Here is a 72,089-nt window from a genome sequence, read left to right on the forward strand (position 1 = left end):
GTAATTAGGGGTAAATGAATAGAAGTTTTAATTAAGGAAACAAATCAGTAAGAATCGGCAAAATACAAACAAGGTAAGGAAAAAATAATTAAGGCAGGCAATTCAATCAAATAGAGTGGAGAGGTAAGAATCGAAAGTTTAAGGGAAAGTGTTCAAATCAAACCAAGAAACAAGGAATTCCGAATAATCAAAGAGAAAGTCATAGAGTCAGCATGTTTAGCATATAAAATAAAGTAGAACATGAATAGTCATGATTCCATATAACTTTAACAAAACAAATAGTTAGAACGACACTAATTCAAGGAGAATGTTACAGGTCTTAACACGAATAGTCAAGATGAGCATATAGAATCAGTGAAAGGGTTGAACTAAGAAATTCAGTAGAAGCATATTAGGACAATCACGAGAAATCACAAAAACCCAAAGCAAGAACACAATCAGATGTACCAATACTCAAAAACCAAACGAATAACCCTAAAAATTAGGGCTTTCAGTACAAACGGGCTAAGGTTGTAGCAGACTTACAAAATCAGGCAAAATGTATGAGAAGCAGAAGATTAAACACAAAAAGTCGTCAAACAATTTGTAAAAATAATTCGGAAACCCTAGTCTAGGAAAAAATGAAAATCACTTGAAATCATATGATTCTTGTAAAGAATATTAAGGTTATTGTAAAACTCACATGAAACAAACCCAAATCATCTTAGATCTGTACAGATCTAAGAGGTTTAGAAAAGAAATTAGGGTTTCAAAGAGAACCATACAAAGGTGAAGAAACCTGCTTAGAAAACCATAGATCGTAGTCAATATAGGACGATCTTACTCAGAATCACACTGGAATGGCCTGAAACAGGTGAGAGAGGAACCATAAATGCAAGCCAACTAGCCCTGGTCCCTTGAGGGCCCTGGAGATGGCAAGATTAACGTGAGGGAGGCCATTGGAAGCCTGAGAAGTGGTGAGAAGTCATCGGAGATGGCCATGGACGAGGGTTAGTGAGGTTGTTAGGGTTAGGTTTTGAGAGCTTTTGAAAGTAGAGAGGGGTTTCAGGGCGGTGGATAGTATAGAATGATAGGGTTTGTGGGGTCTTTTGGGTTTATTTTATGAATGGTCGTTTGTGGCCATTGATTTTTATGATCAACGACCGATATTAAAAGGTTTCGGGGACCGGATCGGGTAGCTGGGGTTTGGGCTGGGTAAGTTAATTGAAATTGGGCAGGTAATTGGGTTAGGTTGAGGCTGAAATTGAAAATAAAATAGGCTAGGTTTTAAATAGTCACTTTTAATAGTTATATAATTTACAAAAAATAATAAATGATTTCCAAAAAAATATTTTCTTATACTAAAATGATTTAAAATATTTTTTAATATTTTAAAAATATAAAAGTTCATTTTATGCATCAATAATGTAATTATGTATTAGTAGGGCTATTATTGCAAAGATATGCAATTTAGCCTAAAAATGTAAATGCAATTATAAAAAATGCACTAAAAATATTTAAACAATATTTTGGCATAAATAAAGAATTTATATGACTAAATCACCACAAAAATAATTTAAAGGATAATTATTGGAAATTTTATAAATAAAAAGGGAAGAAATAAACCAATTTGGAGCTTTTAAACATTATATAAAAATTATAAAAAATGCTTATACATTCTTGTAACTACATATGTGCTATTTTAAAAGTGTATATATATATATATATATATATGAGTTAAAATTGGGTATCAACAAATTCTATTTCATATTATCTAATTAGGGGAAATTATGATTTTAAAGTAATAAAATGAGTAATTAAGTTGATCAATTATCGTGGGCTTTCCTGATGGTGATGGTACGCACCATCACGACCTATAGTAGATTTTGGTTCGTGACACTTGGGTTTTGACCAAGCGGGCCCCAGGTTGGCTTTTGTTGACTTTTTCCAAAATTATTGATTGAATCTTTTTCACTCATGGGTAGTTTCTAAATCATATTTTGAATTATTTGAACTATATTTGGTTAGATTTGATTGGTTTGGAGATCTAAAGGAAAAGTTGTGGTTGTGCCTTGATTTGGTTGCAGAGCGAGGTAAGTATCGTGGTTAACCTTGACTTGAGGAATTAGGACTTGTTGTTCTATTTTCTACGTGTATTATGTGTGGGGACAATGTATATATGAGGTGACGAGTATATATGTATTGTCATTGGGTTAAAGCATGCGGTGAAAATTATTTCTTTGTATTATAATATTTCATTGACTATGTTCTCCATGCTTAGGTTAGATTATTACATTTTAATTATTCGCCTCATATTTATTGTTTATTTTGAATATGTTAGAAATTTTGAAAGTTGAGTTTGTTATAATAGAGCTATAATTGAAGTGAATTGCTTCTCGCCCTGCATTTGTTATTTTGATTTTTATTGTTGCTTGGTGAGGACAATTGAAAACATGAAGGTGTTGTCGTGCCTTATTTGCATTCACTATCACATATTGAGAGGTTGTGAGGATTAAAGCATGAAGGGTGATGTCGTGCATTTGATTATTTATCATCATAGATCATATTATGGGAGGTTGAGAGTAAAAACACGAAAGGTGATACCGTGCCATTTATTTATGACATTACATGGTGATGACAAGAGTAAAAACATGAAGTGTGATACCGTGTCATCTTTATTTTATTGCCTTATTTGATTTCCAGATTGTTGCCTTACTTGGTTATATTGTTGCTTATTTCGGAAGATGTTATTTGGTGATTTCCTTCTTGCCGTTTTTATGATATTTTCCCATTCGCATGTCCCCTCTCAGTTGATATTTTACTATGTCGTGATGGGGCCTAACGTGGAACTAGGCAAGCCGACTCTTCTACAAAAACAAAACAATGTTTCAATTTAAATATTTCTTTAAGCTATTTAATTAATAAAATTTCATAAGATAAAACTGAATAACAAAGTACTGTCGACGCCCCCTTTTTCTATGGGTGGGTCAAAATCGGGTATACGACATTGGGAGGACAATTCTATACCCTTTCGAGAATTGGGTCTTAGAAGTTGAAGAGTCGTCACCTAATGATTATAGTGTATTAGGACTTTTAAGAAAGGTTTGAGTTGGAAAACCAGAGTTCGGGTAAGGGCTAGAAATTATCTTGAGGGGAAGGTGTTAGGAATCCCTCAAGATCCACTAGTGTGGTCCCGACCATGTTACAATTGTGACTTTATAAGTAAACAATCAAGGCTCAAATAAGGACTCGCATATAACATTGCAATTAGGTTGAAAACTTTTGAAGGCAAGTAGAGAGGGCAGAAATTTATGAGAAAGGATTTGAATAGTTTTACAAGAAGAGGTGAAAGCAAATAAAGGGAAGGGGGTCCTAGGTTTATGATTAATATGGATCACTTCAATGCAATATCCAACAATCACTCCTCAGAAGAGGGTTGCACGTGATATTAGCGCACCGGTCATCATATCCATATTCTACCCTTCCCACCCCGTTAAGGTATTAAAGCGCGAAATGGTATAGTTACTTATTGCATGCTATTACCCGCCCCAATCCTATCAGTCTCGGAGGCATTGAGACTACTAATCCTATAGGGTAAGGAGTAGGCTGAACCCTCAGGTTTAAAGGATAAAATGCTAAGCGACATACATAACAAATAGGACTGCACATAAGGGAGCATACAAAGACAAATAAAGGCTCACATATCCCTCCACAAGTGAACATGTAATCAGCACGTCTCAAACGCATTTAAGGTCTCAAAGATGGGAGTTTTCAGAAAACAGGAATAGATAACAGCAGTTGAGTTTAGCGACAGATAAAAAAATAGTTAAATCATGGTTTTTGAAAATCAAGTAGTGACAGTAGCTTAACAAGGTGCTGGACAAGTATTCAAAATAGCACGATTCTGGGCAGAGAATGGTAACCCAGTAGTTTGAAAACATAATAGAACAAGAATCAGAAAATCAGTGAGAGTAAATAGATGCACAATTTCAAGATTTTGTTTCCAGATATAGCGGGAGTTTTTTTAAAAAAACAAATTGAGTGAACTTCAGCAAGAATGGGAGCAACAGAGTTCAAAATTATAAGAGGCTGATTGGTCTTAAACCGGTAAAACATGATTAATCGATTCTTATTAGGCCTAAAATTTGTCTAGGCGTCGTATGCGTTGCCTAATTATCTTAAAGGGTGAACATGCATATCGATTTTTTTAGTTGTAAGAGGGATAAACAAACAGTTAACCATACTTGTATTATTAGATTAAGCATGCTAATGAGGCGTTTAACAATGGCAACTCAGACAAGTATAAAACCCTAAACAACAGGATGTCTAATGCACATAGGAGTTCCTAAAACATGATTTCTAAATGCTAATGATTATGAGAATGCAGCAGTAGCCATTATAACAGTTGTTTGCCTATTATTAACTGATCATAGTTACGAAATGAATATAACAACAGGCTGAAAGTAAAGAACCTAGAACATGATTTCTAATGTGTGAGATGTATGTCCTATACATGTTATCTATTGCGCAGATAAATAAATAGAGTCCTATAAGCATGTTTTCTACCCATTACTTAAACTAAGCATGCATAACCCCCTCATATTCACTATTCAACCCCAATCATTCGTTTACAAATTATTACAAACCAATGATAGCTGAATTACAGTAATAAAGAATAAAATAAGAAGTTATTCTATAGGGAGCCTTCAATTAGGCCCATTCTTCCAAACTCACTCCTTTCAAGTTTCACAGCCTTGACATGGTCAAGGTGCGGCAAAGCTCCCTAGGGCCCCCATTGGGTCCCTAACCAATATCAGCACCGAAACACTTACCAGAATGTTGGACATGTGCAGTGTGGAATTATCATCCTTGTGTGTCAAAGTTCAGTGGGTACTCAGGGGTACTCAAAGCAATACTCACACGAAGGGGGTAGGACCTAATTTTTAGGAGTAGTGTGAAGTGCAGGAAGGAGAGGAAAATTAGTAGTTCAAAGAGTTTTTTCAAAAATTGGAGAGTTGCCCACAAGGATAATGGGAAAAGGGGACAAATAGATCACATAATATCACCAAGAGATGCAGAGACTTGTGCAAATTCAGTAGCATGAGTACACAAAATCAAAGAGTTTTAAAGGACCTAGAAATGGTCGAATTTAGGCATAATAGTAAGTAGTAACAGAATATAGTCATAACAGGCAAGATTAGGAGCAAACAATGGTCATGAGCATGCAAGTATCAACAGGCAATCAAGGGGTCAATTACATGTTGCACAGCAGAAGCATAGATAGAAAACAATTAGGAATATAACACACCAAAGTAGTAATAACCACATTGGTTTGGAACTTTGAAACTAATCAGGACACACTACAAGAATTCCGGAAAAAAGCGACCAAACTTTAGCGACCAAAGTTGGTCTGTCAAGAAAAGCGACCAAAGTTGGTCGCTAAATTGGCGAAAATAATAAAATAATTATTTGATATATCTTGGTCGCTAATTTTGTCAAAATATTGACCGGACTGGTCAGACTTGCTTAGTCAAAGGTATAGTGAGATTAGCGACCAACGTTGGTCGCTACATGGGGACCCACTTATATAATTATAATAATTATAATATTATTTTTAAAAAATTATAAAATATAAATAAATATAACTTAAATTAGCGACCAAAGTTGGTCGCTAATTAAGGGGTAAGCAGATAGCGACCAACTTTGGTCACTAAAATGGGACCCAATTATAAAATTTTAATAATTATATTTTTATTTAAATTTTTTTATAAAATATAAAAAAATATAATTCAAATTTAGCGACCAAAGTTGGTCGCTTACGAAAATAGAGACCAACTTTGGTCGCTAATCTGGGATCGAGTTCTAACGTTTAAAAATTATATTATTATTTTAAATGTTATATAAAATATAAATAAATTTGATTTAAATTTAGCGACCAACTTTGGTCGCTAATTTAAATTTATGTATATTTAGCGAACAAAGTTGGTCACTTTTCAGGTTAACAATGGTCAAAATTAAAAATCACTTTTGTATTTACTATCTAAATAATATAAATGTAACTCGCTAACACTTTTGTATTACAAAGGATGAATAGATTAAAATATACTCTAACATGCTATATATGCAGTTAAGCAGTACTACGAAGCGTGCGTGTGTGTCTATATATATAAATATATATATATAAGAACATGAAACACTCGGAACACAGGGACAGGTTCTTTTAGGTATTGATACACTTGTAATTTGATTCATCGACTTATAACCTATATATATATATATATATATATTAACAATAAATTAAAATGTCTCGACTTATATCAATTAATATATGTATATATATATATATATATATATATAGCTATATTCGATATAATATTAGCTAATGCACTAATACTTAGTGCATAGTATAGTATAGTATAGTATAGAATAGTATAGTATAGTATAGTATAGTATAGTATATATACTAAGTGTATTATATATCAAGGTATATTCGATATATATAGTATAATATAGTATATAGTATATAAGCTATATATATATATATATATATATATATATATATATATATATATATGTATGTATATATATATATATACATATATTAATTGATACAAGTCGAGACGTTTTAATTTATTGTTAATATATATATATATATATATATATAAAAGCTATATTCGATATAATATTAACTAATGCACTAATACTTAGTGCATAGTATAGTATAGTATAGTATAGTATAATATAGTATATATATACACACACTATATACTCCAATATATACAGGGACGGGTTCTTTTAGGTATTAAAACGTTTCGACTTATATCAATTAATATATATATATATATATATATATATATATATATATATATATATATATATATAAGCTATATTCGATATAATATTAGGTATGTATATATAAGAACATGAAGCGCTCGGAACACAGGGACGAGTTCTTTTAGGTATTGATACACTTGTATTGATTCTTTGACTTATAACCTACTCATATGCATGTATATATATTAACAATAAATGAAAACGTCTCGACTTATATCAATTAATAAATGTATATATATATATATATATATATATATATATATATATATATATAGCTATATTCGATATAATATTAGCTAATGCACTAATACTTAGTGCATAGTATAGTATAGTATAGTACATATACTAAGTGTATTATATATCAAGGTATATTCGATATATAAAATATAATATAGTATATATATATATATATATAAGAATATGAAGCGCTCGTAACACAGGAGCGGGTTCTTTTAGGTATTGATACACTTGTAAATTGATTCATTGACTTATAACCTACTCATATGCATATATATATATATATATATATAAGCGCTATATTCGATATAATATTAGCTAATGCACTAATACTTAGTGCATAGTATAGTATAGTATATATATACTAAGTGTATAGTATAGTGTATTATATAATACACTATACTATATATATATAGTATAGTGTGTGTATATATATATATAAGCTATATTCGATATAATATTAGCTAATGCACTAATACTTAGTGCATAGTATAGTATAGTATAGTATATATACTAAGTGTATTATATATTAAGGTATATTCGATATATATAGTATAATATAGTATATAGTGTATATATATATATATATAAGAACATGAAGCGCTCGGAACACAGGGACGGGTTCTTTTAGGTATTGATACACTTGTAAATTGATTCATCGACTTATAACCTACTCATATGCATGTATATATATTAACAATAAATTAAAACGTCTTGACTTATATCAATTAATATATATATAATATTTTTTAAAATATTATATATTTATTTATATATGTATATATATATAGCTTAAATTGAATTAAAATCCTAAATTTATACTACATATGTACATAATTTTAAATTGAATTAAAAGTAATTTAATTTTTTTAGAAATAGCGACCAACTTTGGTCGCTATTTTGGTCAAAAAGTCAAAACTTATTTTGCTACCAAATTTTTAATTCCAGTGTCAAAATCGGGTTTTCCCTCCCATTATTTCAAAAAATTCCCCAAAATCTCTCTTTTCTCTCTCACACTCAACCCCCCCTCCGACTCCCAGCAGCAGCGGCGCCACCGATGCCACCGACGACCACTGACGGTAGCAGCTCCACCGCCGGCGACCTCCATTCCCAAGGTAGGTTTCTTTCTCCTTTCTTTGTTTTTTTTTTGAAATACAGTGATTTTGTTTAATTTATCCATGTTAGGGTTCAAAGTTATATATTATTTGTTCCACCATGTTAGGGTTCAAAGTTAATTTCTCCATATTAGGGTTTAATTTCTCCATGTTAGGGTTCAAAGTTAGCTCAACCAAATTAGGGTTCAAAGTTATATATTATTTGCATTTTTTAGGGTTCTTATTAATACATTTAGTCCAAAATATTTAGTTTTACCTACTAATTTGGGGAAGAAATTATTTGAAGAGAAGAAACCCTAAGAGTTGCACCTTTAGGATTTAAAATTTTAGGATATGACTTGAACTTTTGTGGATATGAGTTGAACCTTTAGGATATGAATTGAACCTTTAAGATATGAATTGAAATTTTTGGTTTATGTATTGGAAGTTTAGTTTATAAATTAAAATTTTAGGATATGAATTGAACTTTTGTGGATATGAGTTGAACCTTTAGGATATGAATTGAACCTTTAGGATATTAGTTTATGTATTGGACTTTTAGTTTATGTATTGGAATTTTAGTTTATAAATTGAAATTTTAGGATATGACTTGAACTTTTGTGGATATGAGTTGAACCTTTAGGATATGAATTGAACATTTAGGATATGAATTGGACTTTTAGTTTATGTATTGGAATTTTAGTTTATAAATTAAAATTTTAGGATATGACTTGAACTTTTGTGGATATGAGTTGAACCTTTAGGATATGAATTGAACCTTTAGGATATTAGTTTATGTATTGGAATTTTAGTTTATAAATTAAAATTTTAGGATATGACTTGAACTTTTGTGGATATGAGTTGAACCTTTAGGATATGAATTGAACCTTTAGGATATTAGTTTATGTATTGGAATTTTAGTTTATAAATTGAAATTTTAGGATATGACTTGAACTTTTGTGGATATGAGTTGAACCTTTAGGATATGAATTGAACATTTAGGATATGAATTGGACTTTTAGTTTATGTATTGGAATTTTAGTTTATAAATTAAAATTTTAGGATATGACTTGAACTTTTGTGGATATGAGTTGAACCTTTAGGATATGAATTGAACCTTTAGGATATGAATTGGACTTTTAGTTTATATATTGGAATTTTAGTTTATAAATTAAAATTTTAGGATATGACTTGAACTTTTGTGGATATGAGTTGAACCTTTAGGATATGAATTGAACCTTTAGGATATTAGTTTATGTATTGGAATTTTAGTTTATAAATTAAAATTTTAGGATATGACTTGAACTTTTGTGGATATGAGTTGAACCTTTAGGATATGAATTGAACATTTAGGATATGAATTGGACTTTTAGTTTATGTATTGGAATTTTAGTTTATAAATTGAAATTTTAGGATATGACTTGAACTTTTGTGGATATGAGTTGAACCTTTAGGATATGAATTGAACCTTTAGGATATGAATTGGACTTTTAGTTTATGTATTGGAATTTTAGTTTATAAATTGAAATTTTAGGATATGACTTGAACTTTTGTGGATATGAGTTGAACCTTTAGGATATGAATTGGACTTTTAGTTTATGTATTGGAATTTTAGTTTATAAATTGAAATTTTAGGATATGACTTGAACTTTTGTGGATATGAGTTGAACCTTTAGGATATGAATTGAACCTTTAGGATATTAGTTTATGTATTGGAATTTTAGTTTATAAATTGAAATTTTAGGATATGACTTGAACTTTTGTGGATATGAGTTGAACCTTTAGGATATGAATTGAACCTTTAGGATATTAGTTTATGTATTGGAATTTTAGTTTATAAATTGAAATTTTAGGATATGACTTGAACTTTTGTGGATATGAGTTGAACCTTTAGGATATGAATTGAAATTTTTGTGTATGAATTGAACTTTTAGGATATGACTTGAACTTTTGTGGATATGAGTTGAACCTTTAGGATATGAATTGAAATTTTTGTGTATGAATTGAACTTTTAAGATATGAATTGAAATTTTTGTGTATGAATTGAACTTTTAGGATATGAATTGAGCCTTTAGGATATGAATTGAACATTTGTGGATATGAATTGAAATTTAGGATTGCGGGAGGATTTTGTAGAAGGGGTTGATGACTTTATTAGACATGCAATGCAACTTCCACCAAGAATAACTTAGACACAGTACCTGGCATAGTGTGCCTTTAATTGTTGTTCTCATTAGCGGCAATGATGATGAGAAGGCAATGACATGTGTTTCAAACAGTGATGGTGTAGGTAGGAATTTAATATTTCCTAAATTGATAAAAGAAAAGGTTATAGAGGAATTCTCTACTCCATTTTCCAAGAGGAAGTAGAGAATTCCTCTATAACCTCTTTTTTTATCAATTTAGGAAATGTTAAATTCCTACCTACACCATCACTGTTTGAAACACATGTCATTGCCTTCTCATCATCATTGTCGCTAATGAGAACAACAATTAAAGGCACACTATGCCAGGTACTGTGTCTAAGGAAGTAGAGAATTTCTCTATAACCTCTTCTTTTATATGCTTAGGAAATGTTAAATTCTTACCTACATCATCACTGTTTGAAACACATGTCATTGCCTTTTCATCATCATTGTCACTAATGAGAACAACAATTGATCAAAGACACACCCTGTCGGGTACTGTATCCAAGTTACTCTCTGTATCTAAGTTCATCCCGAGTAATAGTACTACGAGGATAATCACCAAAGCCACCAGACAACTTTATGATGCCAATGAAGTAAGATGAGTTATTCAATGAGACTCGTATTGTAAAGAAGAAGAAAGAGACTGATCTAGAAAGGTGGGTCGAGGGTCGAGCCTCGACTATACATGTAAGTTTTTTACTTTTCATTAAGTATTTTGATTTACTTTTATATAAATTTTGAAATACTAATTCAATATAATTTTTCTTATAGGTTCGCTTCACAGCTGATGTGGGGGAATTCATACGCAGTCAGTCACCTAATGAGTCGGGCGAGGCAATCCAACTTTCGGATGAGGATGCTGAAAAAACACTCCTTGAGTACTTTATATACTTTGAACTAGACAATAGAACCAGTTTTCGAATGGGCTTGTAATAAGCGTTAACTTAGTTTTGTTAGCTTAATGTGTTAGTTTTATTGAACTTTATACTTTGTTGCTTTTTATTGTTGTTGTTGTTGTTGTTGTTTGTTGTTGTTGTTGTTGTTGTTGTTGGCATAAAATGCATGTTTAGGATTTTTGGTAAGCTGGCAGGTGGTATAGCTGCCAAAACAGGCATTTTCTGGCAAAAATATACCAAGAAAAGCGACCAACTTTGGTCGCTAATTGGTCGCTTGTCCCTTAAAAAAACAATTTTCTGGGCAATAGCGACCAACCTTGGTCGCTATTTAACCCAGATTTCTCAAAAGCGACCAACTTTGGTCGCTATTCTATTTTAAAAAAATAATTTCTGGAAATATAGCGACCAAAGTTGGTCGCTTATAATTAAAAAAAATATTTCTTGAAGTTAGCGACCAACTATGGTCGCTTATTTTTTAAAAAAATAAAAAAATTAATAAAAAAGCAACCAATCTTGGTCTCTATTTTCCAGATTTTAATATATAATATTTGGATTAGAGACCAAAGTTGGTCACTTTTTTATGATTAATAATAAATAAATAAATGACGTATTTTACATTTAGAGACCAACTTTGGTCGCCAAAATTATATTATTAAAATAATAAAGTGACCAAAGTTGGTCGCTATAGTCTTTACCTGGAATATTTGGTCCTTTTACCTTAGAGACCAAAGTTGGTCGCTAATTGCGACCAGGCATGTTTGGTCGCTTTTTGGTCGCTTTTAGGCCTATAAGCGACCAACTTTGGTCTATTTTTGTGGTCGTTTTTTACCGGATTTCTAGTAGTGACATACCAGTAATAAGAGAGTACAGCAGAATGCAAGAGCCAAATATGAGCACAATGTTAGCCTTGGCTTTCCAGCAGGCTAATAATAGTGAGGAGTAGGGAACAACAACAGAGCAAGAGAGAGAAGTAGCACAAGAGAGAGAGAGAGAGAGCAATGTGTATTGCTGTGTGAGTTTGTGATATGCAATGTGTTAGTGAGTCTCGTGCAAAAGAGAATGGGGGTATTTATAGTACTGAAGACGAGTAAACAAACAAGGTAGAAATCCATATTTAAGGAACTGGGTATCAATCATAATCAAATCAGTATAAGGACTCCCCTTTAATTAAAGAATCAAAGTCAAACGGTAATAAGCAGTTGTTTAAAAGGAAAGAAATCATAAAGCATAGTATGATCACATAAGGAAATAGACTAGCATAAGGTATACAATAAAGACTAGGTACATGATACTTAATTAGGGAAATATGTCAGACAAATCAATCAACATATTTGTGCACACATATAGGGCAGAATACTACCTTAATTCTAGAAAATAGTCTCAAAAATAATGAACGAGATTGAAAACCTAGGAGATCAGTATTAATTGAGGAAGGTATCCCATAAATTAAGGAAGCAATTCGAAATCAGTACCAAACTATAAGGAAAATACGCAAAATCACAATTTTTAAGGCAAGTATCACAGTCTTAAAGGGAGCTTGTAAGAATCAGTATAAAATCACCACGTCAACAATCAGAGAAATCTTAAGCAAAGAACACAGAAGGGTAGGGGAATGAAACACTAGCGGCAAAATTAAAGCAAAGAGCACGGAACTCAGAGAAGAATCTAGAAGAACACACAAACACGACAATAATACAAATATAAACCCTAAAGCTAGGGTTTCATTAGACTTAAGCAAAATGTTTAGAAATAGTGCTGAGAATCATGACTTAGTACTCAAAATCGGAAGATAAAGTATTTTCGAAAAGGGGTTAAGAAACCCTAGTTTCCAAAGGGAATAAAAACGTATAAAACTTGAATAATCGTAAAGATCGAGTAGAGAATAGTGCAAAACATAAAGGTATGAGTTAAAAACCGTTAAAAAATATAGAGATTTAAGAGGTTTGGGTCGAGATTAAGGTTTCATAAGAAACCAGAGGGAGAAGTGAGGGAAACCTGGCTGTGAACCTGGCTCAGATTAGTTCGGAGTTGGGCTGGGTTAGTTTAGAGTTGGGCTGGGGTGAATTTGGTTGGGTCTTGGGTTAAATTAAATCTGATGGGGTGGGGTTAAATTGGGGCTAAAAGTGAAATAATAATGGGCTATGTGTTAAATAGCCAATTTCCCCCTTTTATGTTATATAAAATAGTTAAAATAATTTTAAAAACAAATTAAAAGCACTGAACTAATTAATAATATATAAATATTAATATAAAAATACTGAAAATGATTTTATAATTATAAAATGTTGTTAATCGTAAAATAGGTTATAATTGCAATTATATGCAATTTAGCCTTAAAATACCCAATAAATTTGTAAAAATATGCAAAAATTAACTTAATTATATTTTGGTGTAAATATGAGAATGGAAGTAAATTATTCACAAAAAATGATAATTTGGAGAGCAATTACTGGATTTTGTACTACTGAAATAGACAATAAACTAATTTTAAAATCTTAAAAATTAGGGGAAAATACGAAAACTCTTGGGCATGCTCATATATGCATACACATGCCATTTTGAAAGTATTTGAGTATATAAAAAAATACCTAGGGAAAAATTGGGTATCAACAAGTACGGAATGAAAAGCCCGACATCGGGGTGTCACAAGTCATAGAGCATCTACTAAAAACTGTCCAAAATTCTAAGACTAATACAGTATGGAAATCATCTAATAATATCTATAGGAATATAGGAGGGAGAAGAGCAAGGCTGCGATCACCATGCAGCTACCTTGCCAACTCCAAAATATCTGCGACGGATGAAAATCAACGCTCCCAAGCACGTCTAGCAATCCCTGGATCTGCACACAGGGTGCAGGAAGTAACGTGAGTACACCAACTTAGTAAGTAATAAAAGTAAATAAAGACTGAGGTGTAGGAAACACATAAGTCCACATCATGAAATCTCAGTAATTACAACATGCTTTCAAATCAGTATATGAGTCAAATCATATCGTTTAAAATCTAGTTTTCGGTAAAATTATTTGAAGATATTTTTCAACAGTTTCAACAGAGACTCAATACAAATGAGGGTAAAAGTGATGAAAATCAAAGACAGCCTCTCGGGCACAAAATCACTCAGAATCAGCCCCTCGGGCAAACCTCACAGTCACTCATATACGGCCCATCGGGCATATCTCATATCTCATATCTCATATCACTCACTCAGGGTACCCGCGCTCACTTGGGGTGTGCAGACTCCGGAGGGGCTCCTTCAGCCCAAACGCTATAATCCGCATTGATAACTCACGTGTTGCACGGATAATTCACGTGCTAAAGTATCAATATCAGGATCCGCACGGATAACTCATGTGTTGCACGGACAACTCACGTGCTAACTCTAAATGTCCTCACAATTATAGGCCCTCGGCCTCACTCAGTCATAATCCTCTCAAGCCACTCGGGCTATCAGTAAAAACCAGGGTGCTCAGCCTAAAATAACATTTTATATGCATCAAAACGGTGTAATAAAGACTGAGTTATGAAATCAGTAAACATAGCATGACTAAGTATAGATTTTCAATCAAAAATAGTGAGAGGATAATAAGAAAAGTCCCCTAAGGGTCCAAACAGCTTTGGCACGAAGCCTAAATATGGCATTCAACCCAATTTACAAAAATTCTTTCTACAACACATAAGTATCAGATAGTTTCAGCCAAATACACAACTTAATAGTTGCTACAGGACGGACCAAGTCACAATCCCCAACGGTGCACGCCCATACTCTTGTCACCTCAAAACAGTAAAACAATGTAAAATTCGGGGTTTCATACCCTCATGACTAGATTTACAATCATTACTTACCTCAAACCGGTCAAGTTCCTACTCCGCGATGCCCTTTCCTCTGGAATCGTCCTCCAAATATCTCGAATCTAACCAAAAGTAATACAATGTAATCAATATAGGCCAAGGAACCAATTCCTTACGAGAAACTATCAATTCATACTAAAATCCCGAAATTCACCCAAACCCGGCCCCTGGGCTCACATCTTGGAATCCGACAAAAATTACAAAATAGGAAACCCCTTTCACTCACGAGTCTATACATACCAATTTCATCAAAATCCGACATCAAATGGTCCCTCAAATCCCCAAATCAAACTCTCCAATTTCAAGCCCTAATCCCCTCAATTTCATCCCTAATTTCTACTATTTTCATGCTTAAACAACTGAAAATTACCATAATCACAAGTATTAAGCTCAAGTTGTCACACCTCCTTTTTACCACCCAAAAAAGATATATAAGGGAGTTTTTCCAATTAAAGTGACATAAATCGAAATGGGATTATTTTATTTATTTTTCAAAATCGCCACTTGGAATGTGTCCCAAGTCACCGGTTTATTTTAAAATCCCAAATCGAGGAGAATTTTGACTTTATTTAAAAGTCTGCGAAACCAGAAAATCTAGGTAATGAATTCTGTTAACCCGAGAGAAGGTGTTAGGCATTCGCGGGTTCCATGGTTCGAGCACGGTCGCTTAACTATTAATAATTAGCCTAATTATCTGATTTATTACATGTTTTAAACTTATTGTACATTTTAACATTATAATTGCTTTTATTTATTTAAAATCGCTTTTAGGATTTATGGAATTATTTCTTGAACAAGTTACGATTATCGTACACTTGCCGTTTTGGAGCACACCGCAAACACGCTACATAAAATGCACCCGCAATTCGTGACATGCTTATTTTATTAATGTTCGAAGTTGTTACGATCGGGTCACATGAAAAATGTATACCTGAATTTGGGAATTATGTATCGTGATTATGCCACGGGAACCCTACCCAAAGTTACGATGATTTATTATTAATCGCGCCTAAAGCAAGCTACGATATTTGAATTATTTCCTAAACCAATTTGAGATTATTGCGAGGTCATGAGAAGTATGAAAAGTTCTTTTTGAACATTACTTGCAGCCTTATTAGGCTACTTGCAGCCTGTTTTAGGATTATTTTTGGATTTAAGACGCTTTTGAATAATAGTACATGTCAAACAATTGCAGCTTTCTAAGTAGCTAGACTTCCTGGGAATCTGATGATCAAGGAAAATAGTTTCTATCCATGCCCAAAACGTTCAGAGAGCAAAAGCTGCAATTAACATTCCTTTCACAAAGAAATCTCCACTCCTAATAACATGATTCACCCCAAATGGCTTCACAGACAAAAACTTCGAACACTTTAACTTTCAAGAATCGTAATCAATCAAATAGAACCTTCACATTCCAAATAAGAATGAACTTTGGAGATACAGATATAACACCAAGACAACAAACAAACATGAACCTTTGCCCGTCAACATTGAAAGCATTCAAATTGAAGTCTTTGTTCATGATTAACATTATAATCTAACAAGCTTTATATCGCGGAATTAAACACGAATTGTCTTTGTTCAAAGTTAAAGTTACATTAACCAAAGGACAACATTGAATTCTATAATGACCAGTTCTTCAATTACATTTCGAATGTCAGCTACATAAGTTTCAAAATAGAGTGAATAAGTGCTCAAATTCAACAGGAGCCTTTTTTAGGCTTGGGAAGAAAAAATCAACCTATAGACTACTCTTGTAACTACATATAGTTTTCCTCTATGACGCCACCAGGTTCAGTAGAAAATAGAAAAGCAGGATCAGTTATATGTTGAATAGAAACAGGATGAAAGCAAATAGAGTTAGCATGATTATCTAGGATTAACAATCATACTTAACTGAAAGTAGGCATCAAGGTAGTTCATACAAGTATCATCCTAGACTATGTCATCAATTCATCCAAATTGAAATCGAACAAACAGTGCAAAACCAAGATTCAAGTAGATCAAATGCAAGAGGAATCTAAAAAGAGCAGAATCTGATTCAAACTAATTTTGCTCAAGTGAAACAACGTCCGGCTAGTGAAGGAATAACAACACTCGGCTTCGAATCTCAGTCAGAAAACCAAATTGAAACTCAGAAAATAATGAAGAAAACTCCTTGAGACAGCAGTAACAAATACACTCTTCAAAACCATTTTTTTGTTTGTTTTTCCTTCGAATCGTAAAGCTGAGAATCTCAGATCTCAAGCTCAAATTTTGACAACTTTTGAATTTTTTGTTTTGTTTTTGAGGCTAGTGAGCCCGTCTTTAGGAGTGAGTGTGTAAGAACGAGAGAGGTGAGTGAGTTGAGAGGTGGGGCGATGGTCGTTCATCTCTGTTGTGAAGAAAAAGGGAGGTATCAGAATTCATATTCGTCTCCTCTTTTGGAGAATGAAACGCCGTTGCCCTCTATGTGAAAGAGAAGGGTCTGATGGTTCTTGCTTTAGCTTAGGAACTCTTTTGGGATAGATGTGTTAGTGCTTAGTCCTCTTTTAGGTTTGGAAGGTGAGTCTTTTAATGAGAGGGGAATGAGCTATTGGGTCAGGCGTGAGAATTGGGTAAAAGAATCACATTTGGGCCATTGCATTTGATCTTTGGGGTGACCCAATAAAAAACAGCATTTTCTTTTATTTTCTTTCTTTTCTTTAATTAATTAAAATCCTAAATCAATCTATTTTTATAGAAATTAAAATTCTTTATCTATTTCTAATATTAAAACAACTAGTTAACTTAAAACTAAAGAAAAATGCTAATTTTAAAGACTAAAATCTAAATATGTAAAAATGACTATTTTTTTGTGATTTTTGCTCAATATAATTAATTCCTAGATGCAAATTGAACCTAAGATGACATGAAATTAAAACGTAATAATTTTTTATGATTTTTAAAAAAAATGCATGAAATGCAACTAAATAAAGAAAAAAAAAACTTCTTAAATTCCTTAAAAATTATTTTTGGTATATTTTAGGAGTTATTTTCATGTGGGGCAAAAATTAGGTGCTCACAGCTGCTCCTCTTTGCTCAGAAACATGAAGAATTTTCGGGCAAAGATAAAGTGAGCAACTACGAGCAATTTTTGCCCGTTTAAAACTCCATTTGGAAGCATTTTGAAAAAGTTTGATCGAACCTTGCTTCGGAGGTTGCCTACATATTGTTGGCTATAAAGGAATCAGGTCGGTGTAGTACTGAAAGTTTTGGTAGCTGGGACTACTGAGAAACTGTGATTTCACAGTTGTTGCTGCTGTTTCTGCTTGCTGAGCTCCTTATTACACCAAAATGAAAATAAAAACTAAACTAACTAAGCCTATCAGCTACGAGTTACAAGATTCCTATATATAAATTTTCTGGAGCTCGATCTTGAGTCTTGACTGGATGCGGACTCTAATCTGAATCTTGATGCTCATTAGTTGCAGGTGCTAGTTCATTCTTCTTTAATTTTTGAAACAAGACGGGACTTGCAAGGCTTGCAGCTTCAATCATGCCTTGAGCAGTCCAGATGCGGATCCATAATTTTAAGCTTATGGGTTCCTATAACAATCTCAAGTTAATCAACATGATAACTGGACCAACGAACTGAGTTCCAAGCTAAATACTTTTATATTTTTAATGAATTTTTTAGTACAAATATAGGGTCTATGCAAAAGTTACTGGGTTCACGGGAACCCGTAACCTTTGCTCTAGATCCGCCTCTGGAGCAGTCCATATGTTTTTCGCCTTTGCACTTTGTTTCACTTTATTTTATTCTGGATCGAGACTTCTTTTGGTCGTCTCGAAACTTGTGCCTCAAGGCAAAAACTTGCTCATGCACCAAAACAAACAAACAAACGAAATTTTTCTGCCCCGGTTTTGACTAGGAAACTTTCGTGAGTTATTGTAACAAAAATCTAAATCTTTATTGAAAGCAGTAAAATCAGGATTGTGTATCCTTGGAAAAAAAGATATTAGGGAATGGAGCCTTATATCTAAAATAAAATCAAATGGGGATCGGAGGCCCTAAGTTGGAAAGATTACTAGGTTATGTTGGCATCAACTAAGGAATGTGACCCTGTGCCGGAAAAGATTACCAGGTTATACTAGCAAAGCTAGGGAGTGAGACCCTATGTTGGAAAAGATTACCAGGTTATGCTTGCATCAGCTAGGGAATGAGACCCTATGTTGGAAAAACTTACGAGGTTATGCTGGAAAAATCATCGGGTTATGCCAAAAAAGTCCTCAGGTTATGCCAAGGAAGTCATCAGATTATGCCGGGGAAGTCATCGGGTTATGCCGGAAAGGTCCTCGGGTTATGCCGGAGAAGTCATCGGGTTATGCTGGGAAAGGCCATCGGGTTATGCTGGAAAGGTCATCGGGTTATGTCAGGGAAGGTCATCGGATTATGCCGGGGAAGGTCCTCGGGTTATGCCGGAGAAGTCATCGGGTTATGCCGGGGAAGTCATCGGGTTATGGCGGAAAGGTCCTCGGGTTATGGCGGGAAAGTCATCGGGTTATGCTGGAAAGGTCCTCGGTTTATGTCGGGAAAGTCAGCGGGTTATGCCAGGAAAGTCATCGGGTTATGCCGGAAAGGTCCTCGGGTTATGCCGGCGAAGGTCATCGGGTTGTGCCGGAAAAGTCCTTGGGTTATGCTGGGGAAGTCATCGGGTTATGCCGGGGAAGTCATTGGGTTATGCCAGAAAGGTCCTCGGGTTATGCCGGAGAAGTCATCGGGTTATGCCGGAAAGGTCCTTGGGTTATGCCAGGGAATTCATCGGATTATGCCGGAAAGGTCCTCGGGCTATGTCGGGATCAACTAGGGAGTGGGACCCTATGTTTGGAAAGATTACCAGGTTATGCTGGCATCGACTAGGGAATAGGATCCTATGTTGGAAAAAATTACCAGGTTATGCTGGCATCGGCTAGGGAATGAGACCCTATATTGGAAAAGACGTAGCTAGAGACTGGAAACCATATGCTACCATGATTTTGAATCTTTCTTCTTCTTCTTCTTTTCATTTCATTTTTGGCATTTTTTTATTTAAGAAAATGAATAAAATGCAGGAAAAAATTTGGAGGAGACTTCCCTTTTGGATTGATCATTGCTGCAGAGTTGTTTCTAGCCCTTGCGCAGTTTCTTTTGGTTGCACCTGCTTCTTATAAGGTTGCTTTGGATTGCACTTGTTTCTCTTTCAAACAAAGAACAATTATCAGTTCGAAACGGTGGTTGGTTTTGTGACCTTGATTATTTAAACCACTTGATCTTGGCCCCTTTCATCTGTAACTGGTTGTTTTCCTGAATACCTATTGCATTTCTGACCCTTGAGACACTCTGGCTTTTACAGACTTTGCCATGACTATTGGTCGATGAGACTCAACCTTTTCGATTTTATTTTGCCTTAGTAGGCCTTTCCCTTCTTACTTGTTGTTTTTCTTCTTCTTCTTCTTCTTCTTCTTCTTCTTCTTCTTCTTTTTTTTTTTTTTTAAAACTTCGGAGCATTAGGGAACTTTTGGCTCCTCAAACTTTGCTGCAATGGCTAGTCGCTTGGGACTTAACCTCTTCAACTTCATGTACCTTTATAGGCACTTCAATTTGATTTTCTCCTTCTAAGAGTTTTGATTTCGAAACATCAGCCGCCATGGCCGGTCGAGGTCGACTTGATGCCCCTTACGAGGTTGGGTGCCTTTTTGCATATGAGTTTGTATCAAATGAGAACCCTGTAAATCAGTCTTACCATCCTTTCTTTGTCTTAGTTCCGGAATAGAATTAGACCGAAAGGGATTCAAAAGAAAACAGACAATGGAATGGAGAATGAGTTTAAAACAAAAAGTGTCCCTTTCGGGGAAAGGAAAGAAGGACTTATCTGAAGTACATGTGGACTTCAATGAATATGACATGCCTTTTCGACTGGATGTCTGATCTCTGTAAACCGTCCGACTCTCAGAAATTCATCACAACTTTTCCTCAAAATCGAGAAACCTTGCCAGGACTCTGTTGATGCCGATGGCTGTGAGGATCCTCTTTTCGATCAGGGGTGCCCTTTGCGGGTTTTCACGAGCTGGCCTCTCTTATTTCTCTTCTCACCATCGCCTTATAGTGCTCTTTGCGAGTTTTCACTAACAAGAGCCTCTCATTTTCAATTTCTCTGCTTACCATCGCCTTACGGTGCCCCGTGTGGGTTTTTACCAATAAGAGTCTCTCATTTTATTTCTCTCATTTTGATTGCATCGGATCCAAGTACCTGCATTCTCCGATCCTTGAACATTCTCACCGATTGATCAGAAGGACTTGAATAGGATTTGGGGTAAAAAGAATTTGGATTGAATTACAACTTTGGAACCTTTCAGGCGCAACCATCGCCGAACCATAGTAACTTCTGCCCCAGTTTTAACTTTTGGGGAATTTTGGATTTTTATTTTGGTGTAACTGAACCCCAGAGAGAGACTGCCTATGTATCCTTTCGGAATCAAGTTGAACGTAGTTCAGGAATTGTTTTTGATTTTTCTTTTGTTTTTCTGTTTTGTTTTGTTTTCTCTTTCTTTTTCCTTTCCTTTTTTCTCTCTTTTTTCAGTTTTTTTTTTCATTTTCTTTGTCTTTTCTTCCCTTTTTTTTTATCTTTCCTTTTCTTTTCCTTTTTCATTTTTTTCTACATTTCATTTTATTTTTAATTTTTAATTTTTTCAATAACACTTTCAGGTTCTAAAGAGGGTAATCAAAGAAAAGTAATCGGCTCAAAGGGTTTGCAAAGGGTTGATAGTGTTTGGATAGTGAGAAAGAAAGCCTTCTTCATCCCAATCAGAGAACCTTAATGCTTTATAGAGGATCCAACATAGTACATTTTGACTGCATTTGCATTGACAGTTGTTTCAGGGACATTTCCTTCGATGTGTCCCAAGTACAACGCACTCTTTTGGCAGTACTCTTGTTACAATGTATGAGCCTTTCCAATCAGGAACGAATTTTCCTTCAACTGTTCCAACTCTTTGTTTTATTTCCTTAACTTATCTTCATTGCGAACTAATTCTTGATTCATTATTTCGAGGTCTGACAGTGTTTCAGGATCTGGGCATGAAGTCCGCAAGCATGTCATGTTGTTGAAATATACATTTAACAGAACTGAGAAGAGAATAAGAAAAAATGACGAGATTATGAAAAGAGACATCCCTGGAAGAATTTCATTTGATTTTTTTTTGTTTTTGATTGATTTTTTTTTTGAATTTTAAAGATAGAAGGGTTTACATCGGAAAGTAAGACAATAAAGTAAAACGTTCGGATCACACCCTGAGATAATCCGGATGCAGAAAGGATAGCAAGACTGGCTACAGAGACTCCCGTCTGATGGTGAACTTTCAGGCTTGGCGACCGTTTTTCGGCTTTTCTTTTGTCTCGGCAATGGTTGCAATAGCCTTCAATGCCGGATCAAATTCCTCATCTTTACAAATCATTCCGACTATTGGCCCAGTGTTGTGAGCAGTCAACATATTGTTTATCACATCAGAAGCTTCTTCATCCCAAAAACGATTCTTTCAGCTTCAATCAAGTCTTTAATTGCCTTTTTAAAGGTCCAACAATCCTCCGAACTATGTCCCACTGCTCCAAATTGGTATTCACATCTAGCATCAGCTCAGTGCGAGGGGGACTCGGGGTTCGGTCGGTTCGGGGCCACTGGCTGCAACAGATCTAGTCTGATTAGCTTTTGGAACAAGCTTGAATACGATTCACCAATAGGGGTGAACTGATTCTTTTGAAAGGCTCTCTTAGGCTAGGATTGCACTGGGGATCATTTGATTGGGAATTATATAGAGCTTGGTAAGAATGGGCATTTCTGGGAGGTGGAGCTTGGTTTTGTGTATAATGTTGTGGCCGCATGTAAGGTTGCGCGCTCATCACCACGTAAGGAGGCGGTGCAACAATATAAGCATCATCTTGAAGGGGATAATAGTGTGTTGGGACCATAGGAGGCACATATGATTGGTTGAATGACCTGTGGGCCCCCTCGAGCTTGAATCCATCATGGCTCCCTCTTCACTCCCATTGTTGTTCATCAAAACCTTTGAACCATTTTGAGCAGCCTTTGAGGTGGCCTTAAAAGCAGCATGACTCAAGATTCGCCCTGTTTTTAAACCGTTTTCAAACATTTCCCCAATTTTGATAGCCTCAGTGAAAGGCTTACCCATAACGGATATCATATTCTAGAAGTAGTCCGCCTCTTGGGCCTGTAGAAAATCTCAACCATTTCTGATTCGTCCATTGGAGGCTTTACCCTGGCAGCTTGCTCACGCCATTTGACAACATATTCGCAGAAGCTTTCCGCAGTTTTTTTTTCAAATTGGTCAAAGAGTTTCCTGTTGGAAGCGATGTTCATATTATATTGGAACTGGCGGACAAAATCTCGAGCCATAACGTCCCACACATGCCAATGGGTAATTTTTGATCCGTATACCACTCAGAAGCGATTCCGGTGAGGTTTTCCCCAAAATATGCCATTAGCAGCTCCTCTTTTCCACCAACGCCTCTCAATTGGTTACAGTATCGCTTCAGGTGAGCGACCGAGTCTCCATGCCCGCCGTACTTTTCAAATTTTGGCATCTTGAAGCCAGCTGGCAAGTGGACATGTGGAAACATATAGAGGTCAGAGTATGAGACACTCTTTTGGCCGCTCAGACCTTGCATGTTTTTCAGGCTTTGTTCCACGCTCTTTATCTTCTGAGTCATTTCCTCTTGCTCGGGATTTTTAACAACCTTTTCTTGCTCCACCGAGAGATCATATTGCGGAGGTTGAGCGAAAGAGTACGGGGCCACATAAGTTATTTCTAATTGAAGCTGTGGACCCTGAAAGGTGAGCATTGGAGGCTCAATATACTGTCGTGATAAAGTTGGTTGTGCTCTGGTGCAGACTGGTGCTGTAGAGAACAATATTAGAGGTGCCCAGAAAACTGGCACCTGGGGGCGAACCACAGAAGGCATGTCAGGAACATTGGACGGCATTGGAGGGTGCCCGCATGAGATGAGCGGGTTAGGCACAGGGGCGTTGGTAACCTCACCTGACCCGAGGATAAACTCAGGAAACCCAGGGATTGCACTTAGCGGTTCTCTACCATTAGACCAGGCGTCCCACATTTCCAATATGCAGAGATGCAACATCCTATTCTTTTCAGCAACTGCTGATTCTGGTTGTGGAATAGCCAGTGTTGGGCTATCCTTAGGATCGATGATTTGTAGATGGCTTTCAGAGGCCATATGAACCTTTCCTTTGTTGTGAAGTAAGGATGGGAAGCCAGATTACCAACAAAACCAACCACCTAAACAGAACCTGGCTAATTTGCACATCCAATAACCTTGTTAGTTTTAAGACGCTTAACATATAGGAAAATGCATATTGGGATGCAATGCACCTAAACAGTTAAACGTTTCTACTATGTGTTTGAACGAGTTGCATATTTCATCCCTGCCTTAATCTAACCTTCTTCTTTTTTCAATCTGCACTTATTTTCATTTTTGCTTCTCTCTAATCACTCTTGATTTTGGTTTTGTTTCTGTAGCTCTTTTCTTTTATGTCGCTCTTTTTTTTTCTTTTTTTCTTTTTTACTCTTTTCTTTTTCACTCAAATTTTTCTCTTTTTTTCAGTTTATTTTTCACTCAATTAATTTTATGGCTATGATCAAATCCGACAGGGATTGCCTACGTATCATGATGCCGCATGAATCAGATCTTGCGTAGTTTAGGGAGATTGAAAATGGAGTAAATAAACTAACTCATTTTTTCTATATTTTTTTTAGTTTTTTTTATAACACTCAAACCATGAAAGCTTTGAGACAATTTTTTTTTTCAATTCTTTGTTTTGTTTTTTTTGAATTTTCGAAAGAAATGCTTTAAAAGAAGAAAAGAAATATTTTTTGGATTTTTGATTTTGACTTTTTTTTTTGAAAGAAAGACTTCTGAAATTTCTTTTTCTTTTGATTTGAACATATGGAATTTCAAAAGTAAAAGGAAAATATTTTTGTTTGAATTTTTATTTTTTTTCTCTTTTTCTAAAGAAGAAAGAAAAATATTTTTTTTTTTGGATTTTGGATGTTGCCTCTTAAATTTTCGAAAGAGGGACTTTTAAGAAAATATTTTGGACTTCTGAGTTTTTTTTTTTTTTTTAAATTTACAAAAGTACTTCTAAAGAAAAACGAAAATATTTTTAAACTTCAATTTTAAATTTTTTTTTTGAAAGAAAGACTTTTAAACAAAGAAAAGATTTATTTTTATTCTACTTTTTTTTTTTTGAATTTTTGGGAAAAGACTTCTTAAAAAGGTAGAAAACTATTTTTGTTCTTTTTTGAATTTTGATTTGACTTGTGGATTTTCGAAAGAAGGACTTTTAAGAAAATATTTCGGATTTCTGAGTTTCTCTTTTTTTTTTTTTAATTTCCGAAAGTACTTTCAAAGAAAAGCAAAAATATTTTTGGACTTTATTTCTCAAATTTTTATGGACATTTACAAAAGAAAGACTTCTGAAGAAGAAAAAAATATTTTTGGATTTTTGTTTCTGTTTTTTTTTTGGGATTTGTTTTGTATTTTTTTTATTTTCTTTTTTTCTTTTTATTTCTTTTTCCGTATGAAAGACTTCAGAAAGAAGGAAACTACTTTTTTTGAGTTTTAAAAAAACTTCTTCCTTTTCTTTTGAATTTTTTAAGGAAAGATTTCTAAAGAAGGAACTAAAGGAATTGTTTTTTTTTTTGGATTTTTAAAAATTGGGGTCGGAACCGATAAGGTTTGCCTACGTATTTCACATCCGGTGAGAATTAGACCTGCGTAGTTCGGTCAGTTTTGACGAAACAGGGAAATATGACACTTGAATATTTTGGGCTCATTTTGAAATGACCTTGTCTTTTCTTTTTCCCTTTTTTTTCAGAATTTCGATAGAGTTTCGGAATTTTTCAAATACCTACCTCTCACTCTTGTTTTTATTTTTTATTTTTATTTTCTTCTCTTTTTTTTTTAATTTTCTTTCCCTATTCTAGAAGTCGGTCAACATGCAAGCCGAAGCAAATAGATGAGCAGGTAGCACGTAAGATGAATCATGATGGTCTTTTTAATTTGGGTACACCTGTCCTAGACAGACCCAACACCTGTGTTGAGTCCCCAAAGTCAGATGCATGTGATGCAAACAAACGTACCTACTAGGGATCCAGCATGAGACAATGTTATTCTAGGTTTAAAATTTGGGTGTATTGTTCGAGACCTGGCTTACCCGAGCGGACAGCTCGAGTCGGGGGGAGGGGGGCAGCGTACCGGGAATACAGAAGCTTCACCGGCTTTGCAACTTGTCCGAACCTCGTTCTAAAATTGGGATATGACTCTAACAGAAAAGAAGTCACACGAAGTGCACACTTCCTAGATGATTTGGAAGACTCAGGGAGAAGAGGGTTTCGTAACAATTTATATACAGTCCAAACCATATCAAAGCGGTAAAAACGACATTTAGCACATTAAGCTCAAACATGTAAAAATCAGATAATAAATAAAGTCAAGTATAACAATTATTCTAAGCTCGAATTCTTAAACCTTGAATCAGAAGTTCTGGGTTCTTTTCCCCAGCAGAGTCGCCAGAGCTGTCACACCTCCTTTTTACCATCCGAGAGGGATATATAAGGGAGTTTTTCCAATTAAAGTGACATAAATCAAAATGAGATTAATTTATTTATTTTTCAGAGTCGCCACTTGGAATAATTTATTTGGTGTCCCAATCACCGCTTTATTTTAAAAATCCCAAATCGAGGAGAATTTGACTTTATTTAAAAGTCTGCGAAACCAGAAAATCTAGGTAAGGAATTCTGTTAATCCATGAGAAGGTGTTAGGCATTCCCGGGTTCCGTGGTTCGAGCACGGTCACTTAACTATCAATAATTGGCCTAATTATCTTATTTATTACATGTTTTAAACCTATTGTGCATTTTAACTTTATAACTGCTTTTGTTTATTTAAACCGCTTTTAGGATTTATGGAATTATTTCTTGAACAAGTTACGATTATCGTACACTTGCCGTTTTGGAGCACACCGCAAACCACGCTACATGAAATGCACCCGCGATTCGCGTCATGCTTATTTTATTAATGTTCAAAGTTGTTACGATCGGGTCACATGAAATACACGCCTAAAGCAAGCTACGATATTTGAATTATTTCCTAAACCAATTTGAGATTGTTGCGAGGCCATGAGAAGTATGGAAAGTTCTTTGTGGAAGAGGTGTAAGACTAACTATTGGATTTATTAGCAAGTTCAATTACCTTACTAGACTACTTGCAGCCTGTTTTAGGATTATTTTTTTGATTTAAGACGCTTTTGAATAATAGTACATGTCAAACAATTGTAGCTTTCTAAGTAGCTAGACTTCCTGGGAATCTGATGATCAAGGAAAACAGTTTCTATCAATGCCCAAAATGTTCAGAGAGCAAAAGATGCAATTAACATTCCTTTCACAAAGAAATCTCCACTCCTAATAACATGATTCACCCCAAAATGGCTTCACAGACAAAAACTTCTGACACTTTAACTTTCAAGAATCGTAATCAATCAAACAGAACCTTCACATTCCAAATAAGAATGAACTTTGGAGATACAGATATAACACTAAAACAACAAACAAACATGAACCTTTGCCCGTCAACATTGAAAGCATTCAAATTGAAGTCTTTGTTCATGATTAACATTATAATCTAACAAGCTTTATATCGCGGAATTAAACACGAATTGTCTTTGTTAAAAGTTGAAGTTACATTAACCAAAGGACATCATTGAATTCTATAATGACCAATTCTTCAATTACATTTCAAACGTCAGCTACATAAGTTTCAAAATAGAGTGAATAAGTGCTCAAATTCAACAGGAGCCTTTATTAGGCTTGGGAAGGAAAAAGCAACCTATAGACTACTCTTGTAACTATATATAGTTTTCCGCTATGACGCCACCAGTTTCAGTAGAAAATAGAAAAGCAGGATCAATTATATGTTGAATAGAAACATGATGAAAGCAAATAGAGTTAGCATGACTAGCTAGGATTAACAATCATACTTAACTGAAAGTAGGAATCAAGGTAGTTCATACAAGTATCATCCTAGACTATGTCATCAATTCATCCAAATTGAAATCGAACAAACAGTGCAAAACCAAGATTCAAGTAGATCAAATGCAAGAGGAATCTAAACATGTCTTGGTCATTCAACAAAAATGATACAAAAAGGGACTTAGAACTGACCTAGGTGAAGAGGAAAACACCAAAGGATAATCCAAAAAAGAGCAGAATCTGATTCAAACTAATTTTGCGCAAGTGAAACAATGTCCGGCTAGTGAAGGAACAACGACACTCGGCTTCGATTCGCAGTCAGAAAACGAAAATGAAACTCAGAAAATAATGAAGAAAACTCCTTGAGACAGCAACAACGAATGCACTCTTCAAAATTATTATTTTTAATTTGTTTTTCCTTCGAATCGTAAAGCTGAGAATCTCAGATCTCAAGCTCGAATTTTGATAGCTTTTGAATTTTTTGTTTTGTTTTTTAGGCTAGTGAGCCCGTCTTTAGGAGTGAGTGTGTAAGAACGAGAGAGGTGAGTGAGTTGAGAGGTGGGGCGATGGTCGTTCATCTCTGTTGTGAAGAAAAAGGGAGGGATCAGAATTCAGATTCGTCTCCTCTTTTGGAGAATGAAACGCCGTTGCCCTCTATGTGAAAGAGAAGGGTCTGAAGGTTCTTGCTTTAGCTTAGGAACTCTTTTGGGATTGGGGTCTGTTTATTGTCATTTTTAGAAGAAGAAGGAATGGAGGAAACCAAAATGGGGGAGATGCACCGTTTTCAGCTTTCTTCGAGAAGGGGAGGGTCTGTTTCCTCAGATGTGTTAGGTCTTAGTCCTCTTTTAGGTTTGGAAGGTGAGAGTCTTTTAATGAGAGGGGAATGAGCTATTGGGCCAGGTGGGAATAGGGTAAAAGAATCACATTTGGGCCATTGCATTTGCTCTTTGGAGTGACCCAATATAAAAAAACAACCTTTTCTTTTGTTTTCTTTTTTTTTCTTTCTTTTCTTTAATTAATTAAAATTCTAAATCAATCTATTTTTGTAAAAATTAAAATTCTTTATCTATTTCTAACATTAAAACAACTAGTTAACTTAAAACTAAAGAAAAATGCTAATTTTAAAGACTAAAATCTAAATATGTAAAAATGACTATTTTTTGTGATTTTTGCTCAATGTAATTAATTCCTAGATGCAAATTGAACCTAAGATGGCATGAAATTAAAACGTAATATTTTTTATGATTTTTTTATGATTTTTTTTAAAAAATGCATGAAATGCAACTAAATAAAGAAGAAAAAAACTTCTAAAATTCTTAAAAATTATTTTTGGTATATTTTAGGAGTTATTTTTATATGGGAAAAAAATTAGGTGCTCACACAAGTAACTTACCTCAATGTAAACCCCCTTGATTCCCTCTTCAAAACTCTTCATAAAAGCTCCAAGTTCGAATAAAAATGGTGGAAATAACTCAAATTTCGCGAAGGGTCCAATTTATACTTTCTGCCCAAGCATTCCCGCACCTAAAGCCCTTTTCTCGCACCTGCACAACCGCTTTCGCGATCAAAACAACCGCACCTGCAATTTTCACTTAATCGCCCAAGACCGCTTCTGCGATCCATTCCCCGCACCTGCGGTCTCGCAGGTGCGCTCCACCTTCTGCACATGCGGTCCAGCTTCAGATTCCAAGTCCCACATCTGTGGTCCCCTTTGACTTCTGTGGACCTCGCACCTGCGGTCCCCATTCCGCAGGTGCGATTATGACAACTGAGAACAAATCTTCAGCATTCCTCCAAATTCCATCCTTGATCCGTCAACCACCCGAAATCAACCCGAGGCCCTCGGGACCTCTACCAAATATACCAACAAGTCACATATCAACATTCAAACTTAGTCGAACCTTCGGAACACTCAAAACAACATCAAAACACCAAATCAACCTCGGTTTAAGCCTAAGAACTTCTAAACTTCTGAATTCCGCAACCGATACCGAAACCCACCAATTCACCTCCGAATGACCTGAAATTTTGCACACACGTCACAAATAAAACTACGGACCTATTCCAACTTCCGGAATTCCAGTTCGACCCTGATATCAAAATTTCCATTGTCGACCGAGAATCGCCAAATTTCTAATTTCGTCAATTCAAGTCTTATTCTACCACGAACCTCCAAATCACATTCCGGACGCGCTCCCAAGTCCAAAATTACCTAATGGAGCTAACCGAATCATCAGAATTCACATCCAAGATTGTTCACACATAAGTCAACAACCGGTTGACTTTTTCCGACTTAAGCCTTATCAAAGAAACTAAGTGTCTCATTCCACACCGAAACTACTCCAGACCCGAACCAACCAATACGATACGATGAAATACAGCTGAGGAACACATAAGGAAGCAGAAATGGGGAAAACTGGGCTATAACTCATGAAACGACCGGCCGGGTCATTACATATATACATTATATATATAGAGAGCGAGAGAGGGTGAGAGAGAGAGAAAGAGAGAGAAAGAAAGAGGGAATTTTACGTAGGTGGCTTGTCATAGCCTTGTCACTACCTCGTCGAGGTTAGACTCTACACTTACGGAGTACATTGGGTCTGTTGTACTCATGCTATACTTCTGAACTTTTGCAAATACTAGTGTGGATCCCAGCGGCGTCTAATGGTATTTTGCTCGGATTCAACTATATTCGTAGACTTAGGATATAGCTCACATCGTCCGCAACCCCGGAGTCCCCTTCTTTATTATTATACTGTTTATCTAGTCTCAAACAATTGTATTTGCTTTAGACATATATGTACTACTCTAGTTGCTCGTGTATTCATGACTCTGGATTCTGGGAGATGTTTGGATATTGTCATATGTATTATTATTCCATTTCAGACTATTTCAGTTTATTTTCATTAATGTTTTGTTTTGAATTATTAAAATTGGTTAAATAATCTAGCTAACGTTGTCTTGCCTAGCAAATAAAATGTTAGACGCCATCACGATCCCGAAGGTGAGATTCCGAGTCGTGACAATTACACTATATGATTACAAACTAATATAACTTTTTTAATTCTCTTTTTCCCCCAAATATATTAGTACGACTTCTTTTACGCCGTTTCTCGTATTCTCAATTTTCAACCTTCCAACATGTTGCTTATAGTGTGCTTTCATATAATTTTATAATTTTTATATTTTGTAACAAAATATAAACTTCATATTATATTCATATGAGTTGACAAAAAATTAAATATATATTTTTTAATTACTATAAATTAAATATGAGTTATTTTAAAGATTGCTGAATATGGTTATTCTTTACGATATCAGTTACCACACTATAATTATTTAATACTCTTATTTTAAAAAATATAGTTTAAATACCTTGTTTTAAGTAATATCTAATATATTTTTACATACATGTATTTATCATACATTAAAAATTTCTTACTTTGTATTTTACTAGTTCTGTTTTCTAATCATTAGTATATATATTTACTTTAAAATACTTTTAAGCTCATATCTAACTACTTTCTTATATTCACATGAGTAGAATGTTATCAACTTTTTATAATATTATTTATTAATATATATATTTTTACGGAAATATATTTATTTTATTACCTCATTAATTAAAATTTGATATTTATTTTTACATATATGTTTATCGCACATTAAAACTTATCTAAAATGTTAAATTGAAAAAGTTTATTTAACTATGTAATTATACTTGTCCAATCAATTATGAAAATGGTAATTTTAATGGAGAATTATACATAAGTACAACTCATTCACACACATCGCAACTAAGTAGCTCAGTTATAACTTTGCAAATCTATAGCCGAAAAATAATAGGCCAAAATCCAAAAAAGCTTAACATTTTTTCACACAATCAGCATTTCTTACGGTCAATGGTATTCGACATTTCTATTGTTGAGGAGAGATTATGTACTTATCTCCTACCAAAACCAATATTTTACTATTAACTTTATGAGACAATTAATAAAATATATTTATATACAAAAAGAGAAAGAAAAAAGAAGAAGAACTGGTAGCGGTTTTCCCCCTTTGTCAGTTGCAGAGAATTTGTCGGTTTCTAAATAGTTACTAAACATATAGTATATGAATATAAAAGTAGAAGAACTCGATTAAACAATTAGTAAAGTAGATATTCATTTATAAACAAACAAATAGAATAAATTTCGCAGCTTTTTTGCTTTGTCAATGGTAGAACAGATGGTAAATCCTTCTCATACACACATCATTACTAGATTTTAGTTCTTTATTTTTTTCTTCAATGATGCCATTAATGGAGTTTAACCCAAAACATTAATGGAGTTTAACCCAAAACAAAGAATAAGTTAAAATTAAGTAAAGGAGGTTGTCCAACTTGAGAAAAGGTAAGAAAACACACAAAAATTAATTTCGCCGTTGTGCATTCTTATACAGTGGTATATAAAAAAATCATATACACTATATATATATATATATATATATATATATATATATATATATACATATATATATATTGTATTTATAATATCTAAACAATGTACTTACATTGTATAATTGTGTATAAACAATAATTATATACGTTTACAGAGAAAATACCTTTTATCCACCATTATACCTTAATTTTAACACTAAATTCATTGAAGAAGAAAGAAGAAGAAGTTAGTAATCTACCAAATACTTGGTATAATAGTGTATAAGAGATGTTTATATACTCATATACACTATTATACATTACTATACAAATGAATTCTATCAATGAAGCTTCAGAGATTCTTCTTTCTTGAGCCTCTTTTGAAATTTGACTTAAATGTAGCTCAAATCTGCTCCAAATCACTTCAAATTTAAGTTTTAAACTCCTCTTGATATTTTCAACCAATTGGAACAACACCCAATGATATTTTCAAGCAAACCCAATAACGCCCACTTCAAAATTAATCTCAAATCTTAGATCTGAATTTGCTTTCAAACTTAAAATTTCAGATATGGTTCAAACTTAAAGCTTCAACCTTCAATGGAGTTTTTTTAGTCAATCAAATTTTAGATTTGAGAAACTTGAGCTCCAATAATAGAGGTTTTATGATTATATACACGGAAAGGAAGAGAATACTAAACCTAGTAGCAAGGATGAGGCAAATTCGTCACTGAACAACTTCAAAAATCTTGTTCAAATATCCAGGTTCTTATATGGAGTTGAAGTGTGCTTATATGATAAGGCAGAATACGCATAAAAGAGAGCTATCAAGAAGCTTATGTAGGCTATGGACTATGGAGGAACTGCGTCTTTAGTTTTGGGCTAAATGATAAAAAGATTCTTTTAGATTATGTACAACCTGGACCAAATAGGGTAAGAGCTTTAAACTTGGGCCATTTTCAGTTAGGTTGGCGGGTCAAGTGACAACAGACATAATTTGAATGTAATTACGTTGTTACAAACAAATATTTCATTATAATTGCTATACTGTATAATTATCAGGATGTAAATTACTAGCCTAATAATTACACAATCAACTACTTATACATGACTTTCCAAACTGATCCTAGGTGATTTCTTTTTATCTGTTTAAGTATTGGTGGATATAGTTTCCCATACTTATGCGGGTAGGAGGTAGTATATTTTTTCGTAAAATTAGCCGAGGTACACACAAACTAACTCGAATACTTCGGCTATAAAAAATAAAAATGTAAATAAAATCTATGAGTTTGGTTCAAAAGTGTTCTTGAAAATGGGGGAAAAAGAGGCTCTTTTGGAGGGCCGAATCGGGTGATATTGGCCCAAATAGTAAATTGGAGTTTCCAAAACACAGAAACCCATAGGGCAGAGGGAAAGTCCTAAAGTTCAGCATAGAGGAGCAAAGTTCAGTCTTCAGTGAGGACTTGGCCAAGTAAGTTTGCAATTTGATCTTCATAACACTATTTCTAAAATTCTAATATGCCCGTTAGGATTTTGGGTGTCTCTAAATTGTCTTGTGTATTAACTTCTGATGTTAATTAGAATGAAAACATGTTAATTATTCCCTCATGTAATCCCAAATATTAATTATAGTGGAAGAGACATTGTGTGAAGTCCTTGAAAAAAAAGTTCAATTTTTATCTTTCCATCTCTGCTGGAAGAGGTATTGAACTCGTAAAAAATTGTTTTGCTCGTTAGCGAACAATAAAAGAAATTGATTTTGCCATTTTTTTGGTAATTACTTAGATGTTAGCTTTTCTTTTTATTACTGAGAATCTGTCTGGAATCAACCCTTAGGAGTTAGAACCATGTCTGGAACCGCAGCCTTCAGAATTCGGGGATAATGGCCTGCTCCTCTATCCTTCTACATTTAGATAGGAGACTTAGTTCCCTTGGCAAAGAGCTGAACTTGTGACCTAAGCCACAAGTCCCTCAACCTCTGCCGATTGAGCTAAGCCCTATGGGTTTAGATGTGAGCTCAGTGTATAATTGACGTTTGACAAGGTTTCAGTTAAGTACTGTTCATGGCTGAGAGGTTGGCCGCAATATGCCTATATTGAGTGGGAACACATGTTCAAAGTGATGAGGGTCGAAAATAGTGGTTTCGCTTCTGGAATTAATAGCAATCATTTATGCTGTTATTATTTCTATGCTTTCTGTTAACGACACTGATATATTGTCTCTACTCGTCTTTTCCGTCTTCTTGAGCCGAGGGCCTATTGGAAACAGCCTCTTTACCCCATCGGGGTCGGGGTTAGGTCTTGCGTACACACTACCCTCCCCATACTCCACTTGTGGGATTTTACTGGGTCGTTGTTGTTGTTGTTGTAGTATTGCTACTACTGCTAGTCAACCCGTTTCTTGAAGAAGATGTCAATTACTTCTTCAGGCTTTCATGAAATGTGATACTGTTCCTGTTAATTGACTCCTAATCTTTTCCAGTAGTGGTGTATAATAAATAAGCTACTCAGTCGTAGAACTTCCTAATACTATGAAATACTTGTAAGAATTAATCATATAGATAAATAATCAATTTTGAAATATATGGACCACATTTTGTTAAACCTTGGGGAGAATCCTGCGTTCTCCCAGTCTGAGTACATGTTTACTGATATTGGTGATAATGAACCAAAGTTCCTTATGAGTTTACACCAAGCAATGTAATGTAAGACTCATGACAGTTCTGCCCACTATGAGTTGGTACTCCTTCCATTTTTACCTCATAACCTTGAGAAAATCAATTCTCTAACTTTCATAGCTTCCGGCAACATCACGCTTTGAATGTTGATGCTTATGGATTTTACTTTATGCATCCCTGCAGATTCTAAAAATATGAATAAATATTATACAGACATGTTTTTTTTTTTTTTTTTGATAAGTTAATGTATTTCATAGAAGGCATCAAGAAGATGCAAATTCAGAAATTACAGAGCAAAGGAATAGAGAAAAAAGAAGAAGACAATGTTTGATCTATTACAAAAGGCCTAATCTAAAGTTAAGGAGCTAACAAAGTCCAAAAAAGATTCAGGGGAATTGACAGGGGAGAGATTACTCCAGCTACAAAGACTTGTTAAACATCTAGCCTTAAGAACGTAATTTGGAGTAGTAATGCCTTCAAAGCATCTAGAGTTTCTTTCTGTCCAGACACACCAGAAAATGCAAGCAGGGATCATCTTCCAAACTTTCCTGATGGATTTCCCAACTTTCCATGAGCTCCAGCTAACCATGGCATCTTTAACACTCTCAGGCATAACCCATTTAAGACCAAAAGCTGAGATGAACATGTTCCATACATCTGCAACAGCTGTACAGTGTAAAAAAAAATGTCTATTGGTCTCTAAGGCATGTTGACACATGTAGCATCTGTTGACTATGGGGATGCTTCTTCTGCTAAGATTGTCTTGAGTGAGTGATGCTTCATAGAGGGCTATCCAACTAAAGCAAATCACCTTTGGAGGTAGCTTAGTTTTCCAAATTAATTTCCATGGCCAATCGATTAACAATTCATTTTGAGTACATTGCATGTAGTAGCCTGCCTTCACAGAGTACTTGCCATTGGCTTTATTCCCCCAGATGAGTCTGTCCGATGCCTGATCATTAATTAAGACTGTCCCTAGTCTTTCCAGTAGGTTGAGAAGATCTTGCAGCTCCCAATCTTGTATGTTCCTCCTGAACAAAGGATTCCAGGAATAATCAGCTCTGTTTTGTGAAATGGTTGACTGTTTACTTGTGGATATTGAATAGAGGTTCGGAAAATCAGCTTGCAATGTTGAGTACCCCAGCCATTTATCTTCCCAGAACCTTATTTTTGCTCCATTGCCTACCGTAAACTTGCATTGGTGATAAAACTCCTCCCCTAGCTTGCTGATATACTTCCAAGGTCCTACTCCATATGGTGATCTAGCAACCTTGGTACTCCAGTGATTTTTATTGCCATGTTTTGCAGTTACCACCTCCTTCCAAAGGGCGTGATCCTCTTGTGAGTATCTCCACAGCCATTTCATAAGCATGCTCTTATTATGGACCATGAGATCTCTAATTCCCAGGCCACCTTGTGACTTTGGTAGTGTTACTTTTTTCCAATTAACCAAGTGGAATTTATGAGTTTTGCTGCCTCCTTCCCAAAGAAAATTCCTCCTGTATTTGTCTATCTGCTTCAGCACCTTTCCGGGGATGAGAAATAAAGACATAAGGTGGGTGGGAAGGCTATCCAATACACTGTTGATGAGTGTGAGTCTCCGTCCCATAGAAAGGTATTGCATTTGCCAGTTAGCTAGTCTTCTTTTAATTTTTTCAGTGACTCCACTCCATATATCATATGAGTTGAACTTTGCTCCTAGCGGAAGCCCCAGATACGTAGTTGGTAGTGTGCCAGTACTACAGCAAAGAATGTCAGCCAGGCCCTCCAGATTAAAAACATCATTGACAGGATAAATGACACTCTTCATCATATTAATGTGCAAACCTGAAAGAGCTTCAAAAATAAGCAAGGTCAGATTTAAATGCAGCACTTGAGATTCTTCAGCCCCACAAAAAATTAGGGTGTCATCTGCGTATAGCAGATGTGAGACAGTCACTCTATTCCCAGACCTGCTACCAACTTCAAAGCCTTTGAACCATTGTAAATTCTTGGCTTTATTTAGCATGTTACTGAGACCTTCCATGGCAATGATGAAGAGAAAAGGTGATAGAGGATCCCCTTGCCTAAGACCCTTTTGAGGAGAGAAGAAGCCGGCTGGGCTTGAATTAACCAAGACGGAGTACTTCACGGTGGTAGTGCAGAACTTAATCCATTTAATCCATTTGTTTCCAAAACCCATTTTCCTCAGCATCCAAAACCCATTATACAGACATGTATTTTCATATTTGTAAAGGATATGCCCGAACAATCAACGTAAAAGGAAAAAAGGAACACACTAACATCAATACACCCCCCCCTCCTCCCTTTTTTTCGGTTAAATTTTTTTAATCCATGTTGTTACTTAAGATAGTTATCCAGCTTAGGTGTGTTTTATTAATAAGTTCATTGCTGTCACTTAGCTATATTTTGTTTAATTGTGAGAAATATAAATATCCACGTGAAGTAGATTTGTTAGATCCTTTACCTCCTTCCCTAGCTTCCTATTTGAAAATATTTGATGGAAAGTTTTACGTTACTTCTGCCACAGGAAAGTATAAACCGGTAAAACAGGAAAGAGATGAGTGCTTACAACGCTTTTAAAGCTTGTGTTCCAGTAGCTTGGAGCCCTAATCTATACATAACCCTTGTAAGGGGTATTCCCGGCACTAGAAGGCTCCATAGACGTACCTTAGAGGCACTGCGTCTTCGCAAATGTAACAGGACTGTAATGCGGTGGAACACCCCTACTGTTAGGGGAATGCTTCAGCAGGTTTTAAAATTGGCTTGCTATTAATATGAATTAGTTGAATGAGTGCTCTTCTCTCGTTTTCATATGAAGTACTAGTAATTATTCATTTTACATTTCTCATACTGATCTTAGGTGAAAAGGTTGGTTGTCATTGAGACAGAAGAGATGTACAAGGCACGCAAGGAAAATGTAGCTAATCACAATGCTCTTCGGCCTCCTGTGGTTGTAAACCATCATCCAGTCCCTGCAGCCGATTCCCTTCAGTAATGTTGTTGAAATTGTGTGCTTGTCTCTTCTTTGATTTATTCCTGCTAATGGAATCATGCGCTAGTGCAGCTAAATACGATTTGGGGGCATTTGAAAGTTATTAGAAATGTAGTAGGACTTTTGCTTAAGCATTTCTTGTTAAATTTGCCCCCTATGGGGGTTGTCATTTAGTAGCTTGTGCAGGCACTTGAATGATTTGAGTTATTTCTATAGCTTGTGAAGGTACCTGAGTGACAGTTATGGAGGCAAATGCTTGGAAAATAGAAATTAACGACCGAGTGCTTTTTGGTGTAATCCAGGCAGTTGGTTAGGTAGTTTAGTTGTGTCAACAACAATGCTCAAGGAAAGATGGTGTGGTCCCCATGTAATAAATGACTGATTATGATCCAATGCGTAGGTATTTCCCCCTTTTTCAGTTTCTATGTAGTTGTGATAATTTATTATGGACCTTTTCATTAGAATTCAAATATTCCTGCCAGAATCTCTCCCTTTATTATTCCAAAGTGGGTATTCTTGCAAAAATCTCAGTGGTTACGTAATCTGATGTTACTTAATTGATTCTCTTCATCTAAAGCAAATATGATAAAAAGGAGGAATCTGTGGAGGGGTTCTCGTCCGTTAGCTAGTTCTGAGGCAATAGTTTACCAAGGTGAAGATTAGTAGCTGGTCCGAGAGGACTACAGCAACACTAGAAGTGGCACCTTGATGTAGTAGAAGTTTTTAATTCGAGCTTATTATTTCCAACTGCAATGTGAATACTTCTAGTTGCTTCAAAGGGGCTACTGCAATTGACATGCGGCTGATGCTCTAAGAGCCTGAGAGCGTTGTGTAGAGCGTATCAACCACCATTGACTACATTTCTCTGATGAACTGTGATAAGCTCTGTGAGTTCACCTGCGAAACAATGATCACAAATGGTCCTTCTGAAGAGAAAAACAATGATCAGAAATGGCATCCTAGGACATATCTATTCTCATTCCATTGGGTATTGCAGATATCGACCTGAGTGAACTGAGAAAGGTGTACAGTTAAAGTCTTGTCCTGCTTCATCTATGTAGAAATCCTTGGTCTGGAGAAAAGCAGTTCTGTAAAGAAACATGAGGCTCCATTTAGTTGTAGACCTGTTTTTCTTAAGTTTATTAGTTTCAGCATATTCTTTTACGAGGATAAGAGAACTAACTTTTTGTATGCATTTATCCCTATGCATTCTGTACTTCTCACCAACTCCATTGAGCTATCGATGGAATTTGAAGTCATAGGTCTGTTACTTTATTTTTTAGTAATCATATCATATAGCTTATTTCTTTACAAGCTCTGAATCACACACAGAACATACATCATATGGAGTGATGAAATAATCATGGGAAAACTGACAAAAAAGGAGTAGAACCTTTTCTTTTATGTCCTAACACAACTAGTGACAAACTGAAATCTTATCTTCCTGAGGGACGAAAGAGCATTTTCCATGTTAACTCTTGCATCAGGTGACACTAAAGTGCAACTCAAAGCTAATTCCATAATAGACAACAAACATTGAATCTTGGCTTCAATATGTCCTTCCTCTGGCCTCAACAAATTGGCATCCACAACTTGACCAACTCCACTAGGAAAAGAGTCATTAATCCAACATCTTAGGCTCAAATCTCCAGTAAACATATCATCACTTGGCCTCATCCTAATAAATGTTTCCATCATCATGATGCCGAAACTATAGACATCACAATTTTTGGATACTATTCCATCCTGTCCATACTCTGCAATCAAGGGGGAAATTTTGTTAGTTCATGAGCTAAAGTACTCCTTATTACCATGGAATATAATTTTGAAATGGAAAATCTACAGCATACCAAGTTTGAAAGGTTCTATTACCTGGAGCAATGTATCCAATGGTTGCTATAGTCCTTGTTTGGACGAAAGTCTCCCCTGCACCTAGCAACTTTGCTATGCCAAAATCACTCACATGACCAATCATTTCTTGATCTAGCAAGACATTGCTTGGCTTCAGATCACAATGCACCACAGGTGTTGGATACCCATTGTGGAGATAATCTAACGCCGATGCCACATCTATCATAATATCCACCCTCTGCAACATGTCTAAGAACAAATTATGAGAGTATAGCCACTTATCAAGTGTTCCATTGGGCATGTACTCCAATACTAAGGCTTTGAAGTCTGGGTTGGAACAACTAGTGATCACTCTTGTGAGATTTCTATGGCGAAGGTTGCGTAGTATCTCACATTCTGTGTCAAAGCTCTTAAATGCTCCCTCCAAATGCACATTGAATACCTTTGCTGCCAAAAGAGTCCCATCCTTAAGTATCCCTTTGTAAACCATGCTGAAACTCCCTTTACCAAGCAAATTGCTCTCACTGAATCCTCCAGTTGCTTGTTGAAGTTCATGATATGATATTCTGTCATGTCCTTTCACAAAAGACTCATCTGTTTGACCTGAATTCTTCTTTTTCTTTTGCCATCTTAACAGCATATATCCAAGGACAAATACTAGAAACATTGATCCAATCCCTAATAGAATAAATAGTCCTATAAGCATTCTCTTTCTCCTTGATTTCTTGGTGGATTTGATGAGGCATGGTGACACATTAAAGCGAGAAGCACCACAGAGTGCATCATTGGACATGAAAGATTGACCGGTGAAATTTGCAAAAGGACCGCCAGTGGGAATTTCTCCCTTTAACTTGTTAAAAGAGAAGTTGAAGTAGTTAAGGTGTGAGAGTGCTTCAAGTGACTTTGGAATTTCACTAGTAAGATTGTTGTAAGAGAAATCCAAGAATTCCAAGCCTACCATTTTACCAAATGAACTTGGAATAGGCCCTTCTAATTTATTATGTGCCATTGAGAGACTAATCAACTTTTCAAGACCCCCTATAGTACTAGGAATATTACCAGAAAGATCATTTTTTGACAGATCAATTAGTGTCACAACTTTTAGATTACCAATCTCAGGAGGTATACGCCCGCTTAATAGATTTGATGATGCACTCAGTTCTAAGAGATCTTGAAGACTCCACAGGCTTTCAGGTAAGGTGGAATTCAATCTGTTGAAACCTAAATGCAGATATCTTAAAGTCGACACTTTTCCTAAACAAGCTGGAACTGAACCAGAAATTTGATTAGAAGTCAAGTCTAAAGCTCCAAGATTCTGTAATCTGCAGATATCATCAGGTATTGTTCCTCTTAGACTGTTATTTTCTAAGTAAAATTCTTGAAGATTTTGCATTGTTCTCAACTTCTCAGGAATGGAACCAATGAGGTTATTATGAGACAGAGCTAGCACACGTAAGCCGCTTAGATTTCCAACTTCTTCTGGGATGGTGCCCTTCAGTTTGCTTCTACGTGCAATAATTATCCGAAGAGTATCGGAAAAATTTCCAATAGAAGCTGGAAGAAAACCATTCAAAGGATTCTCTTCAATGACCACTTCTCTTAAATATCTACAATTAGTCAGGGATGTAAGGAAGCTTAACTCAGAAGAAGATGGCTCATTAATGAAGTTGTTACCACCCAAGTATAGGCCTTCAAGAAACTCTAAGGTACCAAATGAATCAGGAATTGGACCTGTACATTTGTTGTTTGCTAGGTCTATAATAATTAGCCTTGAAGCATTTGAGATTGTAGGAGCAAGTCTTCCGCTGAGATCATTCGATCCAAGGTAAACTTCTTCAAGATTTAGTGTTCTAAGGCCTAAATCTGAAGGTAAACTACCTGATATCTGATTTCCATATATGGTAAGTATCTTCAATGCTGAAATGTTGAAAATATTTGCAGGAATAGAACCACTTAAGTTGTTAGCTTTTAACCCAAGCATTTGAAGGTTTTGTAGATTACCTATCTCAACTGGTATTTCTCCTGGCAATTAGAGTAAAATGCATAAAGATTAGCTCAAACTGACATTGCTTAGCTATTCAGAAATCTTAAAATAAAAAAAACAAAAGCTGAAAGATAATTCATACCTTCTAAAAGGTTTTCTCCAAGATGCAACACTGTGAGCATAGTTAAGTTCCCAAGTTCTCTAGGTATAGTTCCAGTGAACTGATTGCCAGACAATGTCAAATTTTTAAGCTTTGAGCATTTCTCTAAATTTGGTGGGATTAGGCCATCTAGGATGTTGCTTGAGAGAAAGAGCACTTCAAGATTTGGGAGATTGTTACAAATATCTACAGGAAGTTTACCAGTAAGACGATTGCGAATTAAGGCGAGTTGTCTCAGGGAAGTCATGTTGAAGATTGATGGTGGTATAAAGCCAGTAAGCCGGTTACCTGTCGGAGACATAATTAAACTTTTAGATGAGGCGATCACACACTTCAACATGGCCAATCAAAAAGATCAACTAGGTCTGCATGTTGAATATATAATCAGGGGCGGAGCCAGCCCTTCAGTTATGGTTTGGCCGAACCCAGTAGCTTTGGTCCAAACCTTATATTTGTCTTAAGAAATTAATTGAAAAAGAACAAATTATTAATTTAGAACCTGGTAACTTAAAAGAACTAGAATCCTGAGCCCATAAGTTTCAAATTCTGACTCTGCCTCTGTATATAATGAAGTAAATGAAAATATGCATGCACTCTCTAACAGTTTAAGCTTTTAGATGAGATGATAATATACTTAAACATTACCTTGTAGGTCTAACATTGTCAAGTAACGAAGGTCGCCAATTTCAGGAGGGATCTTTCCTTGAAGAGAATTCCTCTGCACTCTTAACTGTTGAAGATTTGTTAGATTGGAAAAGGAAGATGGGATTTCCCCTGAAAATTTGTTGCTCGAAAGGTAGAGGAATCGAAGGTTAGGTAACAAACTTAAGACTGATGGAATAGGGCCACTAAAATTATTTTCTGTAACATCAATAAGTTTCAACCTTAGCAAAAGAGACAACTCTTGTGGCAGATCGCCACGAAAACTGTTGTTACTGATGTCAAGGGAAACAAGAAATGAGAGATTTCCGAGGTGTGGAGGAATGGTACCGCGAAGTTGCATGCTAGAAATGTCTAAAGCAGTGACTCTATGGTGACGCGAGCTGCAAGTAATGCCAATCCAGCTGCAAACTGGGGAGGAGACAGACCAGTTGCTTTGTAACAAGTTATTAGGATCAGAAGAAGAAATGTGAGATTTGAAGGCAAGAAGAGCAGCTTCATCATTAGGATTAATAGCCAAAGAAGCAGTAAAGAGATGAAGCAACACAAACATAAGAATGCTGTTGGTTTTTTCCATAATTGGTTGACTGATAAAGTTGTCTTTTCAATGAACCAAACAAGAGTAGTAGCTGAGAGCAATGCAACAGTTTCTTTAATATCCTTTTTTTTTTTTTTTTTTTTTTTGTGAATTATAATACACTAGTGAAATATTAGTTAGTAAGAATCGCCAGCTTCAGCCTTCACTTAATCGGTTTCATCTTTGCCGTTTGTTTTGAATTGAATATATACTGCGCTGCCTAATTATATTATATGGAGAAAATAGAAACGTTAAGCAATGAGATTTCATCTTATTTTTTGTTTTAGTTTTTGCATGTGAAAGCTAGCTTCCTGGTTCGTTCCAAGTTCAAACTCTTTCTGGGTTATATATGTCACGGCAGAGCCTTTTGCTGGTCTTCTTTCAAAAGTTGTGCTACTTGTTACTTGTATGTTTTTATGATTTTATTATTATTATTATTATTATTATAAAATAGTCAATCCTTGGGGAAAAAGAAAAATAATTGTGTCCACATTAAGAAGTTACTATTTTGGGAAAAAGATATCGTATCCACAAAAGTATTATTATAACTTGAATAGTTGAACAACTCCACTAATGACGTAATTAAACGGGACCTACTTATACTCTTATGAATATAGTAATAACTTGCTTGTAATAAACATTTCACTAATGACGTAAGAAAAGTCAACATAAACGATACCAACCATTCTCTTAATAAATAAACCATATGAAGTGCAATAATTAATTGAATCGAAGCAAATACACTTTTTAAAATCAAGGATGTTGTAACGAAGTACTAGTTGAAGCAAATAATATGAAATTAAAAATCTGTTGTAAGAAAATGACCTTCATCCATAAGTGAGGAAAGTCAGTTATTTCCTTTAGTTTTTTTTCCGTTTGATGAAAAAAACTTTTTGTAGCCAAACAACACAAAATGATTTACTTATGAAAAAAAAGAACCTAAAACTAAATTCCGTCATACGAAACATACAAAGAAACATAAAAGTGTAATTGCATCAAGAAATAAATTTAATTTTTAAAAAAGTTTCCGGTTAATCGTAAAAGAAATAATATTAACTTTTTGAAAGATTTTAAACTTTTTCAATGTGTATAGCATTTCGGAAATAGCCTCTTTACCCCATCGGGATAGAGGTAAGGTCTGCGTACACACTACCCTTCCTAAATCCCATTAGTGGAATTATACTAGATCGTTGTTATTGTTGTTGTAATATGTATAGCGTTCTTAGCATGAGACACCGAAGGAAATTCGCCTGACGTAATTAGGAGACTTTAGTCAAAGAGATGGAAAAGAACAAGATAACCACGTGGTTTTATTTTTTCGTTATAAGCACATGGTTTTGAATACAGGATTACTTTATTCTAAAAGAAATCACTATACTATATATAAATTATTTATATTAGCAACTCAATTGTGCACCTAAAGATTAAAAAAACATTAACCAAATGAAAGAGTAATTTAAAGTTGATGATTAAGTTGGTCAGTCTATCATGACCTAAATAAACCTTGAGATTATTGTTATATACCTGAATTTCCTATCCTCGGGAGTCGTGATGACGCTTACTAATGTGAGCTAGGCAAGCCAATCCTGTAAACTAACTACTTCGTTATCCATTTATTTCCTTATAACACACATAAACTGACAACGTATAAACAACGGAAATTTAAATTAAGCAGAAGAAAACAATAAAATATCTGAAATCTGTATCTATTACAACTACTCAAGCCTTAATCACCCAAAACCTGGTGTCACAGTACCACAGACGGTCTAAGACTGCTAAATACAAGGTCTGAAAATAAAAGGACACACTGTTTCTGAAGCAAAAAGATGAAACCGGAAATAAAAGATAGAGGAGACGCCAAGACCTGCGGACGCCTGCAAGTCTACCTTGGATCTCCGCGTGGACTGAAGGTAGCCTCCAAACTACGGTCCAAGAGCTGCTCCGGGATCTGCACATAGTGCAGAGTGTAGTATCAGCACAACCGACTCCATGTGCTGGTAAGTGTCTAGCCTAACCTCGGTGAAGTAGTGACGAGGCTAGGACCAGACTACCAAATAAACTTGTACAATTCAAGCATATACAACGGAAGAGAAACACAGAAATAAACAATCAAGTATGGGAGGGGTAGCATGCTGCGGGGGAAGATATCAATTCCGAATAGAAAGACAACAAGTAAACGAAAGAAACAATATAACTCAGATATCAACAAGGAATCAGAAATCAATAAATGCACGGCATCACCCTTCGTGCTTTTACTCTCGTCCTCACCAAAGCAATCATATAATAAAAAATATGCACGACATCACCCTTCGTGCTTTTACTTTTTTTCCTCACCATATAATCAATATAATCTGCATGGAATGGTACATCGTGCGACACGATATCACCCTTCGTGCTTTACACTCTTTCCTCACAATCATACACGGCATCACCCTTCATGCTTTACACTCTTTCCTCACAAAAACAATGCATGACATCACCCTTCGTGCTTTAACTCTCTTCCTCACCCAAACAACAATCACAAACAATAGGGCAAGAGAATAAATGAAATTATAATAAGAATCTCGTCAAGGGAACAACAATTCAATAATTTAGTCCCGACAAGGGAACAACAATCCAACAATTTAGTCCCGGCAAGGGAACACCATCAATAATATCAACATCCCGGCAAGGGAGATAACAAATAAAACAATAATAGCCCGACAAGGGGGCAACATAATGATCTCTTCTCTTTCCCACTTTTACTTCACAATTCGCTTCACAACTCGAGTCAATGCTCTAATGGTTCAATTATCACTTATACCTTCACAATTCGTATTACAACTTGAGCCAACGCTCCTCAATGTTCATAGGTCATAATTCCTTCCACAAACTTTACACAACAAATAGAAACTACCACCAAGGCATGAAAGATACAACAAAGTCATGATAATCACAATATAAAGACTCACGGGCATGCTAGACACCAACGTATAGATACTCGTCACCATGTCTATACGTCGTACTCAACAATTACCACATAACAAATAAGACTCGACTCCTAATCCCTCAAGCTAAGGTTAGACCAAACTCTTACCTCGATGTCACGAACACAATTCACGTTTCAATTATAGCTTTACGCCTTGATTCCACCGCCAATTCACTCATATCTAGTCACAAGTTACTTAATTACATCAATAAACGTTAAATGAATCAACCCCAATGCATAAAATGAGTTTTCCAAAGTTTTACCCAAAAAGTCAAAAATCGCCTCGGGCCCACATGGTCAAAACCTGAGGTTCAAACCAAAACCCGATTACCCATTCCCCCACGAACCCAAATATTTAATTTGTTTTGAAATCGGACCTCAAATCGAGGTCCAAATCCCCTATTTTTTGAAAAACTTATGTTCTACCCAAAACACCCAATTTCCCCCATGAAAATCATTGATTTTGAGATGAAATCATGTTAAAAGATGTTAATGATTGAAGGAAATGAGTTAAAATTAACTTACAATCGCTTTGGAAGAAGAGTTGTTCTTGAAAAATCGCCCTAGGGAGTTTGTGTTTTGAAAAGATGTGAAAATGGGTTAAAAATTCGTCTAAGTATAAAAGTTGCAGGTCGCAGATGTGGGAAACGCGAATTGCGAACCCCGACCTTTGCTATGATGGGAATTGCGAAAGAGGGATCGCATTTGCGACTGGGTTTTCGCATTTGCGACTAAGGAGGATCCAGACGGGTGTCACATTTGCGACAAACACTTCGCATTTGCGAAAAAGGCTGCCCAGGCCACCTCTCGCATTTGCGATACATGGCTCGTATTTGCGATGTGAAGCCTGTAGGTCTGAAACATACCAGCATTTCCTAAGTTAAAATTTTCACTCCGTGGCCTATTAAAACTCACCCGAGCCCTCGGGGCTCCAAACCAAACATGCACACCACCCTAAAAATATCATACGAACTCGCTCGTGCATTCAAATCACTAAAATTACATCAACAACTATGAATTTAGCATCAAAATCATGAAATTTTCTCAAGAGCTTTCAAGTTTCCAATTTTCTCAAAAATGATCCGATTCACGTCGTTTCAAGTCCGTTCCTTACCAAACTTCACAGAATTATCTTAAATCACATATAAGACCTGTATCGGGCGTCGGAACCAAAATACGGGCTCGATACCATTAAGTTCTAATCACAATTCATTTCCAAATCTCATAAATAATTTCAGAAACAATTTTCTTTAAAAATTCATTTCTCGGGCTTGGGACCTAGGAATTCGATTCCGGGCATACGCCCAAGTCCCATATTTTCCTACGGACCCTTCGGGACTGTCAATAACGAGTCCGGATCCGTTTACCCAAAACGTTGACCGAAGTCAAATTAATTTATTTTATAGCCAAAATTTATCATTTTTCACAGATTTTTACATAATAGCTTTCCGGCTACGTGTCCGGACTGCGCACACAAATCGAAGTGATGCTAAAGAGGTTTTTAAGGCCTCAGAATGCAGAATTCATTTTAAAAACAAGTAATAACCCTTAACAACCGTTCTTCCTCGAACGGACAGAAGAAGGAAGTAACTGAGTCAGGGAAAAGATGGGGATAACGGCTTCGCATATCGGACTCAGACTCTCAGGTCGATGCTCAGAAGGCTGACCTCTCCACTAACGAACCTGCCGGTTTAAGAATAGCTACCGACTCTCCCTCATAAGACAAGTCCTTGTCTAACTGGACAGTGCTGAAATCTAGCACGTGGGATGGATCGCCGTGATACTTCCGAAGCATGGACACATGAAACACTGGATGCACGACTGATAAGCTCGGCGACAATGCAAGTCTATAAGCTACCTCTCCCACTCGATCAAGAATCTCAAACGGGCCAGTGAACCTAGGGCTAAGCTTGCCCTTCTTCCCAAATCTCATTACGCCCTTCATGGGCGACACTCGAAGCAATACCCGCTCACCGACCATAAATGCCAAATCACAAACCTTGCGGTCGGCATAACTCTTTTGTCTGGACTAAGCTGTACAAAGCCTATCCTGAATAATCCTGACCTTGTCCAAGGCCTTCTGAACCAGATCCGTACCTAACAACCGAGCCTCTCCCGGTTCAAACCATCCAACCGGCGACCGACACCGCCTACCATACAAAGCGTTATACAGAAACATTTGAATACTCGACTGGTAGCTGTTGTTGTAGGCAAACTCTGCTAAAGGGAAAAACTGATCCCACGAGCCTCCAAAATCGATGACACAAGCTGGAGCATATCTTCCAAAATCTAAATAGTCCGTTCGAACTACCCGTCCGTCTAAGGATGAAACGCTATGCTTAACTCAACCTGTATGCCCAACTCTCGCTGAACTGCCCTCCAGAAGCGTGAGGTAAACTGCGTACCTCGGTCCAAAATGATAGACACGGGCACACCATAAAGACAAACAATCTCCCGGATATAGATCTCAGCTAACCTCTCTGATGAATAGGAGACTGCCACAAGAATGAAATACGCTGACTTGGTTAGCCTATCAACAATGACCCACACTACATCGAACTTCCTCTGAGTCCGTGGGAGCCCAATAACAAAGTCCATAGTGATACGCTCCCACTTCCACTTGGGAATCTCAATCTGCTGAAATAAACCACCGAGCCTCTGATGCTCGTACTTAACATGCTGACAATTCAAACACCGAGCCACATATGCAACGATATCCTTCTTTATTCTCCACCACTAATAATGCTACTGCAATCCTGATACATCTTAGCGGGACCTGAATGAATAGAGTACCGGGAGCTATGGGCCTCCTCTAAAATCAACTCTCGGAGTCCATCCACATTAGGCACACAAACTCAACCCTGCAATCTCAAAACTCCATCATCACCTAAGGTAACCTGCTTGGCACCTCCGTGCTGCACCGTGTCTCTAAGGACACACAAATGAGGATCATCAGACTGCCGATCTCGGATACGCTCCAATAATGAAAAATGAGCAACTGTGCAAGCTAACACACGACTGGGCTTAGAAACATCCAACCTCACGAACTGATTGGCCAAAGCCTGAACATCCAAAACAAGCAGTCTCTCACTGACCGGAATATACGCAAGACTGCCCATACTGGCTGACTTCCTACTCAAAGCATCGGCCACCATATTGGCCTTTCCCGGATGTATAAGATGGTGATATCATAATCTTTCAACAACTCTAACCACCTCCTCTGCCTCAAATTCAACTCCTTTTACTTGAACAAATACTGCAGACTCTTGTGATACGTGAACACCTCACATGCCACGCCATACAGATAATACCTCCAAATCTTTAACGCGTGAACAATGGCTGCCAACTCCAAATCATGAACCAGATAGTTCTTCTTATGAATATTCAACTGGCGCGAAGCATAGGCAATGACCTTGCCATCCTGCATCAATACTGCACCAAGTCCAATACGAGATGCATCATAATAAACTGTATAAGGCCCTGAACCTGTGGGCAAAACCAACACCGGTACCGCAGTCAGAGCTGTCTTGAGCTTCTGAAAACTCACCTCACACTCATCCGACCATCTGAACTGGGCACCCTTTTGGGTCAACCTGGTCATTGGGGTTGCGATAGATGAAAACCCCTCCACGAACCGAAGATAGTAGCCTGCCAACCCTAAAAAACTCCGAATCTCTGTAGCTAATGCTGGTCTAGGCCAGTTCTTGACTGCCTCAATCTTCTTCGGATCAACCTGAATACCCTCTGCTGATACAACATGACCCCGGAATGCAATTGAACTCAACCAGAACTCACACTTTGAGAACTTAGCATATAACTGACTATCCCTCAAGGTCTGAAGAACCACTCTAAGATGTTGCTCGTGCTCCTGCCGGCTGCGGGAATATATCAAAATATCATCAATGAAGACTATCACGAACAAATCCAAATAAGGCCTGAACACTTGTTTCATCAAATCCATAAAAGCTGCTGGGGTATTTGTCAACCCGAATGACATCACCAAGAATTCATAATGCCCGTACCAAGTGCGGAAAGCTGTCTTAGGGACATCGGATGCCCTAATCCTCAACTGATGGTAGCCAGATCTTAAGTTGATCTTTGAAAATACCTTGGCACCCTAAAGCTGATCAAACAAATCATCAATCCTTGGCAATGGATACTTATTTTTGATTGTAACCTTGTTCAACTGCAGGTAATCAATACACATTCTCATAGATCCGTCCTTCTTCTTAACAAACAATATCGACGCACCCCAAGGCGAAACACTCGACCTAATGAAACCCTTCTCAAGCAAGTCTTGCAACTGCTCCTTCAATTCTTTCAACTCAGGCGGGGCCATACAATACGACGGGATAGAAATAGGCCGAGTGCTTGGGACCAAATCAATGCAAAAGTCGATATCCCTATCGGGTGGCATACCCGATAGGTCTGAAGGGAATACCTTAGGAAACTCACGAACAACAGGCATAGAATCAATAGAAGGAACCTCAGCACTAGAATCACGAACATATGCTAAATAGGCCAAACACCCCTTCTCAACCATATGTCGAGCCTTCACATAAGAGATAACACTACGGGTAGACTGACCAGGAGTCCCTTTCCACTCTAAACGAGGTAAACTCGGCAAGGCAAAGGTCACAATATTGGCATGACAGTCCAAGATAGCGTGGTAAGGTGATAACCAGTCCATCCCCAATATGGCGTCAAAATCAACCATGTCCAGAAGAAGCAAGTCTACACGAGTCTCAAGACCTCCAATCACAACTATACATGAACGATGGACTCGATCTACCACAATAGAATCACCCACCAGCATAGACATATAAATATGAGCACTCAAAGAATCACTAGGCATGACTAGATACAGTGCAAAATAAGATGACACATACGAGTATGTAGACCCTGGATCAAATAACACTGAAGCATCTCTATCACAAACCAGAACCATACTTGTGATAACTACATCGAAAACCTCAACCTCGGGTCTGGCTGGAAGAGCATAACATCGGGGGTGGGCCCCACCACCTTAAACTATATCTCTAGGATAGCCTACTGCTGGCTGGCCTCCACCTCTAGCGGGCTGAGCTCCACCTCTAATACCTCTACCTCCACCTCTAGCACCTCTAGCTGGATGGGCGGGTTGTGGAACACTCGGTGCCTGAACCATGGCATGGGAACCCTGATACTAAGAGCTACTTAGTGCTCAAGGGCAAAACCTAGCAATGTGAGCCATATCACCACAAGTGTAACAAGCCCTCGGCTACTAAGACTGCTGACGCTAACGACCTGAATGACCACCCCAAAATTTCTAAAGCGGCAGTGCACTGATAGGAGCTGGTGGTGCACTATAAGACTGCTGATTAGAATGCTGCATCTGAGGACCACGACCATCTGAAGCACCGTGAGAAGTCTGGAGTGCTGATTGAAAAGGCCTAGGAGGATGGCCTCTACTATATGAATCCCTACCTCCAGACGAGGTACCACTAAGCCTGAATGATGGGGACTCTTGTCCGACCCATGACCACCTCCCTGCGACAGAACCATCTCCACTCTCCGGTCCACATTGGCCGCCTCCTAGAAAGATCTCACTTCCAGTCTCCCTAGCCATCTGAAGATGAATCGGCTGAATAAGTCCATCAATGAACCTCCTCACCCTCTCTCTCTCGGTGGGAAGTATGATAAGAGCATGACGAGCCAAGTCGATGAATCTAGTCTCATACTAGGTAACAATCATAGAACCCTGCTGGAGACGCTCAAACTGCCTCTGATAGGCCTCTCTCTAAGTGATAGGGAGAAACTTCTCCAGAAATAGCTGAGTAAACTGCTTCCAAGTCAAAGCTAGTGATCCGGCTGGTCTAGCCAAATAGTAATCCCTCCACCAAGTCTTGGCGGATCCAGACAAGCGAAAAGTAGCAAAATCGACCCCATTGGTCTCAACTATCCCCATGTTCCTGAGAACCTCATGACAGCTGTCTAGATAATCCTGGGGATCCTCAGAAGATGCACCACTGAAAGTAGTAATGAAGAGCTTGGTGAACCTATCCAACCTCCACAAAGCATAGGTAGACATAGCTGCTCCATCACCGGTCTGAGCTACCACACCCGGCTGAACTACTCCAACTGGATGAATTGCTGGAGTCTGAATCTAGGGAGCTACCTGCTCCGGAGTGCGAGTAGCAGGAATCTAGGTTCCTCCTCCAGCCTGAGAGACGACTGGTGCTACAAGAAGTAAGCCTGTCCGGGTGACACTATCCATAAGGCTCACTAGATGGACCAGAGCATCCGGGAGTACTAGGGTAGCAATAAACCCCTATGGGACCTGAGATGGGCCCACCAGAACTGCTGGGGATGGAACCTCATCATCAAAATCAACCTGAGGCTCCGCTGCATGTGCTGCTGTTATGGGCTGAGCTCTGCCCCTACCTTGGCCTCGCCCTCTGCCCCTCGTGGGAGCTGCTGTAGGGGGCTCGGGCTGCTGGTCAGTAGATGAGGAAGCGCGTGTTCTCGCCATCTGCGAAAGAACAGAGTAAAAATTCAATCAACGTTGAGAAACCAAACCGTACAACAGGAAAGAATAAATGTGAAGTTTTTCCTAACTCTGTAGCTTCTGGGGGATAAATACAGACGTCTTCATACCGATCCCTTAGACTCTACTAAGCTTGTCTGTGAACAGTGAGACCCATATAACCTAGAGCTCTGATACCAACTTGTCACGACCCGGATTTTCCACCCTCGGGAGTCGTGATGGCGCCTACTAATGTGAGCTAGGCAAGCCAATCCTGTAAACTAACTACTTCATTATCCATTTATTTCCTTTTAACACATAAAAAGCGATAACGTATAAATAACGGAAATTTAAATTAAGCGGAAGAAAACAATAAAATATCTGAAATCTGTATCTATTACAACTACTCAAGCCCTAATCACCCAAAACCTGGTGTCACAGTACCACAGACGGTCTAATACTTCTAAATACAAGGTCTGAAAATAAAAGGACACACTATTTCTGAAGCAAAAAGATGAAACATGAAATAAAAGATAGAGGAGACGCCAGGGTCTGCAAACCCCTGCGGATCTACCTTGGATCTCCGCGTGGACTGAAGGTAGCCTCCAAACTACGGTCCAAGAGCTGCTCCGGGATCTGAACATAGTGCAAAGTGTAATATTAGCACAACCGATCCCATGTGCTGGTAAGTGTCTAGCCTAACCTCGGCGAAGTAGTGACGAGGCTAGGACCAAACTACCAAATAAACCTGTGCAATTCAAGTATATACAACAGAAAAGAAACACATAAATAAACAATCAAGTACGGGAGGGGTAACATGCTGTGGGGGAAGATATCAATTCCGAATAGAAAGACAACAAGTAAACGAAAGAAATAATATAACTCGGATATCAACCAGGAATTAGAAATCAATAAATGCACGGCATCACCCTTCGTGCTTTTACTCTCGTCATCACCAAAGCAATCATATAATAAAAAATGTGCACGGTATTACCCTTCGTACTTTTACTCTCTTTCAATAGGCACAGAATGGTACATCGTGCGGCATGGCATCACCCTTTGTGCTTTACACTCTTTCCTCACAATTATAAACGGCATCACCCTTCGTGCTTTACACTCTTTCCTCATAAAAACAATGCACGGTATCACCTTTCGTGCTTTAACTCTCCTCCTCACCCAAACAACAATCACAAACAATCGGGCAAGGGAATAAATGAAATTATAATAAGAATCACGGCAAGGGAACAACAATTTAGTCCCGACAAGGGAACAACAATCCAACAATTTAGTCCCGGCAAGGGAACACCATCAATAATATCAACATCCCGACAAGAGAGATAACAAATAAAGCAATATAGCCCGGCAAGGGGGCAACATAATGATCTCTTCTCTTTCCTATTTTTACTTCACAATTCGCTTCACAACTCGAGCCAATGCTCTAATGGTTCAATTATCACTTATACCTTCACAATTCGTATTACAACTTGAGCCAACGCTCCTCAATGTTCATAGGTCACAATTCCTTCCACAAACTTTACACAAAAAATAGAAACTACCACCAAGGCATGAAAGATACAACGAAGTCATGATAATCACAATATAAAGACTCACGGGCATGCTAGACACCAACGTATAGATACTCGTCACCATACCTATGCGTCGTACTCAATAATTACCACATAGCAAATAGGACTCGACTCCTAATCCCTCAAGCTAAGGTTAGACCAAACCCTTACCTCGATGCCACGAACACAATTCACGTTTCAATTATAGCTTTACCCCTTGATTCCACCGCCAATTCGCTCGTATCTAGTCACAAGTTACTTAATTACATCAATAAACGCTAAATAAATCAATCCCAATGCATAAAAATGAGTTTTCTAAAGTTTTACCCAAAAAGCCCTTGGGCCCACATGGTCAAAACCCGAAGTTCGAACCAAAATCCGATTATCCATTCCCCCACGAACCCAAATATATAATTTGGTTTGAAATCGGACCTCAAATCGAGGTCCAAATCCCAAATTTTTTGAAAAACCTATGTTCTACCCAAAACACCCAATTTCCCCTATAAAAATCATTGATTTTGAGGTGAAATCATGTTAAAAGATATTAATGATTGAAGGAAATGAGTTAAAATTAACTTACAATCGATTTGGAAGAAGAGTTGTTCTTGAAAAATTGCCCTAGAGAGTTTGTGTTTTGAGAAAAATGTGAAAATGAATTAAAAATTCGTCTAAGTATAAAAGTTGCAGATGTGGGAAATGCGAACAGGGGTTCGCAATTGCGAACCCCGACCTCTGCTATGATGGGAATTGCGAAGGAGGGATCGCATTTGCGACTAAGGAGGATTCAGGCGGGTGTTGCATTTGCGACAAACACTTCGCATTTGCAAAGAAGGCTTCCCAGGCCACCTCTCGCATTTGCGATACATGGCTCGCATTTGCGAGACAGGCTTCGCAAATGCGATGCCTGCAAGTCTGAAACATACCAGCATTTCCTAAGTTAACATTTTTACTCCGTGGCCTATCCAAAACTCACCCGAGACCCCGGGGCTCCAAGCCAAACATGTACACCACCCTAAAAATATCATATGGACTCGCTCGTGCATTCAAATCACTAAAATAACATCAACAATTTTGAATTTAGCATCAAAATCTTAAAATTTTCTCAAAAGCTTTCAAGTTTCTAATTTTCTCAAAAATGATCCGATTCACGTCGTTTCAAGTCCATTCCTTACCAAACTTCACAAAATTATCTTAAATCACATATAAGACATGTACCGAGCACCAGAACCAACATACGGGACCGATACCATCAAGTTCTAATCACAATTCATTTCCAAATCTCATAAATAATTTTAGAAAATAATTTTCTTTAAAAATTCATTTCTCGGGCTTGAGACCTCGGAATTCGATTCCGGGCATACGCCCAAACCCCAATTTTCCTACAGACCCTCCAGGACTGTCAAATCACGGATCCGTTTACCCAAAACATTAACCGGAGTCAAATTAATTCATTTTATAGTCAAAATTTATTATTTTTCACAGATTTTCACATAATAGCTTTCCGGCTACGTGCCCGGACTGCGCACACAAATTGAGGTGATGCTAAAAGAGAGTTTTAAGTTCTTGAAATGCAGAATTCATTTTAAAAACAAGTGATGACCTTTTTGGGTCATCACAATTATTTGTTTGAATTGTAGCCTGTTCATTCCAAGTCAAGATATCCATTCCTCTTTTGACTTTTGAAATATTCAGAAATATATATATATATATATATATGATGTGGCATGCCTATTAATCAAGGAATTCTATTTTTCTTTTTTTCTCAAATTTTTGCCTTTTCTTTCATTTTAGAATTTATTGTGTTCAATTAAAATTTCCAAAAGACACTTTATTAACCTCTTAATCACACCCATTCCAAAAGACAATTTCTTCCTCTTAATTGTAATTTCTCTTCTTCCGTTCGTTATGCCTTTCACCCTTTATGCCCTTAAATTGATATCATTAAATTACTTTACAAAGCTTCAGCGTAAGTTAAGGCTTCAGCATAATGTTATGACCTTTTAATTCTTATACGTTAAGGCCTTTCCATTTTTTTGGAGCGGTTATGGTGCCTTTTCAATGGGAAGAGATCTTTTAAAAAGTTTCTTCCGAAATGGTTATGTATACTATTATTCTGTATTTCTTATTCCATGTTCTTTTATATCCTAAATTATTATCTTAATTTTTTTTCTTGTAGTTTTTTATTGGTCATTGTAGTCCTGACCTCATCTTTAAACAAAAGGCTAAAGATGGTGATTCAAATGTTACTAAGACTTACACCTTCTCAAATAGTCATGAAGCTTCTCCTCGAAAAGTAATGTCTTCAACACTTCTCACTTTATCCGTACTCATGAACTTCTGCAATTAGTATATATCTTTTATTTTTTTATTGTGTTTTTAATATGTATTTGGGACCTTTTCCAACTTTAAATGCTAAAAATTATATCAAATGTTATTTCTCTTTCCTATTTTTGTTTCATGTTTACATTGATTATAATTGAAAATATTGTACTTTTGATCTTCTTTTGAGGCTTTTTCTGTTAGTTTATGGAGTTTCTTTGTCCCTTCAACTCTTTGGTATATAATTGTTCATATTTATTGACTCTAAGTTTGTTCGTTTTCGCAAGTTGGTTGGTGTTTGAATTTAGTGGATTTAAATTATTTTATTTTTTGCAGATATTATTAAAGTTATTTCTCACGTGAATTTTTCAAGTCTATTATGACAAATAGTAATTGTAATTGCATGAGTCACTAGAGTAACTTGCTTCTTCTTTTTCCTCCTTTTTTTGTTTTCTCTCCTCTCATTTCTTCCTTTGATCTTCAAGTAGTATAGTTTTTGTGTGATGACATTCTGCGTTTTGAGGCCTTAAAAACCTCTTTTAGCATCACCTCGATTTGCGTGCGCAGTTCAGGTGTGTAGCCGGAAAGCTTATATGTGAAAAATAATAAATTTTGACTATAAAATGAATTAATTTGACTTTGGTCAACGTTTTGGGTAAACAAACCCAGACCCGTGATTTGAAGGTCCCGGAGGGTTCGTAGAAAAATATGGGACTTTGGCTTATGCTCGAATCGAATTCCGAGGTCCCAAGCCCGAGAAATGAATTTTTAAAGAAAATTATTTTCTGAAATTGTTTAAAGGATTTGGAAATGAATTTTGATTAGAACATGTTGGTATCGGGCCCGTATTTTGGTTTCAACGCCCGGTGCAAGTCTTATATGTGATTTAAGATAATTCTGTGAAGTTTGGTAATAAACGAAATCCGTTTGACGTTATTCGGACCTTAAATGCAAAATTTGATGTTTTAAAAAGTTTTGAAATATTTCATTGATTTTGAGGTTTAATTCATTGTTTAAGGGATTAATTTGGCGATTTGATCGCACAGATAAGTTCATATGATATTTTTGAGTTAGTACGTATGTTTGGTTTGGAGTCCCGAGGGCTTGGGTGTGTTTTGGAAGGTTTTTGAACTCATAAAAGTTGCAGGTTTTTGCTGTTCAGTGCCCAGAGATTTTTCTCTTCGCGTTCGCGTGGGCATACTCGCAAATGTGTAAGGCAAATCTCCCAGGTGCCAAATTTTTTCTTTGCGAATGTGAGTCTGGTGACGCGAACGCGAGGCTAAGGGGGAAGGGGGGGGGGGGTATGGCTTCACAAGCGCGACCCAGCATACGCGAACGTGATGGCTTATGAGCCTGGGCAGGGGAGGGGGGTATTATACCTACGCGAATGCGACCACCTGGACGCGAACGCGAAGGCTCGAGGAGTTAGTTCTCCGCGAACGCGAGCCCATTTCTGCGAATGCGAAGGTCTCTCAGGCCTAGCTCATCACAAACGTGATGAGCCTGTCGCGAACGCATAGAGCAAATTCGCCCAGTTATTTTAAGTTCCAAACACAGAATGTATTACGGGAATTCCACCATTTTTCATAAACTTCATCTTCTCCACACCTCTTGGGCGATTTTTGAAGAGGAACTTCACCATAGCTTCATAGGTATGTAATCCTAAGCTCGTTTTCTTCCATTTTTATCAACACCCACTAGATTTCTAGGCCTAAAACATGAGATTAAGGGTAGAAAATTAGGGATTTGGGTAGAGTTAGGGCTTTTTGATTATTTGGGAATTTGACCTCGTTTTGGGGTCGGATTTCAAAATAAAATATATATTCGGGCTCGTGGGTGAATGGGTGATCGAATTTTGGTCCGAACCTCATGTTTTGACCAAGCGAGCCGGGGGTCAATTTTTGACTTTTTGGGAAGAATGATGGGAAAGCTATAATTAAGCATTGGAATTGGATTGTTTAGCGTTTATTGATGTTATTAAGTCGATTATATCTAGATACAATTGATTTGGAGTCAAATTCAAAAGGAAAGGCGGTGTTTGAGGCTTGAGTTGGCCGTGGAAATTCGAGGTAAGTGTTTGGTCTAACCGTAGCTTGAGGGATTAAGAGTTGTGTCCTATTTGCTATTTGCTTCTTGTTGAGTATGACGTATAGGCATGGTGACGAGTATCTATACGTTGGTGTCGAGCATGACCGTGAGTCTTAAATTGCAATTTAGTTTATGTTCTTAAATAGTACTACAGATGCTTTAATTGATGATTCTCGATATTAAGCAAGGATTAAGTTTGTTTTCGTGGAAATTACTTATAATTGAGTATTGGTGTTAGCTGAGATAAGTAGAAGTTGGGTTAAGATTGGTTATAGCTGTTTCTCCCTTACCGGGATAGTGTAGCTTATTGTTGATCCCTTGCCGGAACTCTTGGTATGGTTGTTGCTAAAGGTATATAAATGTTATGTTGGATCAGGTTGCATGCCGCAACAATACTATATATGGAACGGGTTGCATGCCGCAACAATATTATATTGGATCGGGTTGCACACCGCAACAATACTATATATTGAGCGGGTTGCATGCCGCAACAATGTTATGTTGGATCAGGTTGCACGCCGCAACAATACTATATATGGAACGGGTTGCACGTCGCAACAATGTTATGTTGGATCGGGTTGCATGCCGCAACAATGTTATATTGGATCGTGTTGCACGCCGCAACAGTGATATAAATGGATCGGGTTGCACGCCACAATAGTGTTAAACGATATGGATCGAGTTGCGCGCCACGACAGTGTTATTATGGTTTTGTTGTAAATCTTGAATTGTTCTCTCATATTTCTCTTAAGTTTCTGCTGGATTCCATATTTCCCCCGTAGCATGTACCCCTCCCATGTTAATTGTTTATTCCTGTTTATTTTCCGCTGTATATTATATAACTGCACAGGTTTATCTGGAGTCTGGTCCTAGCCTCATCACTACCTCGCCGGGGTTAGGCCAGGCACTTACCAGCACATGGGGTCGGTTGTGCTGATGCTACACTCTGCACTATGTGCAGATTTCGGAGCAGCTTTTGGACAGTAACACTTGGGGATCCTACCTTCACTCCTTCAGTCCAGCCAGAGATCCCGAGGTAGTCTTGCAGGCATCTACAGGCCCGACATTCTCTTCTATTTTATTATGTACTCTGTTTTCATTAGATTTCGAGACATATTGAATTTCTTTCAGACATTTGTTGTAGTAATCTTAGTCCGTCCGTGATATTGTGACACCGGATTTCGGGTAGAGATGTGTGTTGTCATTATCATACTAGTCTTGGTTATTATATTAGATTAAGTCTCCTGTTTGATTTCATTTATCGTTAATATCTAAATATTGGATACTTGTTAATTCAGATTGTTAAAAAGTGTTAAAAATGAAAGAGTTAGAAATTTTCTATGTTTAGTGGCTTGCCTAGCTTCTACGAGTAAGCACCATCACGACTCCCGAGGGTGGGAAATTCGGGTCGTGACAAGTTGGTATCAGAGCTCTAGGTTACATAGGTCTCACAATTCACGGACAAGCTTAGTAGAGTTTGAGGGATCGGTACAAAGACGTATGTATTTATCCCCTAGAGGATATAGAGTTAGGAAACATTCCACATTTATTCTTTCCTGTCGTGCAGATTGGTTTCTTAAAGCTAATTGAAATTCTACTCTGGTTTTTCGCAGATGGCGAGAACATGCACTTCCTCATCCACTGACCAGTAGTCCAAGCTCCTAGCAGCAGCTCCCACGAGGGGCAGAGGGTGAGGCCGAGGCCGTGCTAGAGGCCGAGGTAGGGGCAGAGCTCAGCCCAGGGCAGCAACACCCGCCGCGGAGACTCATGTTGACTTTGATGATGAGGTTCCGGCCCCAGCAGTTCCGGTGGGCCCAACTCAGGTCCTAGAGGGGTTTATTGCTACCCCGGTACTTCAGGATGCTATGGTCCATCTAGTAGGCCTTATGGAGAGTGTCACCTGGGTAGGCTTGCTTCCTGTAGCACCAGCCGTCTCTCAAGATGGAGGAGGAGCCCAGACTCCTGCTACTCGCACCCCGGAGTAGGTAGCTCCTCAGTTTCAGACTCCAGCAGCTGAGCCAGTTGGAGCAGTTTAGCCGGGTGTGATAGCTCAGACCGGTGAGGGAGCAACTATGTCTGCCGATGCTTTGTGGAGATTGGACATGTTCACCAATTTCTTCCCTACTACTTTCAGCGGTGCGTCTTCTAAGGATCCCCAGGATTTTCTAGACAACTGTCATGAGGTTCCCAGGAACATGGGGATAGTGGAGACCAATGGGGTCAATTTTGCCACCTTTTGCTTGTCTAGATCTGCCAAGATTTGGTGGAGGGAACCAGCCGGATCGCCAGCTTTGACTTGGGAGCAGTTTACTGAGCTATTTCTGGAGAAGTTTCTCCCCATCACTCAGAGAGAGGCCTATCGGAGGTAGTTTGAGCGTCTCCAACAGGGTTCCATGACTGTTACCCAGTATGAGACCAGATTTATGGACTTGGCTCGTCATGCTCTTGTCATACTTCCCACCGAGAGAGAGAGAGAGGGTGGGGAAGTTCATTTATGGACTTATTCAGCCGATTCATCTTCAGATGGCTAGGGGGACTGGGAGTAAGATTACTTTCCAGGAGGCGGCCAATGTGGCCAGGAGAGTGGAGATGGTTCTGTCGTAGGGAGGTGGTCATGGGTCGGACAAGAGGCCCCGTCATTCAGGCAAATTCAGTGGTGCCTTGTCTGGAGGCAGGGATTCGTATGGTAGAGGCCATCCTCCTAGGCACTTTCAGTCAGCACTTCAGGTTTCTCACGGTGCTTCAGGTGGCCGTGGTTCTCACATGCAGTATTCTGATCAGCAACCCTACAATGCACCACCAGCTCCTATCAGTGCACCGCCGCTCCAGAGTTTTTGGGGTGGTCATTAAGGTCGCCAGGGTCAGTCTCAGTTTCCTCAGCCGCAACACTCAGGTGGATGTTTTGAGTGTGGTGAGTATGGTCATATTAGGAGGGCTTGTTCGATATTGGTGGGTACTTAGTCGCAGCAGGGTTCCCGTGCTATGGTTTAGGCACCAGGTATTCCACAGACCACCCAGCCAGCTAGAGGTGGGGGTAGATGTGCTAGAGGTGGAGGTAGAGGTGTTAGAGGTGGAGCTCCGACCACTAGAGGTTGAGGCCAGCCAGCTGCATGCCATCCCAGAGAGGTAGTCCAGGGTGGTAGGGCCCAGCCCCAATGTTATGCTCTTCCAGCCAGACCTGAGGCTGAGGCTTCCAATGCAGTTATCACAGGTACTATTCTGGTTTGTGGCAGAGATGCTTCCGTTTTGTTTGATCCAGGGTCTACATACTCCTATGTGTCATCTTATTTTACACCATATCTGGTCATACCTACTGATTCCTTGAGTGCCCCTGTATATGTGTCTACACCGGTGGGTGACTCTGTTGTGGTAGATCGAGTTCATCGTTCTTGTATAGTTATGATTGGAGGTCTTGAGACTCGTGTAGATTTGCTTCTTTTGGACTTGGTGGATTTTGATGTCATATTAGGGATGGACTAGTTATCACCTTACCACGCTATCTTGGACTATCATGCCAAGATTGTGATCTTAGCCTTACCGAGTTTACCTCGTTTAGAGTGGAGATGGACTCTTGGTCATTCTACCTGTAGTGTTATTTCTTATGTGAAGGCTTGGCGTATGGTCGAGAAGGGGTGTTTGGCCTATTCGGCATATGTTCGTGATTCTAGTGCTGAGGTTTCTTCTATTGATTCTGTGTCCGTTGTTCGTGAGTTTCCTGAGGTTTTCCCTTTAGACCTGCCGGGTATGCCACCCGACAGGGATATTGACTTTTGCATTGATTTGGCTCCGGGCACTCAGTCCATTTCTATCCCACCTTATCATATAGCCCCGCCTGAGTTGAAAGAGTTGAAAGAGCAGTTGCAAGACTTGCTTGAGAAGGGTTTCATTAGGCTGAGTGTTTCGCCTTGGGGTGCGCCAGTGTTGTTTGTTAAGAAGAAGGACGGATCGATGAGAATGTGTATTGATTACCCGCAGTTGAACAAGGTTACAATCAAGAATAAGTATCCATTGCCGAGGATTGATAATTTGTTTGATCAGCTTCAGGGTGCTAAGGTATTCTCGAAGATTGACTTGAGATCTGGCTACCATCAGTTAAGGATTAGGGCATCCGATGTCCCTAAGACAACTTTTCGCACTCGGTACGAGCACTATGAGTTCTTGGTGATGTCATTTGGGTTGACAAATGCCCCAGCAGCTTTTATGGATTTGATGAACCGAGTGTTCAGGCCTTACTTGGATTCATTCATGATAGTCTTCATTGATGATATTTTGATATATTCCGCAGCCGGAAGGAGCACGAGCAACATCTTAGAGTGGTTCTTCAGAACTTGAGGGATAGTTAGTTATATGCTAAGTTCTCGAAGTGTGAGTTCTCGTTGAGTTTAGTTGCATTCCTGGGTCATGTTGTATCAACAGAGGCTATTCAGATTGATCCGAAGAAGATTGAGGCAGTCAAGAGCTGGCCTAGACCAACATCAGCTACAGAGATTCGGAGTTTCTTGGGATTGACAGGCTACTATCGTCGGTTCATGGAGGAGTTCTCATCTATTGCAGCCCCGATGACCAGGTTGACCCAGAAGGGTGCCCAATTCAGATGGTCGGATGAGTGTGAGGCTAGCTTTCAGAAGCTCAAGACAGCTCTGACTACGGCACCGGTGTTAGTTTTGCCCACATGTTCAGGGCCTTATACATATTATTGTGATGCATCTCGTATTGGACTTGGTGCAGTGTTGATGCAGTATGGCAAGGTCATTGCCTATGATTCGCGGCAGTTGAAGATTCATGAGAAGAACTACCCAGTTCATGATTTGAAGTTGGCATCCATTGTTCACGCATTTAAGATTTGGAGGCATTATCTATATAGCGTGGCATGTGAGGTGTTCACGGATCACAAGAGTCTTCAATATTTGTTCAAGCAAAAGGAGTTGAATTTGAGGCAGAGGAGGTGGTTGGAGTTGTTGAAAGACTATGATATCACCATCTTATATCATCTGGGAAAGACCAATGTGGTGGCCGATGCTTTGAGTAGGAAGTCAGCCAGTATGGGCGGTCTTGCTTATATTTCGGTCAGTGAGAGATCGCTTGCTTTGGATATTCAGACTTTGGCAAATCAGTTCATAAGGTTGGATGTTTCTGAACCCAGCCATGTGTTATCTTGCACAGTCGCTCGTTCTTCATTATTGGAGCGCATCCATGATCGGCAGTATGATGATCCCCATTTGTGTGTCCTTAGAGACACGGTGCAACACAGAGGTGCCAAGCAGGTTACCTTAGGTGATGATGGAGTTTTGAGATTGCAAGGTCGAGTTTGTGTGCCTAATGTAGATGGACTCCGAGAGTTGATTTTAGAGGAGGCCCATAGCTCCCGGTACTCTATTCATCCGGGTGCCGCGAAGATGTATCAGGATTTTCGACAGCATTATTGGTGGTAGAGAATGAAGAAGGATATTGTTGCATATGTGGCTCGGTGTTTGAATTGTCAGCAGGTTAAGTATGAGCATCAGAAGCTCGGTGGTTCATTTAAGAGGATTGAGCTTTTCGAGTGGAAGTGGGAGCGGATCACTATGGATTTCATTGTTGGACTCTCGCAGACTCGGAGGAAGTTCGATGCAGTATGGGTCATTGTTGAAAGGCTGACCAAGTCTGCACATTTCATTCCTGTAGTAGTCTCCTATTCTTCTGAGAGGTTAGCTGAGATTTATATCCGGGAGATTGTTCGCCTTCATGGTGTGCCTGTGTCTATCATTTCAAACCGAGTTACGTAGTTTACCTCACGCTTCTGGAGATCATTTCAGTGAGAATTGGGCACACGGTTGAGTTGAGCATAACGTTTCATCCTCAGACGGACGGGCAGTCCGAGCGGACCATTCAGATTTTGGAGGATATGCTCCGAGCTTGTGTCATTGACTTTGGAGGCTTGTAGGATCAGTTTTTGCCTTTAGCAGAGTTTTCCTACAAGAACAGCTACTAGTCGAGTATCCAGATGTCTCCTTATGAGGCTTTATATGGTAGGCGATGTCGGTCTCCGATTGGATGGTTTGAGCCGGGAGAGGCTCGGTTTTTGCGTACGGATCTGGTTCAGGATGCCTTGGACAAGGTAAGGATCATTCAAGATAGGCTTCGTACAGCTTAGTCCAGGCAAAAGAGTTATGCCGACCGCAACGTTCGTGATTTAGCATTTATGGTCGGTGAGCTAGTTTTGCTTCAAGTGTCGCCTATGAAGGGCGTGATGAGATTTAGGAAGAAGGGCAAGCTTAGCCCTAGGTTCATTGGCCCATTTGAGATCCTTGATCGAGTGGGAGAGGTAGCTTATAGACTTACATTGCCGCTGAGCTTATCAGCCGTGCATCCAGTGTTTCATGTGTCCATGCTTCAGAAATATCACGGCAATCCATCCCACGTGTTAGATTTTAGCACTATCCAGTTGGACAAGGACTTGTCTTATGAGGGGGGAGCTGGTAGCTATTCTAGACCGACAAGTTCGTTAGTTGAGATCGAAGAGTTTTCCTTCCGTTCGTGTTCAGTGGAGAGGTCATCCTGTTGAGGCATTGACCTGGGAGTCCGAGTCCAATATGCGGAGCCGTTATCCCCATCATTTCCCCGACTCAGGTACTTCCTTCTTCTATCTGTTCGAGGACGAACGGTTGTTTTAGAGGTGGAGAATGTGATGACCTTTTGGGTCATCACTTGTTTTTAAATTGAATTCTGCGTTTCGAGGCCTTAAAAACCTCTTTTAACATTACCTCGATTTGCGTGCACAGTCCGGGCTTATTAATGAAAATATGTGAAAATGATAAATTTTGACTATAAAATGAATTAATTTGACTTCGGTCAACGTTTTGGATAAACGGACCCGGACCCATGATTTGACGGTCCCGAAGGGTCCGTAGGAAAATATGGGACTTGGGCGTATGCTCGGAATCAAATTCCGAGGTCCCAAGCCCGAGAAATGAACTTTTAAAATTTTTTTTTTCTTGAAATTGTTTAAAGGATTTGGAAATGAATTTTGATTAGAACATATTGGTATCGGGCCTGTATTTTAGTTTCGACGCCTAGTACAGGTCTTATATGTGATTTAAGATAATTCTGTGACGTTTGGTAAGAAACGGAATCCATTTGACGTGATTCGGACCTTAAATGCAAAATTTGATGTTTTAAGAAGTTTTGAAATATTTCATTAATTTTGAGGTTTAATTCGTTGTTTAAAGGGTTAATTTGGCGATTTGATCATACAGATGAGTTCATATGATGTTTTTGAGTTAGTACGTATGTTTGGTTTGGAGCCCCGAGGGCTCGGGTGTGTTTCAGATGTGTTTCAGAAGGTTTTTGAACTCATGTTGTAGGTTTTTGCTGTTCAGTGCCCAGGAAGTTTTCTCTTCGCGTTCGCGTGGGCACACTCGCAATTGCGTAAGGCAAATCTCCCAGGTGCCAAATTCTTCTTCGCGAATGCGAAGCTGGTGACGCGAATGTGAGGCTAAGGGGGGATACCCTTCGCGAACGCGACCCAGCATACGCGAACGCGATGGCTTATGAGCCTGGGCAGGGGGGTTATTATACCTACGTGAACGCGTCGCGGAAGGTCTCTCAGGCCTAGCGCATCGCGAACGCGATGAGTTTGTCGCGAACGCATAGAGCAAATTCGCCCAGTTGTTTTAAGTTCCAAAAACGGAATGTATTACGGGAATTCCACCATTTTTCATAAACTTCATCTTCTCCACACCTCTTAGGAGATTTTTGAAGAGGAACTTCACCATAGCTTCATAGATATATAATCCTAAACTCGTTTTCTTCCATTTTTATCAACACCCACTAGATTTCTAGACCTAAAACATGAGATTAAGGGTAGAAAATTAGGGATTTGGGTAGAGTTGGGGCTTTTTGATTATTTGGAAATTTGACCTCGTTTTGGGGTCGGATTTCAAAAAAAAATATATATTCGGGCTCGTGGGTGAATGGGTGATCGAATATTGGTCCTAACCTCATGTTTTGACCAAGCGGGCCTGAGGTTAATTTTTGACTTTTTGGGAAGAATGATGGAAAAACTATAATTAAGCATTGGAATTGGATTGTTTAGCATATATTGATGTTATTAAGTCGATTATGTCTTGATACAATTGATTTGGAGTCAAATTCAAAAGGAAAGGCGGTGTTTGAGGCTTGAGTAGGCCGTGGAAGTTCGAGGTAAGTGTTCGGTCTAACCTTAGCTTGAGGGATTAGGAGTTGTGTCCTATTTGCTATTTGCTTCTTGTTGAGTACGACATATAGGCATGGTGACGAGTATCTATACGTTGGTGTTGAGCATCGCCGTGAGTCTTAAATTGCAATTTATTTTGTGTTCTTAAATAGTACTACGAATGCTTTAATTGATGATTCTCGATATTGAGCAAGGATTAAGTTTGTTTTTGTGGGAATTACTTATGATTGAGTATTGGTGTTAGCTGAGATGTGTAGAAGTTGGGTTAAGATTGGTTATAGCTATTTCTCCCTTGCCGGGACGTATTTACTTTTACTGTCGAATCCCTTACCGGGATAGTGTAGCTTATTGTTGATCCCTTGCCGGGACTCTTGGTATGATTGTTGCTAAAGGTATATAAATTTTATGTTGGATCGGGTTGCACGCCGCAACAATACTATATATGGAACGGGTTGCACGCCGCAACAATGTTATGTTGGATCGGGTTGCACGCCGCAACAATACTATATATGGAATGGGTTGCACCCGCAACAATGTTATGTTGGATCGGGTTGTACGCTGCAATAATGTTATATTGGATCGAGTTGCATGCCACAACAGTGATATAAATGGATCAGGTTGCACGCCACAACAGTGTTAAATGATAGGGATCGGGTTGCGCGCCGCAACAGTATTATTATGGTTTTGTTGTAAATCTTGAATTGTTCTCTCATATTTCTCTTAAGTTTCTGCTGGATTCGATATTTCCCCCGTAGTATGTACCTCTCCCATGTTAATTGTTTATTCCTGTTTATTTTCTGTTGTATATTATATAACTGTACAGGTTTATTTGGAGTCTGGTCCTAGCCTCGTCACTACCTCGCCGGGGTTAGGCCAGACACTTACTAGTACATGAGGTCGGTTGTGCTGATGCTACACTCTGTACTGTGTGCAGATTCCAGAGCAGTTTTTAGATAGTAGCACTTGGGGAGCCTGTCTTCAGTCCAGCCAGAGATCCCGAGGTAGTCCTGCAGGCGTCCGCAAGCCCGACGTTCTCTTCTACTTTATTATGTACTCTGTTTTCATTAGATTTCGAGACAGATTGAATTTCTTTCAGACATTTGTTGTAGTAATCTTAGTTCATCCGTGATATTGTGACACCGGATTTCGGGTAGAGATGTGTGTTGTCATTATCGTACTGGTCTTGGTTATTATATTAAATTAAGTCTTCCGCTTGATTTTATTTATCATTAATATCTAAATGTTGGATACATGTTAATTCAGATTGTTAAAAAGGGTTAAAAATGAAAGAGTTAGAAATTTTCTATGTTTAGTGGCTTGCCTAGCTTCTACGAGTAGGGCCATCACGACTCCCGAGGTTTGAAAATCCGGGTCGTGACATTCTGTCTGTAAAAGAATATAATTTTGAATGATGCATAATTTAAAAGAAAAAACCATTGAATGTTTCCTTGCTGTGAATTTGGTCATTTTTTTTGTAATTTGGAAAGGAAAAAAAATTCTCTTTCTCTTTTGTTATAAATGCAAGTGGAGAATAATGTATGAAGAATTTAAATATTTTTGTCACACATTATTCGACCAATTATACTCCTTTAATAGTCCATTGATAATATAATTTGATTTTTGTGAAAATCGTGATCTATATTTTTGTAATAAAATAATAACTACGAGGTGAAAAAAGAAGTAATGAATAAAATTAAAAGAAGAGGGGAAAAGGAAAAGAAGAATCATGTGGGAGAGAAAAAGAGATTCATTCGTTGAAAGGGGAAGTGTATTGGTCTTCTCGAGTTCCTTCAAATCTAGCATTTTACTTTTCTTGATGACAATGGTAGCCATTTGAAATTATTAGTAGAGTTTTCAAGAAATTATCATTGATACTCATGGAAACTTAGTGTCACACCTCCTTTTTCACTACACCCCCGAGAAGGAGTGTATAAGAGAGTTTTTTTCCAACTTAAAGTGACAATCGGAACGAGATTATTTTATTAAAAATTTAGAGTCGCCACTTGGGATAATTTATGGTGTCCCAAGTCACCGGTTCAAATCCCGAATCGAGGAAAAGATTGACGCTGTTTTACAATCCGCGAACCAAAAATCCGGGTAAGGAATTCTGTTAACCCGGGAGATGGTGTTAGGCATTCCCGAGTTCCATGATTCTAGCACAGTCGCTCAACTGTTATAATTGGCCTATTATCTAATTTTAATTCGCTTTTAAACCTATGTGAATTTTACTTTAAAACCGCTTTTAATTATTTTAAGGAAGATTTAACGTCGTCTAAAACATGTCTTTGGACTGCGCCACATGAAATGCACCCGCAATCCGAAACACATTTTATTCAACGTTATTGAGATTTGGATTTGAGTCACATGAAATGCACAACCGAGTTTAAGAAGGTAAGGTTATTAAAATAACGCGCCTACAGCAACTACGCGTTTTTAACTTTGCGAGAGCCACGAAAAATTCAATTGATGGCACACCTCAATTTTTGAAGAGTTAGTATTAATTACATGAAGGCCATGGGTTACTTAATGAAAATGGCACACCTTAAATTTCTATAGAAAGCTAACTAATTTTGTGAGGGCCATGGGCGGGGTTTTATTTGGCATAGCACGCCTCAATTCTAAGGATCAACACAAGATTAATTAAATGAGGGCCATGCAATGGTCATTTTTGTTTGGCATGACACACCTCAATTCTAAATTAAAGAGGTATTCAAACTAGGCTTCGGAGGGCCATAAGCTATTTTGCGTTATTTAGTATGGCTCACCTCATTCTAAAAAAAACATTAATTGTTTAAAGAAAACCGCAGGATTTCTAATTTATCAAATATTGCCTAATGGATTTGTCGAAGGCCAAAAGAAGGTACTACTTTATTTTAAAGAAGAACTCAAGCCCAACTAACGAGCCCAGTTCGTATGGGACATGCGCAAATAGAATATTCAAAGATTCACGTATCGAACCTCCACAACAGCTGAAAGCAATCAGATTTTTAACATGCCAAATTAACATTAAACCCAAAAAGCCATTGCAAGCTTTGGGGCTCGAAGTAGGCCCGTCTCTGAAACGAAGGTCAGCTGTATGTTAATAAAAAAGGAAGTTTACCCCCTTTGGGTTTGACATCGATTCCCCAAACACGGTCACCCATATACAATGATTTAATTTCGGATCCTATTAACTAACAAACATTAATTAAGAAAGATAATCCATTCATGAAATGTGACAATGAAACTGGGCCGAAATTAATTTAACAAGAAGAACTTCATGTTGGGATCATCTAACATAGACTCATATGTGTGACACTAAAATTAAAACCAGAAATCAATTTGACAAAGACATTTATTCGAAATCAAAAAAAAAACTCAAACATCCATTTGACTTAACAAAACCAACATTTCTAATATCATTGCTTCCCCATTGTACCAATTTACGTAATGGATTTAGTGTTGTTCTATCTTGGTTTATTTGAAGAACCAATCAACATGTAAACACAGAGCACAAATTTAAACCTATGAGAGAACCATTGGCACTAATTTAAACCTACTTGAACCTAGTACTCAACTTCACTGTAAACTTCAGGCACATTAACATGCTACCTCTACACAAATCCATTCCTTATGACCTTTCTTACGCATTTAGTAGTCAACACATTGAACCAGCCGACTGGCATTATTACATTATCCCATACTCAAAGCAAAAATATAAATATGTATAAGAAAATTAAACTAAACTAAGTAACTTCAACAGATTAATGGAATCAGAATTAGAATTCATGACATCTTTATTGATTTCAAGTAGGGATTAACAACTTCCACACATTCAAGCAAAGTTGGTCAATTTAGATCCAAAAGAGTACCTAGAAGTAAACGAAATAAGAAAATGAAGAATCAGCAGTAATAACAGCAGGCAATCGGCCGCAGAAACCAACCAGATTGAACAATTAAAACCCAGAAAATCAACTCAGAAACCCAATGGAAGAGTAACCCTCAACCAACTTGAATCAAAACTTTCGACAACCAAACATCAATCCATTTTGAATATCAGAATAGGAATTTTTGTTTTTCAGAAGTTAAAAAAAATCTTTGAAGTTCAATGGAACAGTAGAATTTTGCCTTTTTTGTATTTTTCTGGATTTTTATCTCTTAATTTCTGCCTTGAAAGGTAAGAATGAAATGCCTTTATAGGCAAGGCAATAGGGCAATCATAGAGAAATCAGATTTTCATTTTAACCCTTTTTGAATTTTGATTTTTGCTACTTAATCCTTGCATTTTTGACTTATCTGCCAAGTAAGGCTCTTTTTCAGCTTCTAGGAAATTTCCTAGGCAGTTACCAACAGATTCCCTACCCCTATTTCCCCAAATTACCCCTTAGAGCCCTGTTTTTTACTGCAGCATACCACTTGGGTCAAGTTGACCCAAGGTTCAGACCCAAACCTAGGCTTGCGACCCTGACTTTCCTTTCCTTTCCTTTTGGCTTTCAAATTAACAGAAACCCAACCCAATTCAGCAATGCACAATAAACCTACCCTAAAATTCAAGCCAACAGGGGTTGCAAACCAACCCAATTAATGATAGTCGAGTAATTTCAGAACATGTAATCTAAGCTACGAGTGATGATTTTCCTTTCTTATTTTTCCCTAAGACAACATGCTAGATTGACATTAAAACTAAACTACTAATTCGACAACAATCTACCTAAACTAATTATCAGAAAACTTCATAGCCTAGAATAAAAATCAAATAAAGACAGGAGAATATCGACTAAGAGAAAGAAAACTGAAGAGATGGAAAAGAACCAAATGCACAAACACATATCAAACAAACTACCTTAGAGGGGAAACTGAATTCAAAATACAGAGATAGAAGAAAAGAACCAGGAAGAGATGAAGCAGAAAGACGAACAAAAAATGCGAAGAAAGAAAAAGAAATTACCAGTTTAGACTTGAAATCAGCGGGTAATTCTGATTTAGTGTTGAAATGGTATAAATC

The 72,089-nt window shown here is 37.6% G+C and overlaps 3 protein-coding genes and 1 long non-coding RNA gene across 4 annotated transcripts; 1 reads left to right on the top strand and 3 right to left on the bottom strand.

The window, feature by feature from the left end:
• Positions 1-13,787: 13,787 nt before the first annotated feature.
• Positions 13,788-28,977, bottom strand: LOC138886546 (uncharacterized). The gene is made up of 3 exons (XR_011405540.1): positions 28,335-28,977; positions 15,075-15,142; positions 13,788-14,071 (listed from the first exon to the last, which is right to left on the bottom strand). It is a non-coding gene; the product is annotated as an uncharacterized lncRNA (long non-coding RNA).
• A 4,903-nt stretch (positions 28,978-33,880) lies between these two features.
• On the top strand, positions 33,881-38,657 carry LOC104222926 (uncharacterized). Its single transcript, XM_009774256.2, has 3 exons — positions 33,881-34,033; positions 37,770-37,991; positions 38,103-38,657. The coding sequence occupies exons 2-3, from the start codon at positions 37,800-37,802 to the stop codon at positions 38,235-38,237; spliced, it is 327 nt and encodes a 108-aa protein (XP_009772558.1). The 5' UTR covers positions 33,881-34,033; positions 37,770-37,799; the 3' UTR covers positions 38,238-38,657.
• Positions 38,658-39,283: 626 nt separating this feature from the next.
• On the bottom strand, positions 39,284-41,121 carry LOC138886547 (receptor kinase-like protein Xa21). The gene is made up of 2 exons (XM_070168331.1): positions 40,107-41,121; positions 39,284-39,991 (listed from the first exon to the last, which is right to left on the bottom strand). The coding sequence occupies exons 1-2, from the start codon at positions 41,092-41,094 to the stop codon at positions 39,636-39,638; spliced, it is 1,344 nt and encodes a 447-aa protein (XP_070024432.1). The 5' UTR covers positions 41,095-41,121; the 3' UTR covers positions 39,284-39,635.
• Positions 41,122-41,123: 2 nt separating this feature from the next.
• On the bottom strand, positions 41,124-43,533 carry LOC104222925 (LRR receptor-like serine/threonine-protein kinase FLS2). Its single transcript, XM_070166970.1, has 4 exons — positions 42,875-43,533; positions 42,212-42,517; positions 41,196-42,107; positions 41,124-41,131 (listed from the first exon to the last, which is right to left on the bottom strand). Exons 1-4 carry the CDS (start codon positions 43,464-43,466, stop codon positions 41,124-41,126), a joined length of 1,818 nt encoding a protein of 605 aa, XP_070023071.1. The 5' UTR covers positions 43,467-43,533.
• Positions 43,534-72,089: the final 28,556 nt, after the last annotated feature.

This window comes from Nicotiana sylvestris, chromosome 2, assembly GCF_000393655.2.
Source record: "Nicotiana sylvestris chromosome 2, ASM39365v2, whole genome shotgun sequence".
Classification (NCBI taxonomy): domain Eukaryota; kingdom Viridiplantae; phylum Streptophyta; class Magnoliopsida; order Solanales; family Solanaceae; genus Nicotiana; species Nicotiana sylvestris.

Coding starts and splice junctions, on each gene's coding strand:
- LOC104222926 (XM_009774256.2), top strand. CDS start 37,800: ATGAGTGCTTACAACGCTTTTAAAGCTTGTGTTCCAGTAGCTTGGAGC. Junction 37,992..38,102: donor TTAGGGGAATGCTTCAGCAG/GTTTTAAAATTG, acceptor TACTGATCTTAG/GTGAAAAGGTTGGTTGTCAT.
- LOC138886547 (XM_070168331.1), bottom strand. CDS start 41,094: ATGGCACATAATAAATTAGAAGGGCCTATTCCAAGTTCATTTGGTAAA. Junction 39,992..40,106: donor CATTGGATACATTGCTCCAG/GTAATAGAACCT, acceptor CCTTGATTGCAG/AGTATGGACAGGATGGAATA.
- LOC104222925 (XM_070166970.1), bottom strand. CDS start 43,466: ATGGAAAAAACCAACAGCATTCTTATGTTTGTGTTGCTTCATCTCTTT. Junction 42,518..42,874: donor GACAATGTTAGACCTACAAG/GTAATGTTTAAG, acceptor TGTCTCCGACAG/GTAACCGGCTTACTGGCTTT. Junction 42,108..42,211: donor TGGAGAAAACCTTTTAGAAG/GTATGAATTATC, acceptor TCTAATTGCCAG/GAGAAATACCAGTTGAGATA.